General features: G+C 64.0%; 3 protein-coding genes across 3 annotated transcripts; 1 reads left to right on the top strand and 2 right to left on the bottom strand.

Moving 5' to 3' along the window:
• Positions 1-42,358: 42,358 nt before the first annotated feature.
• Positions 42,359-43,460, top strand: SSTR5 (somatostatin receptor 5). Its single transcript, XM_044233103.1, has one exon. The coding sequence runs from the start codon at positions 42,359-42,361 to the stop codon at positions 43,454-43,456; it is 1,098 nt and encodes a 365-aa protein (XP_044089038.1). The 3' UTR covers positions 43,457-43,460.
• A 6,773-nt stretch (positions 43,461-50,233) lies between these two features.
• Positions 50,234-55,476, bottom strand: C1QTNF8 (C1q and TNF related 8). Its single transcript, XM_044233963.1, is given in 7 exon segments — positions 50,234-50,375; positions 50,377-50,464; positions 50,467-50,549; positions 50,551-50,779; positions 51,344-51,545; positions 52,031-52,182; positions 55,359-55,476. Coding segments are annotated over 7 exon segments (1,014 nt in total).
• A 1,047-nt stretch (positions 55,477-56,523) lies between these two features.
• TEKT4 (tektin 4) lies at positions 56,524-62,390 on the bottom strand. Its single transcript, XM_044233381.1, has 6 exons — positions 61,857-62,390; positions 59,811-59,881; positions 59,272-59,415; positions 58,602-58,824; positions 57,596-57,750; positions 56,524-56,740 (listed from the first exon to the last, which is right to left on the bottom strand). Exons 1-6 carry the CDS (start codon positions 62,388-62,390, stop codon positions 56,524-56,526), a joined length of 1,344 nt encoding a protein of 447 aa, XP_044089316.1.
• Positions 62,391-68,103: the final 5,713 nt, after the last annotated feature.

Raw genomic sequence — 68,103 nt, 5'->3', positions numbered from 1 at the left:
GGGACCTCGGGGGGCAGCAGCCTCTCTTGCATGTGGCCTGAGGTCTGGGGGAGAGCAGCCCTCTCCAGGGGGCTTGGACTCGGCAGGAGTTGGGGGCTGGGGGCGTGGGACTCTCTCCTCTCCGTGGAGGGGTTCCCCAAGCAGCCGTGTGCCTACCCTAATGGGGTGGGTCCCCGCCTAGGGCCGAAGCCCCCTCAGAGCTGCCTCTCTATCCTGCCAGGACTCCGCACACCTGGAGGTCCTCGGGCCCCAGGGACAGACTCCATGCACTTGTCTCCCTCTCCCCACAGGGGCCTGAGAGCATCATCGCTGGGGGGACTTTCCAGGCAAGGTGGGTAGATGCAGAGCACTGGGGGAGTCCTGACACCCCGTCCTCTCCTCTTTCTTATCCCACCCCCACTGCCCCATGTAGGAGACCAGGAAGCCAGGGAAGGGCTCTTAGCCCTGCAGGCCGGGTTCTCAGCTCATTGGCAGCCACCGGAAGCCCACGGGGGACGCTGCTCAGGGAGTGAGGGGAGCCAGGGCCTGGCTGCATCCCAGAGCGGGGAGGGCCCGGCCACCCTGCAGGCAGCGAAAGACAGAGGTGGAGAGGTCAGGGCCCGTGGACGTCCCTGGTCTGCGCCGGGTGTGTGCTAATGAGCTTGAACTCCGGCCCCACCGCAGCCTGTAGGCTGCCCGGTGGTCGACCTCCAGGAGGACTTATCGGTTCCCAGAGACTCCAGGGACCCTCATCTGTCCCTCTGCTGCTTGGGGCCAGGGCCCGGAGGCCTACCTCAGCCTGTGCGGAGAGGAATGGGTTTAACCCGCAGCTACCTCCTCGCAGAGCCCAGCAGCCTGCCCCCGGAGAGGAAGCCACCAGCCCAGGCCACCCTCTCCAGCCCCACTTCTGGGCCAGAACTGGCCCATTTGTGACCTGGTGTCTCCCTGAATCCAGGAAGCGAACGGAGCTATGGGGTGTGACCCCCAGAATTTGCCTCCAAGCCAGGGCATGGGGGTTCCCCCAATTTCCACTGGTATCTTTGCCCCCAGGGCCATGGAGTTTCTTGGGGTAGAAGGAGCCTGGGTCCCTCACCTGGCCATGACCTTTTCCGGGGTTTTCAGGTGATGTGCGTAAACTTCTGCTTCTGGGTGAATTCCCCAGAAAAATGAGGGAAGCGGGGTTTTCCTGGCTGGAATGCAGGGTTCAGGCCGGGGTTGTGGCAACTGGCACTGTACCACAGCGGTGTGCTCTGTCCCCCAGAGGCAGGTAGTGGGCTTTGTGTCGGCTGCTCCAGAGCCCCTGCAGTCGGGGACCCCCACTGGGGTCTTCCATCCCTGCGGATGCTTGCTGTTTCCAATACCTGCCCCCCGGTGTCTGACACTTGCTAACCTGACTTCGCAGGTTGTTCCCAGCAAGGATGGGGTCCTGCCCTCGAGGGCTCCCACTCCTTCCCCTCCGGGACGTGGTATGGCAGGATTCGTGCCCCGTCTGTGGGCTCTTGGCTGTGGGATGGTGAGAGCTGGGTCCCGGGCTCTCAGAGTCAGGGACGTGTGACCTGGTTTCTCCGTCCTGAGGAGCCGGCGGCGGGGGGGCCCCTCCCAGGAGGATGAGGAGGAGCCGAGGGCACTTCCCGATTTGCCTGGAAAACACCCTCGGAATCCACTTGGCAAGTGGCCACAGTACCTTTGCAGGACGTTTCTTCCGCTTCCAGTGAGAGCAAACAGAGCCCGAGGCCCCACCCTGCCACACACAGGGTGGGATTTCCTGGGCTGACTCATGGGGGCCTGGCTTGGGTGAGGACGCAGAGCTGGTGGCCCAGTCGCTTCCCTCTGTGGAATGTTAGGCTGGGCTGGGGATGCTGCTCCTGTACCCTGAGGAAGCTGTGGGGTCCCTCCCTGGGGGGCGTCTGGAGTGGGCGGGCATCTCGGAACAGGCCCTTCTTGTCCGTTTTGTCCGTCTCTCAGCCCCACTGAGCCAGGGCAGCGGCGGCAGAGCTGAGGCCCAGGCTCAGACGGCATGGCCTGGGGGTCAAGGGACGGCCCAGAGCGACAGCTCAGACAGAGGCAGGGTGCACCGTACGAGGCCGTTGGGAGCCACAGCCTGAGGAGGTCTTGGGGGGCCAACAGGGAAGGAGCCACGTCCTCTCCCCACTCCCCTGTTTCCTGCAGCCGGACCCCCCACCGCAGTGTAGGAATCCATCCCCAAACAGGGAGGTGGGCGCTGGTGTCTCCAGTGGGTCCCTTTGGTCTCTGGGCCTCAGTCTTCACGCCTGAGAAGCGGGCAGGTGGCCTGTCTGAGGGGACGGACGCTGAGTGAGTGCCGCGGGTGGAAGGCTCTGTGCGTGATGACCGCTTCACTCCTAATGTCACCGAGGAGGCGGGGGCTGGCACCTGGGTCTGGTGGCAGCCCCACCCCAGCAAGCTGGGGAACCCTGAACCAGGGTCCTGGCCCCTGAACCTCAGTCCTCCGGCACCCAGCTGCCTACATGGGGTCAGACGTGACAGACACATGCGGTAGGCGTGGGGCCAGGGTGGGAGAAAGGGCCTCTGCGCCCACCCCCCAGGTTCATAGCCAGTCCCTCAGGGAGACTGCAGTGATTCCAAGGGCCTCAAAGTGTGGTCCTGGGGGCAGCCTGAGACGGCTAACGGCGGTGTCAAGGGAGCGGTGGCTCCCGCCAGGTCTCTGGGTCCTGGCAGGCCACTGGCTGCTGAAGACGCATCCGACAGGGGAAATGAGCCTCGCGGTGAGGGCTCAGCCAGAAGTAGCTCCCAGGCCCAGACGGTGGTCCCCTGAGAGGGCCACCTTCCCTGGAGGTCCCTGAGCCTGGCGTTGCCAGGGAGACGCGCCTCGGAGCGGGGTGGGCGGGCACGGGTGGCCTGGGGAGCTGGGGACGGGGGTCTGCGTATTTGGGGAGCAGGACACTGGCTGCTGGCCCCTTGAGAGCAGCCGTGCTCTGGTGGTTCCCTCCCACCTCCCGCCAAGCATTCTAGCTTGTTCCGTGAGAAAACCAAACACAAGGAGCCAGAGAAAGACTCTCTCAGAGCAAAACCTCCTTCCTTTGTTTTGGAGAAGTCAGAGGCGTTCCCTTTCCCAGGTTCCGTGTGGTGTCGTGGAGGTGCAGCCGGCTCGGCTGTGGGAATGCTGGGGCTCGTGGGGTCACTGAGCCCTCAGGCTCGGCCTTCCAGGTCACCCTCAGGGTGACGCACTCGCGGGGATCTCCGAGGCTTAGAGAGAGTGTCCCATGTCCGTCCAGATGGTGGGTACGGTCCCGCCTAGCGACACAGTGAGACTCTGCAGCTGCCTGCGGCAGGGGTGACCCAGGCCGGACACAGGCCACACAGCCTGCGGCCAAGGGATGGGAGGTGGGGAGTGAAGCTCCCAGGGCTGCCTCTCCTTGCCAAAAACCAGCTAAAATCTCCAGGGGGAGAAGGGGTTGCCTGTTTCCGTGACGACGCTAGAAGCCATTCAGGGGATCGCATTCAAGAGGTGAGCGTATGGGCCGCGAATTGTGTCTCCGCGTCATCGTGAGGCTGTCATCAGTGGTTCTCACGGCAGGAGCGGGCGGCAGGAGCTGGTTTTGGATACACCGGGTTACGACGCTTCCGCTGGGGAGGACGGGGTAATTCTGGTCCCGCGACCACGTGAATGTGCCTCATGCCGCGGAGCTGTGCGCTTAGAAGTGGTGAAAATAGTACATTTCGTGTCATGAATATTTTACCACACCAAAAAAGGAAACACCCCGGTGGCATGGCCGTCCTTCCCCCGGCGCTCACGTGTCCCGTGGCAAGTTCCCGTGTAGCACACCCTGTCCCGTCCCGGGCTGGCGCCGTCAGCCGACTTCACCCGCCCAGGCCCGACCGCCCGCCAGCTACAGAGCCCCCGAGCGGAGGAGGGGAGCCCCGGCCTCGGGCTTCAGGGGTGCGTTGGGAACCCAGCGCCCCAGAATCCCAGTGGCTCTCCGTCATGGAAGCTGGGGCCTGCACGAGGCCGACAGCTCCTGCCCTGGACGGAGGTGCCAGCCTCTTAGGACGCCTGCGGGAGGCTCTTCTCCTGGCAACGTGGGGCGAAAGGAACAAGGGCCCCCGTGAGTCACCAGGGCAAACCTGAGACCTGGAAGGCTTGGCGTCCTTGCCCCATGGGGTTTAGCGAGGGCAACAGGGACAGCCCTGTTGGTGGGCTGGCAGAGCTACTGGTCATGTTCCCATTTCTGCATGTTGGGGGCCGCTGGCTGGCTGGCTCACAGACACCCCACCTGGAGCGCTGGGCCCCCAGCCGTATGAGGGGCAGCCCCAGACCATCCGTCCAACAGAAAACAGATGGCCCCTCTTCCTCCGGGAGCCCGGGGAACACCAGGCACTGGTCTAGGGAGGCCGGGACCCCTGCTCCACATTCCAAGACGGCGTCGCAGCCCAGGAAGGAAGTGTGGCCCCCCTGATCCCCGCCTGCCCACCAGATGCACAGCCACGAACCCCCCAGATGCAGCTGCCTCCTAGCAGACCCTCAGTGACCCCCTTCCCATCTGGCCCTGGGAGGCCTTGGCCCCTCATCTCCCTGCCCAAGGAAGCTGGCTGCGAGGAGGGCTGATGAGCTCTGGCTTCACGCAGCACTATGGACGTCCGTCATCAGGGAAGGCTACCACGTCCTCCCAGAGACACCCCTGGCCCCCAGGACACCCGCCTCTCCCCCAGGCCCCCTTGCCTCCCCTGTGGGCTGGTGTCTGTGCTCCCACCTGTCTGGGTCCTGCTGTCCCTGCCCCAACCCGGGCCTTCACCTGCCACCTCCCTCCCGTCTGTCAGGTGTCACCCTGTGCCAAGCCTCTGCTCCCCTCCTAGGGCGCTGTGTCGGGTCTTCTCAAGGTTCACGGCTCCCCAGAACCTCAGAAAGTGACCTTATTTGGAAATAGGGTCACAAGCCGAGGGACGACGGCCACACTGGGAGCCGGGCGAGGCAGGAGCAGCCCTCCCCCGGGTCTCCGGAGGGGACTGCGGCCTGTCCCACGTAGATCTGAGGTCCGGCCCCCAGACTGAGAGGGGGAGTTGGGTCTGTGGCGCTTGGGTTCGGTCGCCGTGGGACCAAGAGGCGCCCAGTCCCGCCTGATCTCGGCCGCCAGGTCTGAGCTCGCTCCCGCCACACGGAGCCCTGTGACCGGCTGGAAGGTGGAGGAGAGCAGGGGCACGTGAGGGCCTGGGCGGCCCCTCGCACCCTCATCGGCCGGTCTCGTCTGCCAGCTGGTCCCGGGCCCTTGGCTCCCCACACACTCGTGGGTCCTCTTGGCCTGGATGAGGCCTCCCCCGGGGGACGCCCCACTTGGCCCCCACAGCCCACACCCCCCGCAGCCACTGAGCTGGACCTCCTGTTTTAAATTCCCGCCTGGTCGGGTTCCCACTGCCCCCCACCCAGTGGCCCGGCCCCCTGGGCTTGGCAGCGAGGTGTCCTGGGCTGTTTTTTCCAGTGGGCGTGGGCCGGGTAGAAAATGACCTCAGAAGGGTGGGGCAGCTGGGGAGGCCTGGGGGTGCTCAGAGGGCATCCCAGGGGCATGGCGGGTGCCCACACTTGGGCTGGGTCGGGGTCTGCTCCCGTACTGTGCACAGGGCCCCTGAGATTCCGTGATGGAGGCGTCACCCGCATTCCCAGCCTCGTTAGAAGCCTCTTGCCGCCGTGGCTCTGTTGGGCTCCCTGTCCCTGGGCCGTGCCGACGGCCATCTGCGTGGAGGGGGCTGGCGGCGGGCTCTGCTCCCGTGACCTGGACCCCTGAGCTCAGGCCACTGAAGACGGGGAGCGACTGACTGTGTCACCAGCTCAGCAGGGCCGTGGGGCCGCAGGAGCCCTTGGACAGTAGGGTCAGAAGCTGAGTTCTGGGCCGTGGGTCAGGGCCAGAGGGCTGAGGGACAGGACGACAGGGTTGATGATAATGGCCTTCAATCAAGCCTGCCAGGAAAGAGGACTCCCTCCCTGAGGCATTTCCACCGAAGGGAGAACAGTGACCCCACGACGGGCTGCAGGAGAAGGGTGAGGTGTGCAGAGACCGGTGGCCACTGGCAGGGCCACTTGGCAGGGAGGACGGAGGATGGAAGGGGACCTAGGCCCCAGCCTTGACGCTGCTGGGACACAGTGGGTGGAGAGGGTGGAGGGAGTCCCCAGCTTCCCCAGCCTCCAGGCTCAGCCCCACAGGGGCTCCGAAAGCTCAGGGAGACGCCCCAGACAGGTGCCTGAGATGAAGCCAAGAGGTGAAGACAGGTGCCCAGCGTCAGCTGCCAGCCCCGCCGCCCACCCCCTCCACCCACCCCCCACCGGCTTGGTGGATGGAGAAGGACAGACCACCAGGTGGAGGGAGGAGGTTTCCAGGTTGGCGATCCATGGCCATCAGTGGAGTGTCCTAGACCGTGACTGCATCACTCCAATCTGTGCCCCTCTCCTGGGTCCGTGTCTCCCTCTGTTTTCTTTTAAAAGATTTTATTTATTATTTATTTATTTTTCAGAGAGAGAGAGAGAGAGAGAGCGCAGACAGACGCAGAGGGAGAAGCAGGCTCCCCGCCGAGCAGGGAGCCTGATGCGGTACTTGATCCCAGGACCCCGGGATCATGACCTGAGCCGAAGTCAGTGGCTTAACCCACTGAGCCACCCAGGCGCTCCTCCCTCTGTCTTCTTATTGGAGTAAAGGTCCATCCCAGGTAATCCAGAAGGGTCTCCCTTAGAAATCCTGGATTTGAGGGGCGCCTGGGTGGCTCGGTGGGTTAAGCCGCTGCCTTCGGCTCAGGTCATGATCCCGGGGGTCCTGGGATTGAGTCCTGCATTGGGCTCTCTGCTCAGCGGGGAGCCTGCTTCTCTCTCTCTCTCTGCCTGCTTCTCTGCCTACTTGTGAACTCTCTCTGTCAAATAAATAAATAAAATCTTAAAAAAAAAAAAAGAAATCCTGCATTTGATTGCATCTGCACTCGGATCTTTTTCCAAATACGGTCATATGCACCAGTTCTGGCGGACATGTATTCTGGGGGACACCATTCAGCCCACTGCAGCCAGGCACATAGGCAAGTCCCAGAGGTGACAGGAACTGGAACCCACTGTGTCTTTCCTGTCCCCAAGGACCCTCCGGACAGAGGTTGCTGAATGACCTCCAAATCCTTGCCAGAAAGAGTCCAGAGCAAATTTTGAGTCATACACACACCTGTAGAACCATCCACTGAATTCAAATTCGGTGCTGTTTTATGCCCTGGCTGGTGGTTCTGCTCCTGTGACTTCCTAACAGCCAACAGAAGAGAGCTGAAGGCTACTTGCCTTCCAAGCCCTGTTAATTCTGTTCATCCACCCACCCACCCACCCACCCATCCATCCATCTACCATCCATCCCTCCATCCATCCATCCACCATCCATCCACCATCCATCCTTCCATCCATCCCTCCGTCCATCCATCCCTCCATCCATCCACCATCCATCTGTCCATCACCCATCCATCCATTCATCCCTCCATCCATCCATCATCCATCCATCCATCTATCCATCCCTCCATCCATCCATCCATCCATCCATCCACCATCCATCCTTCCATCCATCCCTCCATCCATCCCTCCTTCCATCCATCCATCCATCCCTCCATCCATCCATCCATCCATCCCTCCATCCATCCATTCATCATCCATCCCTCCATCCATCCATCCATCCATCCCTCCATCCATCCATCCATCCACCATCCATCATCTATCCATCCATCCATCCATCCATCCATCATCCACCATCCATCCTTCCATCCATCCACCACGAATCCATCCACCCGTCTATCCACTATGCATACATCTGTATGTCTTTTCATCTATTTGTCCATCCCTGTGTGTTTGACCTTGGGTAAATGAAAAATGGGAGGGGAAGTGAACCCCAGAGACCTCCCAGTTCACCACCCACCCCAGGGCGTCAGCCTCCCTTCTGGCCAGCAGGCAGGCAGCCCAGACCACAGCTGTGGGCTTCAGTCGGGAGTCTGGACCTGCTGGCTCCTGTCACTGCAGCTGAGAAGTGCCAGATTACAGCAGTGTAATTACTCACCCTTCTTTGGATGGGTGAAAGCTCCAGGAGGGACGATGTGCCTGCTGGTCCAAACTGATCCAGAGCAGAGAGGGCAAGGACAGCTGGACAAAAAGGTGGTTTGGGCAGACAGTGGACGGGTGAGGAGGTGGCTGTGAAAGGCAGGTCTTCCAGGCCAGAGACTCCCACGTGCCCCCTGCATCCACGGGTCCAGACCGTGTGAGGAGGCAGTGCCAGCCTGGGTGGGCGCCTGGGGCCTGGGGTGTGGGGCGTGGGCTTGCCGGAGGAGGGGCAGCTGCTGGCCAGGGAGGTTGGATGGCCAGGGCCCGGGGAACCCAGTGAGGGGGCACTAGGTCTAATATAAGGCCAGCTTCATGGCAGGGGTTCATGCCCGGAGTGTCTAGACAGAGACCTAGAGGGGCCTGGCCCCGAGTGGCTGCTGCCCAGGATACAGCGACTGACGGCCTCTGGCCCCAGCTTGCCATCATCTCCCTTGGGCTCCTGAGGCCAGTGGGGATGATCTGAGACTTCCAGCTATGGAGGTGAACCTCGGGGTGTTGTGAGCGACCAGCGGGTTATGGGGGGAAGGCGGGCCAGAGGGAGCTGCAAGGAGCTGGGGGGCTTGGCTTTGGATGGGGCCCTGCTTCGTGGAGGCCCACGGCGGGGGAATGAGGGACCTAAGTGACCACATCGCCTCCCTCACACTCCCAGCTTCCCCGGGAAGTGTGCGGGGGTAAACCTTGATGTCACAGAGGTAGGAAGAGGTGGGGCCCACGTTCTCGGCCTGTGCTGCTGCCGTGGGCAGAGGCTGGTGAGGAGGCAGGGCCGGTCAGCTGGGCCAGAGCCCTGTCCTGGAGACCCCCAAGGCAACCACCAGCCCCGCACGTGAGTAAGCTGGTCAGCGGCCTCACCCAAGGTCCCGCCAAGCCCACGTGAGCTCGGGGCAGTGGCCCGACATCTCCCACCCCCTGGTGTGGGCTGCGGTGGACAACGGGGCTCTGTTTCGAGCTGGATGAGTGGGCACTGAGGGGGAGGGAAAGAGCCCAGAAGGGTCAGAAGGGGCCAGTGTGGACCTGCCCACCCATCATTAACCTCTTCAGGCTGGGCCAGGGGTCGGGAGAAGCCGGGCCTGGGTGTGCGCAGCGGGTCCCAGGGGCGGGTCTTAGCCTATGCTGCTGTGCGGGCCTGGGGCTGGGGCTTCACCCCCAGGAGGCGGCTGCGGGAGTGGAGCTGCTTCCTTCGCCGCACCCCATGCTTCCTGCAGGAGGGTATCTGCATTTAAGGAGAGCATCTGTGTTCCCCGCTAGCTGAGAAGCTCTGAGGGTGGGGCCATGCTCTCTGCCCTGCACGGGGCACCCTGAGGGGACACAGCCAGCTCCCCCTCAGCCCTTCCCCTCTGTCCTGCGACAGCCTGCAAGGTCCCTAGGAAAAGGCACATAAACAGTCAGACTTCCTCCTCATAGGCTGCTGCCCCTTCCCCAGCTCCCCACGCCCCTGCAACGAGTTCTAGGTGCTCCTGCCTTGTCTGCGGTCTGGGCCCCCCCCCCTGCAACGCTCACCTGGGGGCTCATGCACTGCTCCCCCACCCAGTGGCTGCTTTTCTTGGGGTCTTGGAGGGGAGAGGGTGTAGAAAGGCAGTCTGTGGGGCTGGCCTCATCCCTGTGAACCTCAAAGCTGGGCCTGGGGGAGACACCCTGGCAGGAAGGGCTGTCAGTCCCGGGGCTGGGGCTGGAGCTGTGTACAGGGGGCGGGGAAGGTGGACCCCTGGAGAAGCCCCCTCAGCCCTAATTCATTCCAGTGCCCCCCCCACATGGGGCTGCCCCATGCCTGACGGTCCTGCGAGCTCTGCACACTTGTACTTAGAGGGCTCCCCCCGCTCCCGTACCAGCCTGGGGCTCTGATCCAGCAACTTCTGAAGGAAGCCCCCACCATCTGCGGGGAAAGCCGGGAATCCTGTGGGGCTGGAAAGGAGGAGGGGGCCGGAGCAGAGGGGCGGCTGAGGGAGGGGTCTGTCCTCGCCCTCCCTGTGGCAGTGTGTGCATTCATGGCCCTGGGGGCTTGTGACAATTAGGCACAGCCATGAGCGGTTTCCCAGGGAATGGCCGGTTGCAGCCTGTGATCGAGAGGGATGGAAGCCAGGGGGTCTGGGAAGGTCCCGGTTCAGGCCTGGCCGTGGCCCCACGCAGGTGGTTTCTGCTGTGAGGTGTGGGGGTGGGCTCAGCCCTGGGTACCCCCTCCCCTGCCCCACCAGCCAGGTGACCTCAGCAAGCTCCTCGGTCCCATGGTCTCACGTGTCCTTCCCATTTGCGCAGCCGGGGACTGGAGGAGGTTCTCGGATCTGCCCAGGTAGGGGCGGTGGGAATGAGTTTCAGACCACAGCCACCTACCCGGGACTGAGGCGGACACGTCAGGACCTGGGCCAAGGGGCGCGGAGTGGTGAGCACATGCCGGGGATTGCCTGCCACGAGTTCAGCCCTCGTTCTGGGGCTACTGTGCTGGTCCCCAGTACTTGTGACCCCGCAGTAGTCCTAGGGCTGTGGTCTGCGAGAGGAGGTACATGTCCAGTCAGGGGAGAAGTCAAATCTGAGCCCAGGTCAGCCAGGACCAAAGCTCGGCCCTCGTGACTCTCCTGGGGAGCAGGGCTCAGTCAGCTCCCCTGCGTGTAGACTCATCCAGGGTGACAACAGAACCCACCGCAAGAAACACGGCCTGAGTTCTTCCTCAGTCAAGGAAGAAGCAGCAGAGAGCCTGACCAGCCGTGGCCATTCGCGGTGGGAGTTTTAGCACATGAGGTCGGTGAGGGCTGATTTGGGGGATTGGGGAGCCCCAGGCGGCCGGATTCTTGCACTCAATTATTTCCCACTCCTGGGGCGGCGGGACCTAGGGAGGGCGTTGTGATCTGCCCAGGAGCCCTCAGCTTCCAGGTCAGGCCTCCGGGATCTCTGGAACTCGACTGTGGCTCCATCAGAGCCAGAGAACCCCAGGGCCGAGCTCCTCCCAGATCCGAGGGTCTCAGAAGCTGCGTGAACAGCAAACGTTGCCGTGGCCTGAAGTGCTAAGATCAGGGACAGTGTTTCACACAGCGGTACCGGCTGGCTCAGGCCACCGTCCCAGAGTCCCACAAGGCCAGGGCAGCAAGCACAGCAGAGAAGAGTTGTGCCCCAGGGCTGGAGGCTGCAAGGCCGAGGTCCAGACATGGCCCCTCTCAGGGGTGTGCAGATGGCTGTCTCCTCCTGGCTGTCCCGTGTGTGTGTGTGTGTGTGTGTGTGTGTGTGTGTGTGTGTGTCCGGAGCTCTCTTCTCGTGAGGACACCAGTCGGATGGGGTTGGGATCCACACTACTGACCTCAGTTTATCTAGATCGCCTCCTTCAAGACCCATTTCCAAATGCAGTCACATTTTGAGGTCCTGGAGGCTATGGCTTCAACATGGAATTTGGGGGGACACAAGTTGCCCCACAGCAGGGCCCGCGGGTAACAGGTACGCCCCATTGCAGTTCTCTGCTCTTGCTCTGGCCTGTGCTCTCTTGTGGTCACCTTCCCAGGAAGCCTCCCTGAGCCCAGCTGAGCCATCCTTCAGACGCACAGGGATGGGGTGGGGGGAAAGAACGACGGGGGTGGGTGTGTGGGGAAGGTGCCCCTCCCGCAGCTCCGTCCGCCAGGACCCGGCGAGAGCGCCCACTATCCTGTGAGGTGGAAGGTCGTGCCCCCAGCAGCTTTGGTCAGCGTTCCCCTACCCTCCTGCCCTGACCAGGGCTCCAACGGGAGCATGGGCTGGCGGCCAGGGAACTTTCTGGAGAATGGCTGCCCTGCTTGGGAGTGGGCATGCGGCACCTGGAGCCCCACGTGGGCGGCACCCACTCATCCACTCCCACGCATCTGTTCATTTGTTCGTTGGCAAAGGGTCTGCGGAGGCCGCTGTGTGCACAGAGCAGTGACCACATCCCTCTTTGCCGCTGGCCTGTCCCGCCCACAGACCCGTGTTGGGTCCCTGAGCTGGCAGGATCCTCGGGACAGATCCAAGCTCCCCAGAAGGGTCCCACATCCAGCTTTTCTCGTGGCGGCCTACAGAGGCACTGGCTTTTGGCCTCTCAGGTGGGGAAACTGAGGCAGAGGGCCTGAGCAACGTGCCTGGTGTCCAAGACAGAAGGCGGTGGAACTGGGATTCAAGCCAGGCAACTGGCGAGTTTGGGGCCTTCAGCTCCAGCCCTCCTGAACGGACTCCCCAGGACTGTCCCACGCTGTTGGAGGGATACCCTGGATTTGTGCTGGCTGGACGCCACCATGAACGCCACCACTGTGTTCTGGGGGCTTCGGGCCCACGTGGGGCTCTGCCTCCACAGAACTGGGCCCCCGAGTGTGGGGCAGCCCACCCCCCGCGACTTTCTTTGCCCACATCACAGAGTCTGAAGAGGTCAAGAGGAGGCTCTTCCCTGTGCTGTGGGGGGCTGGGGAGGGGTGCCCAGCTGGGGCAGGACGGCCTTGGGCAGGGCTTGGAGACATGAGGCCGTCTGGCAAAGCCACACAACTGGCAGCAAGGCCAGACCTCGACTCGAACAGAGCTGCGCCTGTTAACGCAAAAAGAAAACTCCACCTTTGTGTCCTAAGGAAGGGGGACCCCATGAGAGCAGTCGTGGCCTGATCTGCGGAGCCCTATGGTGGGACCTCACTGGGTGCAGACCAGGGCCACGGACGTGTGCAGCCCCCTGGCCACTCTGGAGCCGAGAGGGTCTCGGGTACCCTGGGGCCAGAGCCCGAAAACTTGCTGCTGAGATCACAGCCAGGCTGGCCCCACCACGCCCCACCGTGTGATCGGGGGAGTGGGCTTTCAGCTGGGGCACCGCCAGCCATGGCGTTGTGAGCTGGACGACATCTGCCAGCCGCCATGCTGACCCGGAGTGTGCGCCCCCTGACACCCGGGCTGAAGGCAGAGTGTGCGGCTCCAGACTTGGGGCTCCGGGGCCCAGGGTGCCGGCCAGCAGCCATCCTCTGCTTGGGGGGGGTCCCACCCTGAGGTCTGGCAGCCCTCCTGCCCTGGCAGACCCCAGCCCCCACCTGCCCCCGAGCACCTCCAGCCCCCACCTCCCCCTGAGCACCGCAGCCCCCACCTCCTCCCTGGGCCCCCATCACTGACTGCTTCATCCTCTCAGGCCTCCTCTTCTGGGCTTTCTTTGCCCCCAGCCCCTCGGCAGAGGAGGGGTGACCTATCCACCAGGCAGGGGCATAGCTCTGGCCGCATCTTTCCAGAACGTGTCCGTCTTGCTGACAGAAGCCTCCTTCACAGACTCCCTCTCTACTCCCTCTATCTACCCCAGGCGGGGATGCCCCGTGCTGCTTTCTGTGATCTGTTTTTGTGCACTGGACAGTTGGCCTCGGCGTCACAGCCACAGGGTCCATCATGACAGAGCAGACGCTCTGCCCTCTGCCCTCTGAACTGTAGTCCTGCTGGATGGACCACGGGGTGCGAATCCCCTCGGCCCTTGGTGGGCGTCCGGGTGGCCTGCACCAGTTTGACAAGTAAAATCCCATCAGTCCTCAGAGCCCCCCTACCCAAGGGGGACAGTTTTTTTTTTTTTTTTTTTAATTTATTTGAGAGAGAGAGACAGTGAGAGAGAGAATGAGCGAGGAGAAGGTCAGAGAGCGAAGCAGACTCCCCATGGAGCTGGGAGCCTGATGTGGGACTCGATCCCGGGACTCCAGGATCACGCCCTGAGCCGGAGGCAGTCGTCCAACCAACTGCACCACCCAGGCGTCCCCAAGGGGGACAGTTTATTCCCAAATGAATACAAGGAAATCGAGACTCAGAGAGGCTGAGAACCTCCCTGAAATCACGGACTGGTGTAGCGAGACATCGCATGGCCATGGACGGCCAGAGCCCCTGCCAGTGGAGCCCACCTGGTTGTACCCTGCTCTGTGCCCTGTCCCTCCCTGTCTGTCTGTCTGGCTATGTCTCCCTCCCTCCCTCCTTCTCTCCCTCGCCCTCTGTCTCTGTAAGCCCCGGGACGGGTGTGTGCCCGGTCTGGCCTGGGAGCGAGCTCCTGGCTTCCTCTGTGCCGTCCCGGCCCCTGCGTGTGCCTACCTGTAAATCAGACCGGATCCCGTTACCTGGGCCAGAGTGCCCATCCTCGTATACCTTCCCTGCTCCCTGCTCTCCACCGGGTGGCTACCATCATCCGACCCACAGTTCTAATTTTTCTCCCTCCCAATCACCCCGTGTCACCCGGTGCTAGAACCTGACCACAGGGGTCCCCCACCCCAGGGCTGTGAGCTGGCGTGGACATGAGGCCAGGTGCTCCCTGACACACGCTGCCGGCTCCTGGGGACCCACGTGTGCGCTGTAAGCAGAGGGGATGTGCTGCACACTTCACAGAGAACACTCGTGTCCAGGATCCCGAGCCCCAGGAACCTGGACCTCTGTCTGCTGAGCTCTCCGGAGCCCTGCACTCCCAGAAAACATGACAGTTAGTAAACCCACCTGTTTGTGTGTGGACCACCACGGTCCTGACCCACCAGGACTACCTCTCCCCGCAGAGTCTCAGCAGAGACCCTGTCCCTCCTTTCCTCTACCATCTGCCGCTAGTTAACAACCTTGGCCGGGGCAGGTTGGCCGTGGTGCCCTCGGGTCCCCGCCCGGACAAGTGAGCTACATCGGTAATTCCTGGACATGGGCTCAGGCTTACACGAGATTCTCAGCATGACTTTACCACCGTGGTAGCTCTCACTTTCTTGGAGCATTTAGCTGCTTTCCTGTCACTTCAAGGCCCTCGTTTGGAACCTGTCTGTGTGTGGTGTGAGGTAGGGATCTAGCCGCCCCTGTGTTTACGGCGGTGACAGTCCGCACCCGTGGTGGGGTTCATGCCTTCCCCTTGCTGGTGCCCAGCGCGCCAAGCTCCCCTGCCCCCGAGGGCTGTCTCTGAGCTCACTGCTCTGTTCCGTCAACTCGAGTCAACCCACAAGAATGAATTTAATCGTCCTGGTTATGCACGACTTCAGAACAGCTGGTTAATTCAGTGAGAAGAATCGCGCACCAGATGTCGGCGGATCATGTAACCGAACCACCAGACCGGTCTCTACTCTCAGCTTCAGCCTGGGACGCTCCTGACTGCTGGTTTGCCGAATTGCTAGGTGGCACCAGCTGAATGCCTCCGAGAGTCTGGTGCTGGACTGGGCTGTGGGGCCGGGCACGAGGTCCACAAGGGGCAAGAAGACACAGTGTGGGTGTGCGCAGTGGTCAAGGAGGCCTCTCAGAGGACGCTACAGACGGAGTGTTCACGCTCCCCCGGGACCCAGGTTACACCCTAAGTCCCAAGGTCATGGTGTTGGGAGATGGGGACTCGGGGTGGTGATGGGATCATGAGGCTCATGGACAAGATCGGTGTCCTTCTACAAGAGCCGCCACCCATGAAGAGGACACAGCATGAGGTTAGAAGGAGGGTCGCACCAGATGCCTAATCTGCTAGCACCTTGACTTGTAGGCCCCAGGAGCAAGCAAAATGTCTGTTGTTTAAGCCCCCTGAGAATGGCAGTTTGTCAAGAGAGCCTGGACAGACTCAGTCAGAGGAGGTGGCCTTTTTGACTGGATCTGATGTATAAGACAGAGTTCATGTGCAAAGACCTGGGGTGGAGGAATTCCAGGGAGAGCAAGTGCAAAGGTCCTGTGGCAGGGACAGGCTTCATGTCGCCATGGTCGGAGGGGCTGGAGGTAGGGAGACAGGGTGGGTGTTTTGGGGAAGCGAAGCAAAAGCAGAGCTTCTTCTTCATGGTGGGGAGCCTTCTCCCTGGTGAGAGAAAGGTGGTTCTCTTACCCCAGGATTCCACCAAGCCAAGTCTGGGGGGTCCTTGCTACAGCCTGTCCCTTCCTGAGGCCTCAAGTGTCATGTCCCCCTTTATATGTCCAGTGAAGCCCCAATACCTGAGCCCTATGGCCACAGTTGGACACCAGCCCACCTCCCTGCACGTGCACCCCAACCTGACAAGTGGCTTTCTGATGCCACAGTCTGACCCCGAGCACGTCTGCCTAAACCTCTCACTCAAAAGCCAAACCCCACATCTACCCTTCACCCGACAAGGTTTGAGACCTGTGGTCACTCTGCAGCAGGGACCTCCACATCTAGGGGCTCACAGTGTCTGGACAGACATACGCCAGGCACCTAGAGCTGAAGCAGGCATGGCATCCTCTGTGGTCCCAGAGCCAGCCCCCGGGACAGCAAGGGACAGCGAGGGGCAGTTGGGAATAGCGAGGGGCAGCGAGGGGACAGCGAGGGGCAGTAAGGGGCAGCAGAGAGCAGCAAGGTTCCTGCCCAGGGGCCATGCTCCTGTCTGTCCTGAGGACAGGGCAGCAGGCCGCTGGCCACCAAGCCATGGTCTAGGCAGGGTGAGGCACCCTTGGGCCTTGGCTGTCCCCCCGGTCCTCACAGAGCACAGGGCGTGACGGAAGCGTGGGTAATTCGGCTCTAGCTGTGCTGCGGGCTGCAGGGGGGAGGTCGGTGGCGGGGAGCCGCCGCTCTCAGCATTAAGCCTGGTGAGTCTGGTTCCACTCCGGCATGGAACTCCCTGTCTGATCTGTCTCCAGATTGGCCCGGGAAGAAACTGGGGGAGAATTGATTTGTGCCCCATCCCGGCGACCACGGGTGAGGAGCCCCACCCCACCCCTGCCCGGCCCCCTCAGTACCCTCCCCACACACCCCCAGCCAGCCTGCTGGCGCCGGGAAAGGTGGGGCCGGGAGCAGGGCTGGAGGCCTAAGTATGGGGGGCCCTGGCTGCCCCTCGGAGGCTGGAGCCCAGCAATCTCCTGGGGGCGACGCTCATCCGTGGGGGCTCTGTCTGCCAGCACCAGAGACAATGTGCACACCCTGGCCTGAGTGCCCCCGGGGCAGGGACACGCGTAGGGGGAGCATGCAGCACACGCTCTGTCCTAGAGTCTGGGCCACCACGGTGGGGACGGAGGGATGCCATGACTCTAGGCTCCGGTTCCCTTCCTTGGACTCTCACCACCTGCCCTGAGCTGCTACAGGTAGGAGAGGATGGTCTCAGGTGGGCTTCCTGGAGGAGGCAGCCCTGAGCCGGTGCCCATGGGGCAGGCAGGGCTCAGTGAGCAGGGCCAAGGTGAGAGGGAGGACGCCTGACAGGAGGTGAGGCCTGTGGGGTCTCGGCTGGAGCTGTGTGACGCTGGACCACAGGCCAGGCTCTGGGTGGGCAGCCGAGCTCTCTCCACTGCCTGGAACCTCTCTCCCTGATACCCTGCCCTCCCTGAGTGTGCCAGTTGGCCCCACGGGCTGGTGCTGTGCATGGAGCCCCTCCGGGGTGCCAACCTCCAAGGGTCCCCCTCAGCCAGGCCCAGAGGTGGGGCAGGTGGGGCCGCGGGGGACCCGGCTGATATACTAGGGAGGGACAGGCACCCGGAGGGATTTGGTGTGTTCTGCACAGAGCCAGCCCTGCCTGGGCAGCTGAGGGGAGCAGGGCTGGGCAGCCCATGAGTCCTGAGCCGGGGACGGCCACCCCACACCGACCCTGCAGTCCTGCTCTGAGCCACAGGCGGGGCTGGACCTCGAGTCCTCATCTGAGAAATGGGGTCATACACATTCTAGCCAGCTTCCCAAGGCCACTGTGCAGAGGGTCATGGGCAGCCGGCCCTGTGTCCACGGCACGGGCTGGGCTTCAGGTATGACTTCCCATCCCTGCCCTGGCAGCCCCAGGGGAGCCCAGGCCTGTGGCCATGTTTTCTTTTGGCTCGGATCCTGCAGTTGGAGCTGCCTGTCCCCATCTCTCCCCTCTGTCATGTCCCAGACAGGGGCACCAGTGGGACCTGTAGCAGCCGGGAGGCCCCAGGGGCACAGGAGGGCAGGCCTCCTGCTGGCTGGTCTGGGCACAGGGCAGGCCTGGAGGGCAGCCTGACCCCGGGCCCCAGGCGGGCCAGGGAGCCCTGGTGGAACCAGCCTGGCCACAAGTTGCCGGAGGCCTGCCTGACCGTCAGCCTGGCTCCAGCCATCCTTACCTAATGCCACTGCGGGGAGGGAGGCCCTCACCCCCACATGTGCTCCATGCCAACACGAGGGCACAGGGGGCTGGGTGGGGAGTCGGGCCCCAGTCGCGCGCCTTTGAGGGAACGTCTAGCCCAGAGTCCTGCCCCAGGCAGCCAGGCGCCGGCTCACTGCCCGGTAGGAGAGGCCCAGGGGTGGGAGCAGGGCTGGGAGTGAAGGCAGGGGCCACCCCCCCGTGGAGGGGCTGCCCAAGGCCCTCCTGTGCCTCCCTCCCCAACCCCTGAGGAGGGGCCATCTCAGAGAGGGCTGAGTGGTTGGGGGGGCCCGAGGGCGTGGGAGGTCTTTCTGGTTGTGCTCCGAGAGGAAGGGCTGACCAGTCCTGCCATGGCACCGCCCCAGACCAGCCTGCCCATGGGTCAGCTTGTGCCATGGCCTGAGCCACTCTGGGGCAGTTTCGGTCCTCTCTCCCTTCTACGGATAGAGAGACTGAGGCACAGAGCAGGGATATCACCATCCAAGGCCAAAATGGCGGTGTGAACCTGAGGCCTGTTCCTGCCCAGGGCCTACCCTCAGCCTCACTTGGCTCCTGGGGGCCCTCCCTCTCATGCTGGGTCCATTTCCTGCCCCTTCTGCCTCTTGCTGCCTCCGGGAAGCTGTCAGGACTGCTCTGCTCAGAGCTGGCCCACCGTCCGCAGCCCCAGCCACTGCCCAGGCCACAGTGTCAGCATCCAAGTGCCGGGTGTGTCTGGGCTCTGGCCCAGGGCCCGCAGCGGGGTGTCCAGGCCAAGCGGGTGGGGCCGGGGCCAGGAGAATAGCGCCTTCATGCTGCTCTGTGCCCTGGCCCAGCCCGGCCCACCCGTGCCCCCGCCTCACCAGTACCCGCCGTGCCCTCCTCCGCTCGCGCGGCTGGCGGCAGGGCCTCCCCGTGCAGGACCAGGCAGCCACCTGCTGCCCACAGCCGCGGCCACACAATGGGGCCCTTGTGAGCGGGCGGCCAGTGGGCAGCGCCTCCCGGCCCACCCCAGGCTCAGGGCCCTGTTGTGCGGGCAGGAGGGGGGCTGCCCAGGCCGGGGAGCTTGGAGCCAGACAGGCAGGCCCCACCCCTCCCAGGCCCTATGCCCCCAGCCCTGTGTGGCTCCTGTGCCAGCGCCCCATGGACGAGAGGGTGGGGTGTATCCAGGAGGAGAGCTCCACGCTGAGGGCCCCTTCTTGGGGTGTCTCAGGCCTCCATCCGTCCCTGGCTTCCCTCTGCTCCCCAGACCTCAGGCTCCTCACAGCCAAGACGTGGGCTGTGGATGCGAGAGCCACCCCAGGCCTCATCCTGCTGCTCCCAGGACACGTCCTGAGGAAAGGGCCCTCTGGTACTCCTCTGGGGACAGGGACCAAGCTAACAGCGCCTGGCTTGTGTCTGCACTGGGAAGCTCGGGTGCATCTGGCCTGGGACACAGGGTTCAGGGGCTCAGAGTGGTATTGCTACAGCCGGGAGGGGGGTGTACAGAGCTTGTTCGGGATCCTGCTGACCATCCCGGGGTGGTCTCTCGGAAAGACAAGGTAGCTCCTTCAGGCAAAGAGCCTTTCAGCACTGAGGTTCTTGGAGGCTTGGACCTCAGGGGTCCTCAGAGGGGACACAGGCTCCTGGCCATCTGGGCTCGGTGGATGGGCAAGGGGGTTTAGCACATGGTCCTCTTCCCAACCATGGGGTAAAGCATGTGACCACAGAGTCAACATGACACAAATGAGAGACGGGAACTTGTCCCCGTTCAGTGTATGGAGGAGGCCCTCTTCCTTGGGAGAGTTAAAGCACAGAGAAGTTGAGCTGAGCTGAGCTGAAGTGTGGAACAGACAGGAAAGCTGAGGGCCTGGATCCAGCCATGCCTGAAGCCACACCCAACTTCATGGTCCAGAAACGTGTGCTTGCCACTAAAGTCAGGGAAAGAGGTTTCTGCTGTTTGCCTCGGAAGCCTTCAGGATGTTGAGCAGACCTTAGGAGCGGGAGGAGCACTGGGGATGAACTTGGGGTCCGTGGTGGGTGAACCCTATCTCTTTCTACCCTCCAGGAGAACCAAGCTTCGGCTGCCTGTGGGCATGTCCATGTGCAGCCAGGAGAAGCCTCACCAACCAACTCTGGCCTAGCAGGCATCACAGATGCCCCCACCCACTGTAGGGCCATTAGATAGCCCCCTCCTCCTTGGGAATCTAGAGACAGCTTGTCCTGAGCTGGCAGACGCTATGGCTTTGGGGGCTCTGTGGACCTCCTGCTTTGCTCTGGGCCTGCTGGGAGGGGGCTTGCTTCTCCTTCAGGCTGCACGTGGTCACTAACCCCCATGTCTGACTCCCAGGGCCACTGCTGTCCGGTGTCTCCTGGTCACACCCACCCACAGCCCCATGGCCCTCCAGGACAGCTCCACGGGCAGCCGGGAGAAGGGGCCATAGCCCTCCCTGGGCGCAGGGCCCCACAGTGCCTCCTCCTGCCCCACCCTTCTTTTCTCGGCCCCTGGGTGAACCCAGATTCCTAGGGTCATTCCTGGCGAGGGGAGACTATGGGCCTGGGTCTACTTTGGGGGCTGTCGTGCCCCCTCAGGGGGATTGCTCCAGCTCAGAGGTAGAGGGCGGCCAGGGCCCTGCTCATCACCGGGAGAGCTCTGTGAGGGCAGTGATAGGGGCAGATCTGATGGGGGGTGATCCCGGATATCAGGGGTTGCCTGGTGGGGGTGTCTGGGGAGCAGCCCCTGCCTTGTCTCCCACTGCAGTAACGGTGCCCCCGGCGTGGCCTGGCCTGAGTGGGAGACCGGCCCAGGACTGCCCCCCCATCAGCCAGCCTCTTCCCAGCTGTTCCAGGCAGTTCTACATCCCCTGGGGCCTTTGCAAAGCGGAGGATTTCCTCCTGCCCAGGCCCACAGCTGCGCTCACACGTGTGAGGGGCCGAGGGGTGGGCCGGGGGAGGGCCGCGTGCTGGAGCCCCTCCCCGGCCAGCCGGGTGTGGGGAGGCAGGCCGGGAACTGACACAGGTCCCTAGCCCCAATGGGCAGACATCCCTGGGCCTGGGGACATGTGCCCTCCTCTGACAGAGCTCAGTGCATGTCGACAGGGGGACTCAGGTCCCCAGTCATTTGTGAACATTTCATTTTGCACTGGGGTCTCTGCATTCTTTCCTGGTGATGGGGGTCACAGGGTCAGGAAGCAACCCCACCAGCAGCGCTGAGTCCCAGGGGGTCATAGCCCTCAAGGACTCCTCCCAGGGGCCACCACACTGCCTCTGTGTGGCGCGGGGCCTGGTGCTGTCCGGGGTGCCAGAGACAGGCTGCCGCTGCTGTCACCCCATCACCCCGATCACCCAGCCAGCGTCCTCCTGCCCCTGGAAGAGCTGACAGCACCCAGCAGGCAGGTGGGCACCCCCCCCTCAGCTGATCCCCTGTGCCTCCCGCCCCCACACCCTCTCTGCTCTGCCGGGATCCAGGTGGGAGGGGAGGCCAGGCCCAGGGCGCTGGTTCTGTCCTTGGTGGGGGCTGGGTGGGGCCAGGGAGCTGGGCCACAGCAGTGTCATTTAAATTAAGGAGCCCAGGGCTCTGCTGCTCTGAACCAGATGACCCAGTTTTGGTGGAGAGGAGCCAAGAAGTCCTGAGATCCGGGCAGGAGGGGGATGGGCCTCCCACCCCTGTCCCAGAGGGGTGGCCCCAGCCCAGGAGGGGCAGACCTGGCCATGCAGGTGGCTCTAAGCTCCCTAGGTCCTGAAGTCACCTGTGAACCCCTCCCACTTGATGGAGGCCTGCACCCGATGCACATGCATGCTGGGCCCCACGGTGGAGGAGCTTGGCCTCCCTGGGCCTCAGTCTCCCCACCTGGGGCCTGGGACGGACCCGCAGGGCTCTGGTGTGGAGAGCAGGGCCCACATCCGTGCTGCCGCAAGGACCGTGCATGGAGTCCAGAAAGCCCCCAGCCTGCTCACAGACATTGCCTCTCAGAGAGTGCCTCGCCCCCCCCCCCCCCCCCGCCCCACGGCGAAGCCAGCCTCACCCAGTAGGGGCTGCCAGAGGGCTTGGTCTCTAGAGCACCAACCGGAGATGGCCCTCCGCAAGGTGAGCCACGGAAGCAGTGACATGAGGCCCAGGCTTTGCGGCCAAAGCGCCAAGCCCGTGCGTCTGGCCGGGGCACCCGAGGGGCAGGCCCAGGGGTGCCGGTCACCCCCGTGGAGCTGCCACTGGCCCCGGGCAGCTGCGTCCAAGACAAGGCATGGTAGAACGATCTAGCCGGAATGAAGCTCTTAATAGGAAAACCACGTCTTTTGAGGGAAAATATGATCCGCCGCCAGCCGGCGCGTACACACGGGGGTCTGGAAAGGAATGAAATCCGGAGAAACAAACGGCTTCGTGCGGGGCTGCCTCAGACTTGCTGCTGAAGTATTAAACTCCTGAGCAGGGGAAAGTGATAAAATAAACATCCGGCACCCCAGCCCCTCTCAGAAGCAAGGGGTTCCCGGAGATGGGAAATCCAGACTGCGCGGAGAGCCGCTCTATCCAGTTAAAACCCTCCAGCGTTTGTTTGAAGATGCTGCGGAGAGCCGAAGCCCAGATAAATCACCTGTTTGAAGCCGGCTAGACACCTCGTGGCGGGGCCTGGGCCGAGGGCGGCTGATGGGTCGGGCGCCGCACACAGTGACTCTTGTCACTGATGCCAGGGGCTCTGAAGGGGCCGGATCCTGTCTGCCTGTTGTGTCCGGCCCAGGCGTCCTGTGGTGGGGGCTTAGGAGAGGACCGGGCTGGGACAGCCAGGAGGCCCGGCCCTCCTCTGTGTGCCAGGCAGCCCAGGGAGTCGGCTGGAGACCTGGGGACCCAGAGCCCGGGTTGCCAGGGGCCACCGCAGTCGGTCTGTGTGACCTGCCAGAAAGTGCTGAGCGGTAGCTGCTCCTGGCTGGGTGCTGTTTGGGACGGATCGCTCCCTCTCAGCCACTTGGCAAACGCGGCCCCCGCGGCCCCACTCAGCGCAGCCCCAGGACAGATGTCGCTGATCGAGCCCCACGCTCCTGCGAACTAGCAGCCCGAGAGACGCACTCCTCTGAGCCCGCTCGAGGGAACAGCGCATCTTCCCTTTGCCCACAAACCCTGCTCTGAGCCTGCATCTGCCTGGAGCCCCAGCCGCCCCCCACACGCCCTCCACGGAGAGCTCCCACTCCGTTCCCGAAGGTCAGCCCTGTTGGCGGCCCTGTGTGGGGTGGGAGCTGGATGTCAGGTGCCGCGGCGGCTCCGTTTTTCGCCTCTCCCACTGGGTGGTGAGTGAAGGTGACCAGGGCTCAGCCCCCCAGGACCCATGCTGCCCAGCCCGCCCCGAGTCCCCACGGAGCCTTCTCTCTGGGTCCCCAGCCCCATCCTGAGCCTGTGGGTCCTGTCTGCCACCCTCTCATGGTGTCTCCAGATTCCACTGTCTGTGCCCCCGTCCCCAGGGGTCACCACCCTTGAGCTTGGTCAGGGTGTGCGTTAACTCCTTCTTGCTCATAACTGGGGTTCTGGGAGGGAGGCGTGGGCTCTGGGGCAATGAGTGGGGGAATGTGGGCATGGCTTGGACTTTGGAGCCCCCGACGTCCGTCCGTCCATCCATCCATGGTGGGCGTCCCCAAGCTGGACAGTCTCTGCTCCCAGGACAAGTCATCTTGTTAACAGATGGGTTTGAACCCTCAGAGAAGCACCAGCCCTGCCTAGGGACCTGCTCACATGCGAGGACCATGGAGGCCCTCTGAGCTGGGTCAGTACTTACTGGCGTCAGGGATGAGACCACAGTTCCCACATGCCAATGTCAGGGGCACAGGGCAGCCAGTGGAGAGTTCAGAGGTGGCCTACCGGGTGCCTCCGGGGCACTGGGCCCCAAAGGCCAGAAAGCCACTGAGCAGTTTCCTGTCATGTCCAGGGATGGATGAGGCATGTGATAGGGTCCTGGGGCCAGTGTGAGCACAAACTGGGGGGCGGGGCTTGAAAACAACACTAGTTCATTCTCTGATAGGGCAGCACCCGTCAGAGGCACCCCAGAAGGGAGGAGGCCTCCCAGGTCAATGTTCACAAGTGGCCCGACAGCATAGGGACCCTCTCTGGCTGTGGCTGGGGAAGATGGAGTGGATGGTACTGACAGGCTTACAGGTCAGGGAGGATGCTCCGTCCCAGGCCTGGAGGGAGGCAAGCAGCTGAGTCTGCACCGAGGTGGGCTCCCCAGGCTGCCTGCTGCCGGCCACTGACTCCATGTGCCCTGCCCCCTGCCCTGGGGACCCCAAACAAGGCCCTCTGTCTGGGTTTGCACCTCTGGCCTCGAAGGGCTGGCTGGTGTGTCGGCCGTCAGAGGCCCCTCCCGGCTCTATCACTAACTAATGCGTGCTCCACCAGCCCTGCCCACAGGCCCGCCAAAGGGGCCCTGACTCCTGCTGCCCAAGGCCCGGGGTACCTTGACGCCATCGCAGCCCAGGGCCCCCAAGGCCTAGCAGATGAGGCCGAGGGGTCCCTAGACCCCCGGGACTGGCCCTTGGCAGACAGCGCTGGGCCATAGAGGGCACACCTGCTCGGGGTAGGTGGAGGCTTCCGGCCCTGCAGCTGCTGGTCCCCAGGACAGACACGGCCTCCCCAGCAACAGCTGGGCCGGAGACAAGAGGGCCAGGAGAGCTCGGAGCCCAGAGCCCAGGCTGCCCCACTGGGGGGATCGGTTACAGTGGCTGCAGATGCTTGGGGGACGAAGGCAGAGGGGGTGAAGCAGGAAGGAGGGAGAGGGAGATGGGGGAGGGCCTGGATGGGGAGAGCACGGGCCGAACCCTGCCCATGCCCCTGCATGTGACACCAGCACCCCCCGGATGCAAGGCCACATGGACACAGTTCCTGGGGCTGTGCGACCCCCATCCCGGTGTTCATCCTGCTCCCAGGAAGCTGTCCCCTTGGGACTGTTTACTCCTGATGATGTCTGGGTCTGAGTGTCCACTCAGATACCATGGCCAACCCCACGGCTGGTGCTGGAAAACCCTCCCCTGGGCAGCAAGCATCAATACCCAGCAGCTGTCCTGAACCCCTTCCCAAGGGTGACATGGGCTGACCCGTGTCCCAGGGACTAAGTAGGGGTGGGGCAGGTCTGGGGGCAGAGCAGAGACCAGGCAGCCTCCGGGAGGGGCATTGTAGGGTCGGGGTGCATGAGCAAAGTGGGGGATGCTCACAGATGTTTTCGGTGTCCAGGAAGGTCAGGGGGCCAGGAGAAGGCTGCCCCTGGGTGGCATGGCCACTGGGGGCCCCTTGGCCAGGGCCACACCAGCATCCCACAGGTGCTCAGCAAATGTTTGCAGACTAAGCGAGCATTGGTGCGGTGAGCACGGACGGCACAGCCTTGTAAACTTACTCCTGTCTTGGTCCTGAAGCCCGAGTTTTGGGGGTTCCCATCATGACCACAGGCAGAGCCTCCCCAGTGGCCACCTGACCACAAAATTCAGCCTCCTTCAGGGTCGAGGCAGGTGGGTGGTCAGACTCGTGCTGGAACGCCTCTACTCCTCTCGCCGCTGAGGAGTGAGCCTGCGCGCCCACCAGGCCCCCTCCAGCAGTGGAGGCCTGCCCACCCACCCGGGGGCCCGGAGGCGTGTCTCCACAATGTGCCTGCCAGGAGCCCCTGGCGCCCCGGGATGCTGGGGCGCTGTCCACCTGCCCAGCTGGCCACAGTTTGGTGAGGGACAGGCTGACGGTCAGGGCCAAGGACTCCCTGGCCAGGCCAAATGGGGCCGAGCGGCCGGTTCGGGGGATTTGGGGATTTTGAACCAGCTGCTGCGGCAGGTGTGGGCAGCCCGGCTGAGCAGAGTCCACTGGCCACCGGGAGGGTCGCCAGCCAGCTGCTGGAGGGTGTGGGGCGGCCAGGCTGGCCACTCGCCCGGGCAGCAAAGCCAACAGAGGGTGGATGGGGCTGGGGGCTGCAGGAGGGCCTCACACCCCACGTGGTTCCCCACCACTCCCCACTGGAGCAGGATGGCACCCCAGCTCCTCCGCGTCCTGGCCTGAAACCCCAGATTCTCAATCTGGATGACGTGGGAAATCCTAACCAGGAAGCAGGAAGGACATCCCCCTCCCCAGTCCTCAAATCTCAGCCCAGACCGGATGGTGCCTCCCCCTCACTTTGTGATGGGAGCGTTTGTGAACCACTTGCGCCTCCCGGTGGCAAGTGCCTGCTTTGTTCCAAGGGATTCTGCGGATGGGGGCCCAGAGATCCAGGAGTTTGGGCCTGGGGCTGGCAGCCCTGTGCTGTGGTCCACTGAGAGCACAGAATCACAGGGGTACTGCACTCTCCCTGTCCCCCCTCAGGGGACATTTATGGCCCCTCTCAGGGTCGCAGGCAGAGCAGGTGCCTGGTGGGGGCAGGTTTGGGAGGGCTGAGGAGGAGGGAACAAAAAGGAGGCTGCCTCTGGCCGGCGTCCCCAGATCTGGCCCCAGAAAATGGTCCCAGTGGCAGAAAGGAAACCTGGGAAGGGTAGAGGGCTTAGGAGCACTTGGGCCTTGGGCAGTCTGACATTAGCCGCCCTCCTCCTGTCGTCAGGTGGGTCCAGCTGGCCCCCAGGTGACAGGCCCCAGCTGTCCCCCATGCAGAAAGGGGGAGCACCTTCAGGAGTGGACGGAGCCTTGCTGTGGACTACTGGATGCAGACCTTCGGGCAGGTCCCCCTCCTCTCCTGGTGGGTTCGTGCCATCCATACCTAGGGCTCCTGACGCCCATGGCACTGACCCTCAAGGGAAAGGCTCATTCCCCGAGGGCTGTGGGGCAGGGGACAGTGCTTGGGGGGGGGCACTGGGGAGGGATACACAGGCTCCTGGAGGTCTGGGAAGGACAGACTTGGGCCTAGGGGCAGAATCAGGGCAGGGCTGTCCTGGAAACTTGGGGTGGAGTGGACAGGAAGAGCAGTGATCGTGACCCGATGTGGGTACTGAAGCTCGGAGAGGTTGAGTCGGCAGCTGAGGCCACACAGGTGCGGCCACGTCGTGGGCGGGGCTGGAAGCGGTGGGCGGGACCGTGGGCAGGACTGGGGGTGTGTGGGCGGGGCTGGAGCATGTGGGCGGGGCCGGAGGGTGTGAGCAGGGTCAGACACCCTGGGTTGTGCATTGGGCAGCGCGGGAGGTAGCGGGCCAGTGGGACCCCTACCCCAGCTCTCGTGGTTCCCGCCCTCCCCGTGGGGAGCCCTGTGGCTAGGGCGGCCTGGCTCCTCCGCTGCCCGCAGGCCCGGCTCCCGCAGTGACCAGCAGATGGTGCCAGAGGCCGGCGGATGCCGGGGCCTCGGCTGACTCCAAGATCCAAAGGCTGGGGACTGAGCGTGCCAGCCCCCCAGGTGTCCCCCAGGGGCGGGGCTTGTCAGGGGAGAGAAGGGATGCGCGAAGGCAGCTAGGGGACAGCCCCTGCCCGGGATCCAGCGGTGCCCTCATCAGCCCCTGACTCTGGCTCCCCCAGACTGCTAGTAGGTGGTCAGTTGCCCTTGGGGAGGGGAGGTGTCTTGTGTGCCGTGCTGCTGTGCCTTCTGCTCCCCCCAGTCCCCAGGTGAGGGTCCTGGGAGGGAGGGAGGTGTTGGGAGGAAGGGGAGGGCTGGGACATCCTCTACCCCTGGGGCCCAGGACAGATGGAGGGAAGGCAGCAGAGGGCATGGGGGGGGGTCCCAGAAAGAGGATCTCACAAGGGGATGGTGTTGGGGGCGGGGCCGATGGCTGTGAACTGAGCAAGGTGTTGGGAGACAAGGAAGAGATGGGGGCTAGACCCTTGTGGCCGTGCCCCCTCCCCTCCAGCCATGTCCAGAGCTTCTAATTGGTCCTTGGCTAATGCCTTAATTTGCTGTCCAGTCGGTTCTCAGTTCAGTTTGATGGCAGCATGGGCTGGGAAGTTTATTGATGGCTTTGGATGTTTCCTAGAAACACCTGAGCAACCCCTCCTGCGTCCTGGCCCACACCCTGGCGTCAAATGCCTGGTGTGAAGGGGTCAAGGCCAAGTCACGGGCTAGCGGACTGCTGACCCTGGATGCCCCCTTCTGCCTGCCCTGACCAGCCAGACCCTGGGGGTAGTTCCCAGACCTGCTTGGGAGCCCCTCTGGGACCAATGGCTACTCCTCTAGGCAGAAATCCTGCCAGCCCACCCGCAGCAGTCAGGGGGCCCTGGGGAGGGGCCATGCTGGGTAGGGGCTTTATGTCTGCAGCTCTCCTGATGGTCACAGATGTGAACACTCAGCATGGGGGGGTTCAGGGGCCCCCAGCATGTATTTCCGGATGGCCCTCACTGTCCTGGTTGGGTCTAGGTCTCAGCTCCTGCTCTCCCATTCTGCTGGGACTTTGCCTGTATCTTCAGCATGAAAATTCTTCGTTCTGCCTCTCCTCTGCCTCTCACCCGGTTTTCAGGGGGTGGGGAGGTATTGTCTGGGTGATTTTCCCAGGCCTGTCTCTCAGCTCCCTTCCTCGTCTGACTCCCCCACATCTAAACTCCTGAGTAAGCCAATAACCCTACCTCTCATCCTGAAGGTTCTATTTGGTTGTTTTGTTCTGGGTCTTTGTTTAAGCTATTACATTGGGTGTGATTTCCACTTCTATCTTGTTAATCGTTTTAGGCTGGTTGTATGATCTCTTCTGAACGTTCTGCTGTTACTTCTCGTTCTTAAAGTGCCCCCACGGTGTGAGCTCATCTTCATCGGGGATCATTTCTTCTGGGGTGGACACATCTGCCTTGGCCAGAGCCCAGGTTGTCTCTGTATCCTCTGTCCCCACTCACGGAGTTGCCAAGAGTGCTCCGAGGCCAAGCCCCCAGGGAGGGAGGCAGCGGTTCCCGGTACAGGAACAGACTTCAGCGTCCCAGTCAGAATTCAGGTGTGCAGCTTATCAGCTGGGGTGGTGGGCAAGGCTGAGCACCTCCAAGGCCATCTCCTCACCTCTAGGTGGTACCAGGCACCTCCCTGGTGGGATAATGGATGTGAAAGGCTCATCGTGGAGCTGGAGGCTCAGAGGAAATCTTGTTATTGCTTCCAGCAAACCCTCCCGTCCACCCCGCCCGCAGGTGGAGAAGGACCTGAGACCCCAGGGCAGCGCTGCATGAGACAGACCTTCAAGAGCCAGGCCCCAGCATCCTGCCTCAGACAAGCATGCCCAGCCCCGTGGGGTGACCCTGGTGACATTGGGGGCCGCTTCTCAATGGACAAGACCCCCTCTGCAGCCTGAGTACCCGAGATGGGGAGGGTGCCAAACCTGGGGCAGATGGGGGTGGGGTGGGCAGTGGGCAGCAGACTCAAAACTCAGGCCGCCTTTGGTCTTGCCGTTCCTAACGAAGTTAGAGACTACGGCTCCTGCATGCCTCCAGAATGATTCTGAGAGGCTCACAGAGCTAATGTGCAAATGGACGGTCTGCCAGCCTCTGGGGACCCTGCCCATTCACCTGCAGGAGCCTTCCCGGTGCCCTGCTGAAGCCTGGAGCTGGCACCTGGTCACCGTCGGCCACCAGCCAGGGCTTGGCTCTTGAAGAGCGGATAACAAAACTGGTCTGGCCCGTGGAGTGGAGGCATCGCAGAGGTGTTCCCTCCTCTTAGCGACGCCCTCCGAGCAGTTCCCTGGGGAGCCCAGCAGCCTGGTAGGTGGGGGTGGTGGGCAAAGCCCCTCCTTGAGGCTTTTTTTCCACTAGGGGATGAGCTAGTGCCCCCACACCACCCCCCATGTTCCACGTGACCCCTTGGCAGAGGTTGGTGCGGGGAGCAGCTATGAGCCCCAGGGAGGAGCTGGCCAATGACAGCCAGAGGCTCTGGTATGCAGAAGCTGGGGAGGGGGGTGAGTCCTGCTCACCAGAAGGTATGTCGAAATCCCCTCCCCTGGAACGGGAGCACGTCCGGTCTTTGCAGATGCTGTGACGTCAGTCGGTCAGAGTCTCCCTGGATCGAGGTGGGCCCTGCCCCGGTGGCCAGTACCCCTGGACAGAGGGAGAGCCCCGGACGAAGACTCACAGGAAGGGGAAGCAGAAGTCAGGGGAGATGCAGGAACGAGCCAGAGAAGACAGAAAACAGGGGCGAGGCAGCAAGGGTACCCCCTGGAGCCTCTGCAGGGCACAGTCTGCCGACTCCTTGGTTTTGACTTCCATCTCCAGAATGAGAGAATCAATCTCTGGGGTTTTAAGGTCCCCCGCCCCCACACCCCCTGCCTCGGGGTTTGCAGTCCTCGGTTACAGCAGTGAGCTCCTCTACCCACCTCGCCATGTGGCCCGTGCCCGGGACATTTGTCCCTGGAGCTTGCCGACAGCACGTGTGACCTGTGTGTGCTCAAAGGGCAGCCCAGGCTGGAGCTCAGGGACCCCCCCGCTTAGTGGGTGCAGGGGACCCCGCCTCACGCCTCTGCTGCCTGGATGCCAAGGAGCTTGTCCCTCACCTCAGTCCCCCACCCGGCTCCCATGGACCGGCATGCGCGAACCTGCATTTGTGTTCCTCCGCTGGAGACATGGTGACCAGCCTGTGGGAGCTGAGGGCGGCCGGCGCCCACAGGCCACTGTCCCTGTGGCTATAGGCCCCCGTGCCTTGCCACTGAGCTAGAGCAGGGCACACTTCTGTTTTCCTCCTGATGAATGACTTTTCTGCTGAGGGACTGTCTCCAAAGGCCATTTGACTTTCAGATATAAACGGTTGAAGTTACCTTGAGTCACTGAATTTGGATGAGTTAGAAAAGGGAACGTTCCACGGGCATCCAATGAGCAAAATGAACTTTTTTACTGATGTGAAAGCTGATTGATGAGGACAAATCAAAGACAACATTCTCCTTCTGATTTGCCCTTGGGTGGGAAACCAAGCAACAGGCTTCGTGTGAGTCAACACCAACACCTGGATATCGTGGAAAGCAGCAACACGCGGGTGGGTCAGCCGTGTCCGGTGTCGGGGCAGAGGGGGGTAGTGGGGAGGTGCAGGGGCACTCAGGAGCTGGGGCCTTCCACCCAGGAGCTGGGGCCACGGGGGACCAGGCAGCCATCAGGACGTGGGCCCAGGGCAGGTGCAGGGGACGCCCCCAGGATGAGGGAAGCTGGAGCTGGTCCTTGCTGCCTCTCCCAGCTTCCAGCGGCTCCAGACGATCCTGGTCTTGTGGCCACATCCCTTCCGTCCTGGCCTCCGCCTTCACGTGGCTTCTCCTTTGTGCATCTGGGCCTCTTTTTATAAGGACACTTGTCACTGGATTCAGTGCCTCGTGTCCAGATCCTTCATTAGTGACATAGGCAGAGACCCTGTTTACAAGGAAGGTCACATCCTGAAGTTCTGGGTGGACATGAATTTTGGGGGATAATGTTTCGCCAGGCGCTTTAACACTGGAGAGCCCATAATGGCCAGAGAACTCCGAGGAGGAGAGCTTCCTGGAGGAGGTGGCAAGGCTTGGCTGCCCAGAAAGTTGACTTATTTGGCCCTGGGTTCCAGGACTAGCATTCTTTGGGCAAGACCCATTCAGCCATCTAACACTAGCGGAGAACCTGGAGCATGCCTGCCCCATGCCAGGCCTGGCCAGGGGAGGATGTTCTTGTTCTGAGGATGGACCCTAGCAGGCCTGGGCAAGGGGGGACCAGGCCTGGGGCAGCAGGGGGCACTGTGTGAGTACTGCCTGCCCTTAGAAGGACAGGGGTCTGGGAGCGACTCCGCCGTCCTTCAGCAGGCAAGGGCATAAACCCCCGTCATCCATCCACACAACAAGCTATCACTCGGCGCCAAAAAGGAAGGAGCTGCGAGCCATGGGAAGACACGGAGGAACCTGCTATTGCCAAGGGAAAGAAGCCACCAGGGAAAGGCACAGGCTGTGTGATTCCAGCTATGTGACGCTCTGGAAAAGGCAAAAGCAACTCGGGCAAAAAAAAAAAAGGAAAGGAAAAGCAGATTCCTGGGGTTGGGGGAAAGGACGGGAGGAAAAGGCAAAGCACAGAGACTTTTCCGGACAGTGAAACTAGTCTGTCCCACACTGCGATGGTGGTTCCACGTCTCCGCGCCTTCGTGGGGCCCCCAGAGCGCCCAGCACAGGGCACCAGCCCTGACAGAGATGGTGGACTTCCGTGATTTGTCCTGCATCCGTATCACCCGTCGCCCTACCTCTGTGACAGCGAGCGTATCACACAGTTGACGATGTCCGTCTGGGAGACACCGTGGGCATGTGGGAGAGAGGCACGTGGGCACCCTCTGCCATCGGCCCGTGTTCTGTAACCCTAACACTGCCCTAAGAGAAAGGACATGTGGATCTACGCTGATTAAGGAAAGCGACAAGGGGACTAGTTGCCAGCTTTGGGGCTGCAGTTGGGCCATTGACCAAGCAGGTGTCCGTGGGGGCCCCCTCCTCGCAACCTGTCCCCTCCAGGCCTCGTCCTCCCTGGGGCCTGACTCAGATCCGGAACTTACGCCTCCTCCCGTCTGAGCTGCTCCCTGTCCTGGCTGCCTGCCGCCGGCTTCCTGAAGCGTCTGGGGGCGCAGGGTGGGGACAGAGACAGAGCAGGGGCGGGTGGCCCTTCTCCAGATGCCGCCTGGCCCGGCCGCCGCAGACCCAGGGCCCACGCCTCGCTGGGTTCCGGCCAAGCTGCTGTCCCGTCCTGGTGTCTTTGCTTACTTACTTACTGTTGCTCTAAGTAAGGACACAAGGAAGGCTTGAATTATTAGCATGGACCGTGCCATCCACGTCCCTCCCTGTGAAAGCAGGCGCAGGTGCCGGCCCCGCTCAGTGACGTCACCGGGCTCGCCCGCGCCTGTGTCCCGATGCCCGCGGCTCGCACACGCCTGCGCTGGCCTGTGAGGGGAGGTGGCCCTGGTGGCCCCGAGGGCGCGAGCGCTGGGTCTCCCTCTTGTCGGTGATACACATCACTGCGGCTGGCTTGCATGAAGTCACCTGAGTAGGAAGGAGGACGCTGGTGGGTCCCGGCCCCTCGTGGCCCTTGGAGCACTGCCACCTGCTGCCCACATCCCACAGACAGCGCCACTGCCCACTGCCCTGACCGCTCACTCCGCTGCACCCGTCCTGCACTCACCGGGTGGCCTGGGGGACGTACCCCACAGGTATAGCCACCTGGAACCTCAGAATGTAACTTATCTGGGAACAGCACCTGTGCAGACTTGACTAAGGTCTTCAGGTGAAATCATGCCAGGTTTAGCGGGGCCTGCGTCCGAGGACTGGTAGCTTCAGAAGAGGAGAGCCAGAGGGACACGGACACGGGGAGGCCACATGCAGGCATTGACAGAGCTGGCAGCGATGGGGCCACAAGCCGAGGGACGCCAAGGATCGCCCCAACACCAGACTCGGGGAGAGGCGAGGCCCAGAGTCTGCCTGCGAGCCTTGGAGGGAGCACAGGCCTGCGGACGGCTGATTTCGGACTTCCGGCCTCCAGACGGCAAGAGCACGCGTCTCTGCTTGTGTTAACCCCCCGTTGGTGGCCCTGTGTGCCAGCAGCCCCGGGAGCCACATGCACGGGGGGCGAGGGGAACACCCCAGGTCGGCCCCGCAGCCCCGCAGCCCCGCTGTGCTGTCAGAGCTCACTTAGAAAACGCCGTTCAAAGACCACGTCGGGAAGCAGATGAAGATTTGCGCGGCGTGGGGTCCTGAGGGACAACAGAGCCAGGTCCCCCCACGGGCCCGGTCACCTGCCTCTGCTCCAGCATTCCACTCCCAACACCCCCAGCACTCCACCTCTGAGCCCAGGGGCATCTGTGCCCCCAGCCATCCCCAGGCGCCGGCGCAGCTCTGACTCCCGCAGCCACAGATGGCGGGGATCCCGCGGGCTCAGAGCCAGCCCCACGAGAGCACACCCACTGCCAAGGCCTGACCAGCTCCAGACCTGCGTGGGAACCGAGACGCCAGCCCCGACAGGAGCCACCCACCGTCACCATCACCGTGTCCGTCCCGCAGAGACGCCCAGGGGCACCAGGCTGTGGGGAGCATCTTGGTGGGAGGGCGGCCGCCAGCAGGGGCGTCTGGTGAAGGCGGGGGTGGCTGCCCAGGGGGAGGCCTCCCACGTGATGGATTTGAGAACACATGGGGTTGGCAGAAGAGGGACAGCTTAAGGTCGCCGAGGTGACTGACCGCACCGTTCTGCGCGGAGGCTGTGGTCTGGGCTGGTGTGGGCACACTCTGGGTCAGGATTCTCCTATCACATGTGGCTGGTCAGACATCATTCAGTCTCTCGTCCCCAACAGGCTGGTCCTGGACCCCTGGAGGAGCCCGGCCGGCCAGCTGCTCCCTGGGCCTGGAGCTTGCACTGTGCCCATCTCCTTCGGGTGCTTCCTGTCACTGACCCCCGGGGAGTTCCAGGTGGTGGAGGTGGACACCGGTCCAAACCCCCTCGGGGCCGGAAGACCCAGCGCACCTCTAGAGCAGCCTGTGTGGGGAGGGAGAGCCACCGTTCTCCCCTGCCACACGGAATGTTCTGGAGCCGGCTGCCTCTTGCCCTCTTCCCCAGTGGGGACGTGTCTTCTCTCCCCGTCCTTGTCGCTTGGCTTCCAAGGTCAGGTCACCCTCCTCTCATCTCCCTGTACCCCCTCAGTCAGTCAGCAAGGAAAGCTCTGGTCTTTGCCTTCGGGCAAGGCTGACGCTCTCTGCCCGCTGTTCCAGTTCCTGGAGTTCACTGTCTGTGTGCCCAGGAGAGCCGTGTTTGCCTCTTTGTCCTTGACACCCCAACTCCTGGGCAGCTCTGGCCACAGGGCCTGCGCTTGTCTAGTTTCTGCTGGACCCACGGCGCCATCGGCAAACAGGGCGGTTTATGTCTTCCTCCACACCGTGGCTAATTTCGGAAGCTCACCACCTTCCTCCTCCCTCTCGTGGCCGTCATACCCTGCCACTGAGTCAGACCTGACACCTGTACCCAGGGCCAGGCATGGCCCTGCCCCAGGACCCGGTGTCCGGCACCCACGCAGGGCAGCCCTGGAAACGGCCACATCAACCACCCCCCCGCCCCAGACTGAGCCCACAGCCAGGGACACGGTGGCCTGAACGCCAAGCCAGCACAGCCGGTGGGGAGGTGGGGAAACCAGTCCCGCCTTATGGGGAGTCTCTGGCAAGAGTGGGGCTGCTGAGTCATCCCGAGAGGCTTCTACTGGGACGATCCAGGCCCTGCCAGAGCTGAGGCCAGGCCTGGACTCTCAGGGACCCAGCCTCTAGGACAGGGAGGGTCCCGGGGGGCTGCAGCTGCGACACGCAGCGTGGGACAGACTCAGTCCGTCCCCTCCTCCCAACTGCAGAGGTCCTCCACACGAGGGACAGCGGACGGGCCTGAGCAAGCCCCTGGTTGTGTCCGGGGACTTGGACCCCAGCCCACCTCTGCTCTGCACCCAGCCATGCCCCTTGCCGCCTCCGTTTCCCCACTTTCAAAGGAGGTAGCGGCGAGCTCTGCCTCTCACATCCAGGCCACAGGATGGAGAGGGTTCCACGTGTGGGCAGCTGGGCCCACCTGGCGTCTGACCCCTTCTCTCACAGGCCCTGGCATGTGCCCTCCGTCAGGGGGCAGGGGTCTGGCCACAGGCCTCCACCTTGACTGCCTGCAGTGCCCCGGGGAGGCGACAGCGGAGTGGGGCTGGAGCCCCTGCTGAGTCCCCCAGGGTGCTGGGGGCCATCTGAGGCCTCCCCTGGGCAGTGCAGCCCCCTGGGAGGGAAGAGCTGTCTTGTTGGGGGTGGGGCCCGGTGGGGTCCCAGAAATGGGGGGTGCGCTGAATGTGCGTCTCTGCGGGACGCTCCACCCAAGGCTTCCTCCTCCTCTCTCCTGGAGCCGACCCAGGCTGTGGACCCTTTACCAGGGGCTGGGTCTCTGCTCCCCATTCCACACCCAGGCCTGGATGGTGCGGGCACAGCGTGGTGCCCCATAGGTGCCCACGGGCTGAAGCCTCCCCTTCGGAAACCTGGGGTAGCCTGGGAAGCTGCATTCAAAGTGCCCCGTCACCTGGTGCCCCCTGAAGCCCCAGACCGTGGCTAGGAATGGCAGCCAACCACGACCCACGCAGAAGGCCCGGTGCTTCCCGGGAGCCCGGGGTGGAGGGGCGCACACACTCACTCACCAACACTCACGGCCTCTGCAACCAGGACAGACATCACGGAGAGGATGTGGTGTGGGAGCAGCGGGTGGCAGGGCGACAAAGAACCATGGTGCAGCAGCCAGGGTGGGGGGCTTCCTGGAAGAAGGGGCTTTTGCATAGACATGTTAATTAACTGGTGTGTGCTAAGCGGGGATAGGGCTAGGACAAAGATTTGGTCTCCAAGGAGGGGAGAGAGGGCCCCCCTGGCCAGAAGAGAGAGAAGGCCTCCTGTCTGCCTCCCCAGGGCCCACCCCAGCCCAGGGACTCTCCTGGGGACACACACAGGGGCCTCCGGGGTGTCTCTAGGTGAACCAGAGTCAGCCTCCGTGCCTGGTGAATAATCAGAGGGAGGCTCAGCCAGAGGCCCTGGCAGGCTCAGGTGGCTGTGAGGGGGAGGGGAGGCAGGCTGTGTCCCATGGCTTCAGCCTCAGACCCCACACAGGGGGGAATCGGGACCATGGCGGGGCTCACAGCCAGGATGGTGGTCCTCATTCAGGCGGGCTAGGACTGTCCCTGGGGAGACCATGGGGCCACCGCCCCGTTGCCATGGCTCCCACTAATCCTCACCCTTCACTCCAGTGCTGTCCTGACCTCTGCAGAATGTACCCAGATGTCCTCTCACCTGCTCCTCCTGGGGACTCACGCCAGGAGATGGGGCAACAGGGGGGTGGGCAGGAGGGTTAGGCGGGCCACCTCTCCGGGCGCCGTCCTTCCTTTCCCACTGCAGCCTGCGCGGCAGCACCCTGCTGAGACCACCCAGGGGCGAGGCTGGCTGGCTGGGGAGGGGGTCTGTGTGCTTCAGGGAGCAGTCCAGCCTCCCCCTGTGGAGCCTGCAAGAAAACAGGCCCTCGCCTCCAGGCTGGACTCCTTGGTTCCGTAAATGTTTTTCCTCGATGAAACAAATAAGTCATGCTCCTTCCACAAGATGTGACATCTCAGAAAAGCACAGAGAAGAGAAGTACTTCTAGATGCAGAGTCAGTGTGCTGCCAGGCCCCCTGCCCGACACACAGCGTGTGGCTCTTCTGCATCTACAGGGAAGGGTCCTGGTGTCTTGGGGTTTCTACCATCTAGGGGCCCCCTCTTCTTTCAGCCAGTGGCCAGGCTCCACCAAGATGCCATCAGGGTCAGGGCGCTGGGGGCTGCTTCCTGGTGTGGGGAACGTCCAGACACCCACCTAGCCCTCCTGCTTAGCAGAGCACAGGTGCTCAGAACACCGGTTCCAATCAGCAGCTCAAAGTGAGGCCACCTTGACCCGCAGCCACACCTGCAGCACCTGGAAACTTGTCCGAAAGGCAGATTCTCAGGCCTGCTGCCCCCACTCCCCAGTCTAAGACCCCAGGTGTGAGACCCTGCAACTGTGTATATTGATCAGGTGACTGTGATCCCTGCCAGGAGGAGACCCTACAGAGTGAAGACAGCATCGGGGACATCCCCAAACCATGCAGCCAGCTGGGGCCATCCGGTGCCCCTCCACCGTGCCCTTCCACCGCCCTGACCCCCCATCCCTGGCTCCGTTCATTCCACGCGTCTGGCATAGGCCTCCGGCGCTTTTCCCAAGGGAGGACCACCTCCCCATCCTTAGACTTTCAAGAGGGTGCTACGGGGGTGCCCCTCTGGCCCTGCTGGGGGCGGGACCCTCCCAGCTCAGGATGGTGGCCAGGGCGGACAGAAGAGGAGGAGCTGGGGAGCGCCGCTCTCCTAGGAGCGGGTGGGGCAAACGCTGTGGGATGAACGTGCGCTGGCTTCGGGAAGGACCGGGAACAGATCCGAGAGGCTCGGGGTGTCTAGTGTCGGCCCCGCCCTGCGGCCCCCCGCCCTTCCTCCCGCCGCGCTCGCCCCGCCTACCAGCCCGCGCCCCGAGCCCCGAGCACGGAACCCAACCCGGAGTGAGCGCAGCGCGGGCACTTGGCTCCCGCCGCCGGGTGAGTGCCGGGCGCCCCTGCCCTCCGCTGTGGCCTTGGCCGTGCAGCTCCCGGTTACCCCCTGGGGGGTCTTAACTACCCTGCGCTAAGCCCCGCGCAGCCCCGGCCGGAGGCGCCCCCTGTCCCCGCAGGCGCTTTCCCTGCTTTCGCCTGGGGCTCACCTGCCACTGCCCGGGGGCCTCCCTGCCCTTCCGTCTGCTCCCCAGTCTGGGTCGCTCCGTCCCCTCCCGCTCCCCGGCTGCTGTCTCCTTTGCTGCACCGGGTGCTCCCGGGTCAGGGCCGAAGCAGCAGGGAGACTGGGACGGCCGCTCTGCCCGCCGCGCCTCTGCCGGCCCGACCTCCTCGCGGTGGGCGCCGCCGCTGGGCTCTCCCCGAGGCTGGCGGAGGGTGGGCGGCGCGCCTGGGGTGGGTTCATTCCTTCCGAGACTGCGGCTTGGGGGGGTAGTAGAGTGGGAAGCGGAAGCCGAGGGAGAGCGAGGTGCGGGGCGCACGGGGAAGCGGGTCCGAGGGCGCGTGCGCGGGGGGGCCGGGGCACGGGCCAGTTGAGGTGGGGTCCGCCGGCGCGCACCGGGGGAGGTGGGCGGCGAGCTGTTGGACGGCGGCGGAAGAGAAGGCCCAGCTTCTGGGGGTCCTGGGAGCGGTCTCCAGGGCTCGGCATCAGTGCTCTGGAGCTCTCATAGTCCTTCCCCAGAAGGGAGCACATGCCCTGAAAGTTCGCCCCTGCACTGTCTCCTCACCCGGGGTCCAGGCCGGGCCCTCGCCGCCCACCTGCCTGGAACACTGTCCCAGGCCTGCAAGCTGACCAGGGGTCCTGAGGAAGGGTGGGGGGTGGGAGCCCCAGCAGGCCAGAGAGTGAGGCGGGTCTGCAGAGAGCAGGGGAGGACGGGGAGCCTTGAGTGCGGTGGCGATTGATAGCATCAACGGCAATGACCCTCTATGGGTTCCTGGTAAAATGACCCAGATTTCCCAGAAAGTGTGCTGGAGATGAAACAGGGCCTTGGAAACACCTTGCAGGGCCTGGGCTCCTCACTGGGAATGAAGAGGGGGCTGTGCTGGCCAGCCTCCTGTTTGCTGCGCCAAGCCAGCCCACGCCCACCTCCCCATCCAAGCCAGGCTCCCCAGGGAAGGGACACCACTCTGACCAGAGTCAGTGTGCTGCCAGGCCCCCTGCCCGACAGGCCCTTGGGGCGTGTGTCGGGGAGGGATGGGTGGTTGCCACTGGGGGCAGGCCTGAGCCAGGCCCCCCCGCCCCCGCCATGGGGGAGGCAGGCCTGGATGTGGGGGTGTTGGACCATGCCCAGGGTTTGCCCCTGTCCTGCACAGGTGGGGGGAGCTCCAGGTGAGATGCGGACCCCAGGGGCACTGAGCCACTCCAGCTGTTGCTGCCTCTGAGTGGACAGTGCAGGCCTGCCGCCTCCTGTGGGGCCGGTCTGGAAGAGGCTGGGCCCCATCCCCATCCTCAAACCCCTGGGAAGCCTCAAGCACCCTTCTCCTTGGAGCCCAGGGCAGGCCCCTTTTCTGATGCTGGGGAGATGCTGGGCTCTTTGGGGCAGGTGGGTGGGGGCCATCACTTGGCGCCCACTGTGGCCAGCACTGCCCACGGCAGCTTGCACACCTGGGCTTTATTTCACATGACCCGTAAAACTGCACCCACCGGGGCTCAGAGCAGTGGGCGGGGGTGCGGGGCGGGCGGGCAGGGGGTTCTTCTCCCTGGGCTGTGTTGGTGGGGACCTCTGGGCCGGAGTGCCCCAGGGCTGGCCCATGGCTGATTCCACATCCCCTCCCCCCACTAAGTCCCCTGCTGCGGGAGGAAGGGCCCCAGGGACAATTTTCCACGAGTGTAATTTCTGTGACTAACAAGATTGCCGCTTCTGAATAATGGCTCCTGTAGAATTATGTTCCCAGAGGCCGGCGCGCCCATAGCGGCCTAATTTTGTTCTTTACCACTGTGCAGTCTGAGGGCTTGGGGGGTTTGGGGGGTTGGCAGCACGCCTAGGAGCGGGTCTCAGAAGAGCCCTGAGCAGCCTTTAGCCGCCCCTTTCTCCACGGGTGAACTGAACACCTTTGGGGGCTGCTGCTTCTCCCCCACCCAGCACCCTGGGACCCACATGGAATGAGCTGAAAGCCCCTTCTTGAGTATTTTTTTTCCCAAATGTGAGCAGGGTCCTGGGGCACAGAGACGAGCAGGTTGATCACCACCTGTGGGAGCAAGCCTGCCGCCGGCCACCCTCCCTGTGGGGCACCCAGGGAAAGGTGGGCCCCCTGAACCCAGGAACGCCCCTTCCACCTGGGGGAGCCCTGGCTTTGTCTGGAAATGCAGCCTTCCCCAGAGATCGCCCCTTGCCCTGTTTGAGTTATGGCCCCTCCCCTCTCCTCTGGTCGCCATGTCACGCGGGGGACGCTCAGCACCAGGAGTGGCAAACTCAGCCTGACGTGGGCAGCATCTCTTTCCCCTTCTGGTGAGCCCGCTCTGGGTGGGGACCCCAGCGTGAACGCGTCTCTCCCCAGTGCTTGGCGTCCAGAAACCACTGGTTTTTCTGGTCCTCCTCCAAGTTCTGCCTGGGTTTCTGTCCCGTTTCACGGCTGCCATTCTCTAGGATTTTCTCCGCACCCTTGATGTTGTGTAGGTGGACCCTGATGCTATTTGATCTGTGTTCGTCCCTGGGGCTGCTTTGTGCCCTCCAGGATCCCTGGCGCCTGCCGCTGCCCGTACCCGCTCGTCAGCCTGCTGCGCTCCCAGGGGGTCCCCTCAGCCCCGCTCCCATTCCCCGATTCTCTCTTCAGCTATATCCAGACAGGAGCAGATTCTGACTTTTGTGATTTTTTTTTTTTAAGTCCAGATGATTTTTCACACCCAAGAGTTGTAACTTTCAAAAATACACACTTGTTCATTTTACTTCTCAGACATGAGCCAAATTTGTATCATAATATTTTTATCCTTGCCTTACTGAGGATCCTACACATACTTATTTAAATAGATCTTAAACCCAGTACTTTTATTCCATCAGAAATGAAGCCACTGACCCATCTCTCCACCGCTGACTTTCTGGGGCACACGTCCTAGCGGCGGTTAGCCGAGTGAACTTGGAGTTGTGAGTGTCTGCCCAGCGGGAGCTGAGGGTTTCTTTCTGACACAGTCACTAGGCTTTATTCTGGGCTCCCCAGCTTGTCTTGTGGGTCTGGAGACCAGCCAGGCAGGGGTCTGGGGCGCCTCTGGGCCTGAGTAGCCCTGGCTGGGGCCCCCGGGGCTGCTGGGGTTCCCGGCTGGCCCCCGCCCCCTGGGTGACATGGCCCACTAGGGTGTTGTGTGCCTACACCCTCTCCCCTCTCCCTCCTGTCGGTGGAGATGCTTTTCCTCTCCCAAGCACCGTCGCTTTCATGAACCTCCTCAAACATACAGGAAACTACAAAACCTGTAAGGACACGTGTGCCCGTGACCTTGAACAGAGGAATTTCAGTTTTCTGCTCTTTCTCTGCAAAACCCCATGTACACCGCGTCCCAGTGGCTGGTGCCCACTCACACAGGAGCATTTCCTCCCAGTCGGAGGCCCGGGCTGGGGTTCTCTGTGCGTTCTCTGTGTTCGCTGCCTTACGGCACATGTGGAGGACCTCGTCTGCCCGTTCCCACTCTGCGCCCTCTGCCTGGGCCTCTGTCCGTGGCCGTGGAGGTGGTCGCCTGGAGTGTGTCTCTCGCCTCTCTGATGACGGCCCCCTGGAGCGGTTTCCTGCGTCGTCTCCTCAGCCTGAGACAGGCTGCCGCAGGGGCAGCTCTGGGGGAACCGACTCCTCAGGCCGGTCTGTGGGCTCTGCGGGGGCTCTCAAGGGGACCGTGCTCCTGAGAGCCTGGTGGACGCTGCCAGAGCCTCTGCGGCCCGAGGTCTGGCTCCTCGGCCGTGCGGAAGACCTGACACCCTCCCGAGGGTTCTGGGAGGTCACCCGGGAGAGCGGGGCCCAGCAGGTGTAACTGTGCCTCCAGCCGGCATTGCCTGGGCGTGGGGGCCGTGAGCCCGGCCGTGGTCCTGGTCTCCCCATCACCGCTCTGTCCTTTTCCACCTGTCTTGTGCCGTCCACCATCCTTGCTGGCGAGATGGGGGCTGTGAGCCCCTGAGCCCTGAGGGGATGAGGGAGGAGGAGGCTGCCCAGCCGGGCTGTCCTGGGGCAGGCGGGGCTGTCAGGACGCCTTCAGGGGAGCAGCAGATGACACAGCACCGGCTCTCTGCTCCTTCCTCCCCAGGTTGGTTTTCCAAACAATTTGCTTAATGTGACTCCCGGTGGCCGAGCTGGACACGAGTAACAATGTTTACTCGCCGCAGGGTGATCCCGTGCCTCCCGGGCAGGCGGGGCCCCGGGGGAGGAAGCACCCTGGGCCGTAACAGCTCTGCCGCCCTCCTTTTCTCCGCAGAGAGGACGCGCCGTGCTTGCGCTCACTCTGCCGGCCCGCGGCGGCCGCCATGGAGCCTCTGTTCCCGGCCCCCACGCCGGTCACCTGGAGCCCCTCCCCAGCGGTCACCAGCGCAGCTGGCGAGAACGGGACGCTGGCGGGGCCGTCGCCGTCGCCGGGGGCCCGCGCGGTGGTGGTGCCCGTGCTGTACCTGCTGGTGTGCGCGGCGGGGCTGGGCGGGAACACCCTGGTCATCTACGTGGTGCTGCGCCACGCCAAGATGAAGACGGTCACCAACATCTACATCCTGAACCTGGCCGTGGCTGACGTGCTGCTCATGCTGGGGCTGCCCTTCCTGGCCACGCAGAACGCCGTGTCCTACTGGCCCTTCGGCCCCGTCCTGTGCCGGCTGGTCATGACGCTGGATGGCATCAACCAGTTCACCAGCATCTTCTGCCTGACCGTCATGAGCGTGGACCGCTACCTGGCCGTGGTGCACCCCATCCGCTCCGCCCGCTGGCGCCGCCCCCGGGTGGCCAAGCTGGCCAGCGCCGCGGTCTGGGCCTTCTCGCTGCTCATGTCCCTGCCGCTGGTGGTGTTCGCGGACATCCAGGAGGGCTGGGACACCTGTAACCTCAGCTGGCCGGAGCCCGTGGGCCTGTGGGGTGCCGTGTTCATCATCTACACGTCGGTGCTGGGCTTCTTTGGGCCCCTGCTGGTCATCTGCCTGTGCTACCTGCTCATCGTGGTCAAGGTGAAGGCATCAGGCGTGCGCGTGGGCGCCCCGCGGCGGCGCTCAGAGCGCAAGGTGACCCGCATGGTGGTGGTGGTGGTGCTGGTGTTCGTGGGCTGCTGGCTGCCCTTCTTCGTGGTCAACATCGTCAACCTGGCCTTCGTCCTGCCCGAGGAGCCTGTTGCCGCGGGCGCCTACTTCTTCGTGGTCGTCCTATCCTACGCCAACAGCTGCGCCAACCCCGTGCTCTATGGCTTCCTCTCCGACAACTTCCGCCAGAGCTTCCGGAAGGTTCTGTGCCTCCGCAAGGGCTCCGGTGCCGAGGATGCCGATGCCACGGAGCCCCAGCCCGACAAAAGCGGCCGGCTGCAGGAGGCCACACCGCCCGTGTGCGGCTCCGAGGCCAACGGGCTCATGCAGACCAGCCGGCTGTGAGGGCTGCAGGTGGGGGGGGGGGGCGGGGGGCGCCCGGCGGCATCTGGATTCCCTGCCAGGCAGAGCCTTCCCCCAGTATTCGAGCCACCCCCTGCGATGGCCTGATGCTCCGCCAGGGCCAAGGCCGTGGTAGGTCCAGCAGTGGGGTTTGGGGATACAAGGGAGTGGGCGGGAGAGGTCAGGTGACCTGGGCCGTGCTTGCGGCATCTTGACCTTCTCTGTCCTCGGCCGGTGCTGCCCTGCCAGGTCGGGGCATGACCCCCCCATGTGAGCTGGGGACCACTTGCCTCCGCCCTCTGGTCCCCCGTGTCTCCTCACATAGCCCTGCACCGGCTGGCTACACCGAGTGTGAGTCTGAAATTAAAGACATGTGGATGCACTGGGCTCCCCAGGACCTGTGACCGCTGACTCTGGGGGTGGCAGATCAAGGGGGCAAAGCCGGGCACAGCTGGCAGGGCGGCAAAGGGGGGCTGGGACCCCAGGTGGGACATCTGGGGCTGCAGAGCTCTGTTGCCATGGAGAACCCCCACTGTCCATCCCCCCACCACTGGTTGGCCACAGTCACCATCGGTTCCACGGTGGGAGGGGGTTGGGGGAGGGGCTAGCAAAGTGGTGAATCGGGGTTGGAGAGTCGGGCCCCCCAGGCTTCTGGGTCCTAGGGCATCGGAGAGGCCATCCTGGGGAGGGGGCGGTCACCCACAGCCACCTCTCCTCCTCTGTCAGGGGCTCTGGCCTGGAGAGTGTGGGGGACAGGAGCAGACAAGGAGAACTAGTGAGACAGCGGTGGGGGGAGCGGTCCCCATCGCAAGCAGCAGCCGCTGGGAAGGATCTCTGTGTGGGTGCCTGTAAATGCCAGCCAATGCCAGGCCCCGAGGAATTCTGCGGTGCCCAGAGGAGAGCAGCCCTATCCACCCCCGGGGAGAGCCACCCGCCTACCACCCCCAGCCCACGATGGGGTCCCGGAGAAGATGCCAACTGAGGACTTTCTGAGATCCCATGTGCCTTGGGCCTTGGCCAAGGCTGGAGAAGGACCAGAACGTGAGGCTCACTGGGTCCACGTGCTCCCAACCCGGTCTGGATAGCCGTGCCTGGTGCCACCCCTCCCAGGCTCCCTGGGCCTGCCCGGGGCAGGACCTCCAGCCCACAGGAGGGGACAGGGAGCGGGTGTGAGCCGGCCAGGGGAAAGGCTCCGTCCCCGTGGCCTGGGCCGCACCGACCCTGGACAGAGGCCAAGGCCTGGAAACATGATAGCGTAACGAGGGCGCTTGTGTTTGACAACCTGATCTCCCGAATAAATTAGAGAATAAAGGTTTGACTCCTTCCCAAAGCAAATATTGTCCCTGGGGCCGATCGAAGCTGGTGCGGCTCAGAGCTCGTGGACCAGAGGAGGCTGGGAGGGGGCAGGCAACCGCCTGCTGGATGTGGGAGCCGGGACGCTGTGGCGAGGACAGCGGTGGCGCCAGCAAGTGGGGTCTGAAGAAGAGCAGGTGTCCCCCGCGGGCCAGCCTGGGGGGTGGCATCAGGCTGTGATCTCAAAAGACGTGGTGGGGGAGACGTCTGATCCGTCCTGATCCTTCCCTCGGACCAGGACAGCAGGAGGCTCACTGGGGGCCGGAGCACCTGACGTATGGGGGCCTGCTGACTCCACTGCTTTGTTCCTGGGGGGGCTGGGGGGGCTCCCCTAGAGGTGGGGCCTCGGACCCTAGCTGATGACTAGACCCACCCCTCCCCACACCATGGTTCAGCATTCCAGGGAGGCAGGGCGCCCTGGGAGAAACTGAGGCCAAGTGCATTGGCTCGGAGTGACTTTGGGGAGTGAGTGCAGATGGCTCAGAGATCTCTGCCCAGATCAATGTCTCCCAACTGATTTGACATTGGGAGCTGCCTCCTTGGGGCTACGCCGGCCCAGAGCGCCCGTGCACCCCTGGGCGCACACCCATGCCTGAGCGACGGACGCTGGCAGCGCCCCAGCGGGATCCTGCAGCGCAGGGGGCGGGTGTGAGCGTGTGTCTGTGAGCGTGCATGAGTGTGTGTGCACAGGATGTCCCTGGAGATCCCAGGCAGCCTGTGGACCCTGGCTCGGGATGATTGCTGGGAACTAGGCTTGGCCAGAGTGGACAGTCCCTGAAGCCTTGGGTGAGGGTGAGGCCCTGAGCAGGACACAGGAGGACCCAGACACCCCCCAAAAACCTGGTGGGAGGGGGAGGTGGGGGTGGGCTCAGGAGGCCAGGGACACAGCCCTCCAGCATCCGACACGGGCTGGGGCTACCACGCTGTTGGAAGCCCTGCGTCCCCAGACCCTGAGCGGGGGCAGGGCAGCACAGAGCAAACGGGCTTTGGAGGGGGGTGACCTGCTTTATGGGCTCTCTCTCCGCCTCGATGAGTTTTATTGGCCGCCGGGCTCCAGTAGCTCCCAGAGTGACCTCGCTCAGGAAATCCGGCCTGCAGGGGCAGGGCGAGGCCGCCTCCAGGACAGGAGGGCAGATGCAGGAGGGGTCTGTTTGCCTGGCAGGGCGGGGCAGGGGATGAGAGGCCTCCCCACATTTAGGGAAACCGAGGCTGGCCCCAGGGCTCTGGCGGGCAGCAGCTCCTCCCAGACCCGTCCCTAGCAGCAGGATCCAGATCGGGGTGTCCTGGGTGGGGCCAGGAAGGGCCCAGCCCTCCCGGGTGTCCCGAGGCAAGAGGGTGAGCAGAGAGCAGGTGGCACCATGAAGGACTTCCCACAGAACCTGGGGGCCCCAGAGAACTGTGGTGTGCTTTCGGGGTGTGTCAGGGAGACGGACGTGAGGACTGGGTCTGCGCTGGTCCCTTCTGGGCATCTGCATAGCTCGGATGTCAAGGGCAGGGGACCTGGGAGACAGCTGGACCTGGGGGTGACCCCCATCCCGGACACTTCCACGTCCCCTCCCTGCGGCCAAGCACACTGTCCCATCCAGGCTGGCCGTTGCCATCCGGGGTCCTGAAGGGTGTGTGTTGAATGACCAAGAGGACATTGAATGACGGGGGCTCTGGCTAGGTTGGGGGTGTACCCACAGGTCCCCCTCCCTGCCCCTTCCTCCCCTAGGGCTCTCACTCTCTCCTGGGGGGACAAGGCTCTGCCCTGTCCCCCCTCCTCAGGCTGCGTAGCCGCAGACGGCCCTGACTGCTATGCGTTGGGTGCAGGGGCACCGTCCGGCACTGGGGGAGTCCCCACAAAGGGGCAGGAAGGGGCTCTGGCCCTCGACCAGCCCATCTCTTCCCCCATATTTGCACTTACACCAGCGTCCATCGCCCAGCCCATAGCCCCCTGGTGTGAGGAAGGGCAGGTGTGCCCTGGGGAGGGAGAAGCACACAGGTCCTCCTGCCAAGGGCTGCGTAGCTGGTTCTCCAGTGGGAGGAAACTGATCCCAGGACACTGGGGACCGGCCATGCTCTCTCCTGCTCAGCACCTGGCTGTGGATCCCTGCCCCGCTACGTAGCCCAGGCACAGCCTGTCCGCAGGGAACAGGCAGTCCCCCCACTGGGTAGTGTGAGAAGACTTTAATTAACAGATGTTTTGCAGGGCTGGGCAGTGAAGTTCCCTGACCCAACAGGTACAGGGATAGGGTTCTGAGAGCAAGGAGGAGCCCCCGCTTCAGCCCAGGGCAGCAGCTGTCCTGAGAGCTGAGACTGTGTGCCCGACCCCATCTCCTGCCTCCCATACCCTGCTGGGCTCCCTGTTGCCAGACACAGCCTGGGAGGCAGCGCTGTGGCCCATAGGGTCAGGGTAAAGCTAGGGAGTGGACCTGGAGGAAAGGGACACACCCGATGCCCCCCACCCACATCTATGTTCTGGGGGTCATCAGGCCTGGGTTGGAGGGCATGCCGGGAGCTGCCCCGGGTTAGCCTCCAGAGCCCCCATTCCCTGCCCACGTGGTACCCAGCCTGTGCTGTGTGGTCTCCTCCCTCCCTCCTGACTCAGCGCCCAGCAGACACACCACGGTCTCCCTAGAACCAGACCGGGGTCTGCCCTGTGGCTGGTGTCGCAATGGGGTAGGAGATGGGCATCCCAGGAGACAGGCTGCTGTTACCTGGGGCCTCCCGCTTCTGACACCTGGCCGTGGCCTCTCTGGCCCCCTGAATGGAGGGTCCAGCCACGTGTCCTCTGCAGCCACCCTGCTGGGGCCCGGCGGAGCTGCAGCATCCGCCCGGATCGCCCGAGAGGGACAGATGACAGTGGTGACCAGGCAGCCTGTGAAGGCGTGTGTGTGGGCGCGGCCTGCCCGGGGACAGGATGGTTCTCACTCCTTCCCACGCTGACGCTGACGAGTCGTGCCCCCTCCGCTCTCGCGCGTCCTGTGTCTTGCATTTGGGTTTTGGGCTTGGTGTTTGCTATTTTTACGGAGTCAGCCTGACGCTCAGCTGCCTGGGAAATGCTTCCACGTCTGTTTTTGGATGAAGAAGTCTTTCCCTGTCCACAGACGCGCGAAATATTTTCACATATTTTCAACTGTGGCCGAACACACGTCATAGAGAGCGCACCCCTCCCCCGCTCCCGGTGCGCAGCCCAGGGGCGCACAGTGCCTTACGCTGCCGAGGGACCACGACCACCGTCTGTCCACGGGGCTTTTCCATCTTCCCAAACCAAAGCTCGTGCCCAGGAACCGCCGACGCCCCACCCGCCCCCGCCCCTGGGGACCTCCGCCGACCGTGGTGGAGGGGATCTGACTGCAGGAGGGGCTTGGAGAAGGGGAAGCCCGCCGAGTTTGTCTCCCTGCGACAGGCTTGTCTGACCGCTGCCCTCAAGGGTGCCCCCACCCCCCATGGAGCCCGCACTGGCGTGTCCTGAGGAAACTTCTGTTGTGCAGATGGACCACATTTTGACCATTCGTCATTGACGGATAGCCTGAGTGGGTCCCCTGTGGTTGGGGTGCGTCCCACGTGTTTTCCGTGGCCATATCTCTAGTGGCTCTTTTGTTCCACGGGCATGTGCGTTAGCTCATGGGGTATCCGTAGTGTGGAGGCGTCACAGCCCCCAGCCTTGTGAACACACCAGCCACTCTCATCCTCGGGGTGTCCTTGGCCTCTGCCGTGGTGTTCACTACTGTATCTTCAGGTTCTGCTTCAGCATCTTCTAGGCTGGGTCAGAATGTTCTAGAATCCTGTCTACTCCCTTTTCCAGGTTGTGTCCGGCGTTAGTCTGCAAAACTAAGAAAGTGGGTTTTGTTCACAAATGTTCCTAATAGCACTATCTGTGACAGCTCACCAGCCCTCGCACGGACAACCCGTGGTCCATCCACACAGTGGGACAGGGCCCTGACATGCGCTACAGCACGGCCCCAACTGGAAGACGTGACGTTCAGAGGCCACAGGCAGAGCCACGCAGCATGGGAATCCGATTTCCGGGAAATGTGCGGAAGAGGCAGATCCAGGGACACAATGAGATCAGGGGTTGCCAGGGGCTGGGGAGGGCTCGGGGTCACTCTGGAGGGACAAGAACTCTCCAGAACTAGATGGAGGTGCTGGTGGTTCTGCACCGGGAATGGGCGAAATGCCACTGAATCGTTCACTGTGAGGTGGTCGAGCCTACGTTATGTGGATCTCACCTCGGTTTTTTTTTAAAAGGTGGTTTTACTAGAATCCACTAAACTGGCAGACTTCTCATCTCATGCTGGGCTGGGTGCTCTTTGGGGGGGTTCTGGCATGAACGAGGACTGAGGGAACCCCACCTCTGGCAGCTGGTGGCACCCATGAGGCCCCAGGCCAGGCCTGTGGGTGCTCTTGGTACACCCAACAAGGGAAAGGGCTCTGGGGCCTCTGGCAGCCACCTCTGCCTCCTCTTGTGTCCTGTCCTGCGGCCTTAGGCCTTCCTTCTAGAAGGTTCCAACATCTCCTGCCCAGTGCAGCCCTTGTGCAGCTCCAGCCGCCTCGCCACAGCCCAGGACCTCATCCAGCTCGTGGGGCTCCACAGATGCCAGACGCTGCTCTGGCCACGGCCTCTGTGGTCTCATTGCCCCAGGATCCTTGCTGCAGGAGGAGATGTGGGGGAGGCCCAGGGAGGAGGCGGTGGTGATGGGGCACGGGAGGGGCTGGGCAGAAGGCCCAGGCAGGGGCACAAGCCAGAAAAGGAACGGACTCACAGTGGCCCCAGGAGGTGGATGGAGCCCTGCTGTGGAGTGAATGCGCCACTCTCCAGCTTCAACCCTGCCTGCAGGGGGGGGAGGCATGCAGCCTAAGAGAGGTTCCGTCTCTGCCAGGCCCTAATTTCAGCCTCATCAAAGTACACGGTGACACTGGAGTGTCTGGGGCTCCCCCGGGCTCAGGGCTGCACCTTGAGGGGCTAATCCTCCACCATCTGGACAGATGAGGGGACACTGGGCCCTGCATTCACCCTGAGGATGAGACTCTCCCCTCTGGCCCAGGACCACACCCCCACTCTGCTAGACGCCGTCCTGTCTCAGGGCCTTGGCCACCCTCCTACACCCCGGGGTTCTGTGTGTTTCTTGGCGGAGTCGGCCCTGAGCAGACCATGTCTCCAGGGGCCGCCCATGTCTCCAGTGTCCACAGCAGGAGCTCTGCAAACGTGTCCGCAGCCCCGGTGCCGGGCTCAGCTCTGCACAAGCAGAATGGATGGCCCCCCACGCCGGGCCCCGCAGGCCTCCCTCCCAAGCATCTCGGTGTGGATGCCCAGTCTGCGCACACCCCCATCGGGGGGCCCCACGTCCGTCTGGCTCTAGCCGTATCCCTGGCACTCTGCGCCATGGCTGTACACAGTCGGAGCTCAGACACGGCTGGCTGGGCATGGCGAGCCGGGGAGGGCTAGAGCTCCGTGGCCGGCTTGACCAGGTGGCTGCTGAAGGTGATGCAGAGATCGCTGTGCTCACCATAGATGGCGTTGCTGCGGTCACACTGGAACACGCGCACCCAGACGGCGTCGCCAGTGGCCAGTGGCAGCAGCAGCTCTGGGTCTGTGTGACGCTGTGCTCCCTGGGCTGGCGTACGGCACAGCAGCGGCCCGCCCGTGGCACATGATGTGCAGGTAGGTCTCTTGTGGTTGCACGTGCGCACGCTGAGGCTCAGGAAGTAGACGCCCGGCACAGCATGCAGGAAGCGGCCGGATGGCAGGTAAAGGCTTATCCAGGTTCACCAGCTCTGCGTCAAAGGGCACGGCCTGGAAGCGGTCAGTGCTGGGCAGGCCCTCCCGCTGGCCCACCGAGAAGGCCGCGCAGGTGCGTGGACACAGGGAGCCCGGTGGCCCTGCCTGCCCCTTCTGGCCTTTGTGGCCCTGGAGGCCATGGGCGCCTGGCAGACCCTCCTTCCCGCTGCTGCCGGAGGGACCAGTGACCCCTGGTTCGCCCTTCTCACCTGCAGGAGAAGGGACCAGGGGTCAGGGCATGGGGTCTGGGGTCACAGGGGGCCAGGAGAAGCCACGGCCCCAGTCTGCATCTCTTCTGGGGTCTCAACCACCTGCTGCGTGGGAACAGGAGGGGCAGCAGGGGTGGCGGGGACAGCAGGAGCTGCCAGAGGATGGTCTGCCCTGGTCTGTACAGGATGTGAGGCTGGGAGCTTGGCAGGTCCAGCTAAAGGCAGCTGCTGCCCAGTGCCCTAGGACGAGGGCTTGTGTAGCTGGTGTCCTTCCAGAGGGAACCTGGGGCCTCCATCCAGCCTCCCCTGGAGGCTGGGCCTAGGGCACCGCTGTGGGTGGGTGAGCAGGACAGAGGGGCCTCAGGCGCCCTTCTGCCACAGCCCCCTGCCCAGGCTGCCTCGCTTCCCCCTTTCTGCAGCTGCCAGGAGCCAGAGGCAGGTGTCCAGTGTCCTGCCCACAGGGGCCCAGCTTCCTCCATCAGGGCTCTCTTGCCCCGCCCCCCAGCGTGGGGTGTCCTCACGGGAACAGGCCTGGGGTGGGGGTGCCTCCCCACAGACACTCACCTTTGAGGATGGAGATGTCCACAGTGGGATGCACGCGGGGCAGCAGCCCCCACGGCTCCCCAGTGCGGTGGGGGACAGCAGGGGGCCGGGCAGGGCGGCAGCACTACACACAGGGACGTTGGGGAGGCCTCAGGCCAGGCCAGGCCCCTACATGCAGCCCCAGGAAGAGCAGGAGGCCAGAGGCTGCCGTCCATACCAGAGCCTGGTGGGGGAGCAGAGGGGGTCCACGTATGAGGAGGAGGGGCCCCAACCGAGCCCCAAGCCCCTGGGGGCCGTGCCCCCTGGTCTGGGGGAGAGGTCAGGTGAAGCCAGAGACCTGCCCTTGTGGGCCTCCAGGACCCTCCGCCCCTGCCCCTGACAGACATCACCACTGGATCTCTGCATGCTTCCCGGGAACTTGAAGTAGCCTCGGAGTCATCTGGGGTCAGCATGGGGGCCAGCTCACACCTGGCCCTCCAGAGCCCCCAGCAAATGTGGCTGAGGCAGCCCCACGCTGTCCAACCTGGCGTGGCCGGGACCCTTCCCAGGTCTGCTCTGGGAGGCCCCCCAACCCCTCCCTGCGGCCTTGACTCTGGGCAGGGGCAGGTTCCCTAACAGCCTGCAGCCCCTGCGCCGGGGCCCCGCTCCTGGCAGATTCAGGGGAACTGTCATGGGGGTAGGCTCTGATTCAGCTCCCCAAGCCCCCACCCCATGGCTGTTGGAGCCCTCGGGCTGCTTCGGGAACGGGCAGGGCCCCAGGGTTGGGAGGCTGGCTCCGGGCCCAGGTTGGGTGGCAGTCTCCACCAGGCGGTTTCTCCCCGGCTGTCTAGCTGGGTAGACGGTGGTACCCACATCCTGAGCTGCCAGGGGAAGGAAAGCTACTTGGGAGGCTCCCCAGGTTGGAAAAGATGGTCTTTAATCCCCACCAGGCCCCGGGCCTCCTGCTTCTGCCTCCCCTCCCTCAGGAGACTCTGCCGCACGTCTGGCCCACCCATGCTTCTCCTGCTGCATCCGGGAAGCGCAGGCAGGGCAGAGCCCCTGTGAGGGCAGCAGTGTGAGGTCAGGGTCCTCACTCTTCCCCATCATGCAACCCTGCTGAAAAAGACACGGGACCTTCCTCCAGGAAGCCCTCAGGGATTGCACCCCAGGATGGGTTTCTTCCTCTTGCACAGTGGGGGCAGAACCCATTCTCGGGATGAGCTTTCCTGGAGGGGGAACCCCTTCTGTGTACCACCTCACCCCAGAGCCCAGCAGACCCTGACCCGCCCTCCTGGCTGTGCTGGATCCTGCAAGCCCCTCCTTGATTCCTCCCATGGAGGGACCTGACAGGACCCTCGGGGGATCCCACTCCATAGTTGGGCCTGTGCCTAGGGTCTCTGGCAACGTGGCCCCCTGGGCCTGCCCAGCAGGTGGTCTGGGGTGCAGCCTCCTTCCTTCTGAGGACTGGAGGGGAGCACAGACGACCCCCTCCAAGCCCAGCCTGCCTGGGGTATCTGTGAGGACCCCCACTCACTCTCTACACTCCCTGTTACCATTATGCCATCTGCTGCTGCTGCCTGCCTGGCTGTCTCCGGCGTCACTGCCCTAAAAGCCCGTGAAAGAGCCCTTTCATGCCCACCCCAGGTGCCCACGGCTTCCCCTGGACCATCCAAGACCAACAAGCCCTGGGCCAGCATCAGAGCTCCTGGGCTTTGCTACCTTCCACCCGGCCTGCCCTCCACCTGCCACCTGCCGCAGGTGCTGCGTGGGTCTGCCATGGGGGCCCCGGTGTCCTCCTGCCAGCCCTGTGCCACAGATGGGTCTGGGGGTCTGGGGTGTCTGGGACTGGTGAGTGGGGCACCATTCTGTGGGCTGGCCGTTGTCCTCTGGGGAGCAGACACTTGGCAGGGAGGCATTCCAGAGCTGAGACTGATGGAGTCGGGTGAGGGCTAGCGGCCAATGTGGGGGGGCACGGACCGGGGCCACCATGCCTGTGCCAGGCCCACCCGGTGACAGGGACACCCTCATCATCTCTAGCTGGGGAGCACAGCATCTGGCCAGGCCCCAGGTGTCTGTCCCCTTTTTCCGCTGTGCCATGCCAGGGTTCCGGTGCCCGGCCGAGCAGATGAGCTGTGACCCCTGCTCGGGGGTCCTCCGGCTTAGCCCAAACTTTCAGAAGATAAAGGGCGGGACCTGTGGGCCGCCCCTGCCCCAGGCAGTGCAGGAAGGGGGAGGGTCCGCTACAAGCCAGAACCCAGCCCACACCAGTGCCTTGCCTTGTCTCCGCTCTGAGTCTGGATGGCTGGACACTGGGCCCAGAGACAGGCCCAGCGCCTTGGCCTCTGGTTGTGGGGACATGTGTTTGCCTGGTAAGCTTCCCCCCTACCCAAGCCAGCAGTCTGTAGGGGAGGCTACAGACATGGCCTGGGGGACAGAGGACCAGGGAGAGTCAAGGACAGAGAAGGGGGGAGACAGGAGCATTGCTGCCTGCAGGGGACCCTGCGGCCAGGCTGAGGGGGCACAAGGTGTGAGGGCCGCGGGCAGGGGTGGCGCCAGTTGGAGCCGTGTCCTGGAGCAGACCGGAGGCTCCCTATGGGAACGGCTGTCTTCACACCCCATCTGCAGGTGGCACAGGCGGAGGAGGGGTGAAGCCCGGGGCCCTGTGCCCCGACGCGCTGGCCCCATGGGGCCCCACACCTTGTCAGCGTGTGCCTGGCGCAGGCTTGGCTCTGAGACCAGGCAGCTTCGCGGGAGCCTCTCCTGGAGGCCCATACGTGGCCCCTACTTCCCAGCGCGGCGTCCCTATGAGAGCCTGGGCCCAGGGTAGGTGGGCACGTCCTCGCTGGCGGTCTCACTCCGGCCTCTCGGGCACCAGAGAGGAGCACAGGCCCGACCTCTGCGGTTCCCTGCATCCGAGTGTCAGTTTCCCCACCTGTAAAATGGACATCGATGGGCTCAGCAGTGGCTGGGGGCATCCCCTGTGGCAGGTGGGAGCAGGAAGAGCCTTGCCCCTGGGGGTCTGGGCGAGTTCTGGCCCCGCTGCAGGCCCCAGCGTCCCTTGTCCTGAGCCTCCCCAGGAGATGGGAGGTCACTGTGTGTCCCTTAGGGGAGGGGAGAGGGAGCTAAATTTGCCTAGTATATGGGGGGCGCCTCCAGAGGGGCAGGTTGTTTGGTGGAGGTCCTGGAAGGAAGCCTGGGGTCCCTGCGGTCTGGGTGGGTCCCCCGGCTGCCCAGTGTTCACTGAGGTGCAGGTGGTCAGCAGGGGCTGAGGGTGACTCAGCAGGTGGCGGGAGGGCCTGGACAGAAATAGCCGTCCTCAGACATGCTGCCTGACATCTCCGTGACGACGGGAGTGTGGCTGAGCGTCACGGCCCCATGGGTCAGTGGCCCCCAGGGGGCCACAACGTCACCTGCAGCGGGGCAGGGCTCCCTCCCTGCCTCCAGCCCACTGCAGCGCAGGAAGGCCGCACTGACCACCAACTCGAGCCTGGGTGGGGGGACAAGGTGCCCACACGGCCCCCAATGCAGCAGCAGCAGCAGCCCTAGCATGGGGGCCCGGGGTGAGGCCAAGTGCCTGTCACCACAGACTCCACTCAGTGGGGCCATGCAGGGGGTCCTGTAAGGAATGGACGGGGGCTCCAGACCCGGGCACCCTGCGGGGTCAATCACTCATTGTGAGAGTGACTGTGCAGCCAGGCTGGAGGGCTCCACAAACAGGGAACCTGTGGAAGCCAGGGGTAACCTAGCGGTGCTGGGGCAGCCCTGAGGCACCAGGGGGCTCGCAGTAGGGAGCAGAGAGGGGCGACACTGCGGCCCCAGACCTTCTCTTTCCGTTACCCCCACCACGCTTGCCCTGCCCAGCACCCTGGGACCCTGTCCCCTGATGGATCCTGCCATGCAGGACCCCTCCGGCGGCTCTGGTGGCCTGATGTGACCCTGCTCCCCCTCCCCAGGGCCCTGCTGCCTCAGGGCCTGGGTCCACAGCGGTGCCACTGTGAGCCCAGAAGGGTCAAGGTCTCTGAGGCAGCTGGAGACCTGGGCTGTGTCGTGGCCTCACCTTTCCCAAGAGCCTGGCCGGGCGTTGGGGGCCAGGATCCCGGGAAGCCATCCTTCAGATCCGTGGTCTGGTGGATCGTCTCTACAGGGGGACAGACCTTCCAGACCCCGGCAGCCATGACACAACCAGAGACAACGAATGGCCAGCCAGCAGCCCCGGGTCTGTCCCGCGCCCTCTCAGCCCGGGGCCCCCAGCCCACCCGAGAGACAATGAGCTGTGCTCAGCACCCACCTTGCCCCTCAGTCCCCTGGCAGCTGTCGCAGGGGCAGGGGCTGGACGCTTCCTGAGTTCTCCTCCTGAACTGCCCTGCACAGGCGGACAGGGACTGGAAGCTGTGTGCTCCGGGTGGGGTGGGCGCTCGCAGGGCCCTCCTTCACGGAGGTGAGGGGTGAGGGATGGTGCATGAACAGGTGGCACTGGGAGCCCTGTGCCTACCGTACCCCAGCCTGACTCACCCTCCGGTTAAGGAGAGGCCGGACGGGACACTGGCCACCCTAGGTGACCGAGGTGCCTGAGAGTGGGGGGCCCCCCCACCCCTGGCTCAGAGTCTCCAGGCATCTGTCCTCCTGAGTGCCCTCCCACTGTCAGGGCGAGGTGGCAGGGAGAGGCCCCAGGGGTCTTCTGCCTGGCACTCTGCAGCAGAAGCTCACAACCCCTGGCCCAGTCCCTCGGGGCAGAGCCAGCCAGCTGCACAGGGACAGCATCCAGGGCACACGGAGGAGAAAGCTGGGGCTTTGGTCATGGCTGAGGTGATGACAGCTGTGGCTTCCACGGTGGCAGGAGGGGACGCTTCCTCTGCGGGGTCCTGCGGGCAGCTCAGGCAGACAGAGGGCCCCCGTCCGAGGCTCAGCAGGCTCAGAGCTGCTGGGGGGGGTGGGGGGCACTGGGTCGTGGTGAGCAATGCAGGGGCCTCTACAGTCCTCTCCAGGTGGGAACCAAGGCCACCACAGGCAGCAGGAACTGCCCGGCAAAGGCTCTGAACCCCCACCTCCCACCGGCCTGGGCAGGAGGTCCGTAGGTAAAGCCCACCCACCCAGGCTGCGGCACCTCCACCCAGAACCATGCCAAAAAGTAGAAAGCCAATACACTCTTTATTGGGGGGCCTGGGGACAGTCCCTGCCCACATCCAGCCAGGCCGCAGAGCTAGCCACGGTGCCAGCCCCGGTCACTGGTAGCCGGCCAGCTGCAGGATGGTGGGGTAGCGGGCACGGTGGGCCATGCACTTCTGGCGGTCAATGAAGAGGCTGTTGGTCTTGACAGCCAGGTCCTTCTCCAGGTGCATGCGCGTGTCCTCCAGGTTGCGTAGTGACTGCTCGGCTTCTAGAAGCTTCTCCTTCAGCGCCGCGAGGGACGTGTTCAGCTCCTCCACCTCGTTCACCAGCCTGGGGGGCCAGGGAGGAAGGCGTGAGCTGGGGCCTCCCGGCTGGGACAGGCAAGGCCTGGGAGCCCTGGCAAGGGGTCCCAGGCCAAGCTGCAGGGCCACAGGAGGACCCGAAAGTCCAAAGGGAGACCTGCCAGTCACATGGAGTGGGCCGGGCCAGTATGCCACATGGGCCCCGGGGCAGGTGGGAGAGGGAGTGCCTCGTGCTCTCAGCCCGCAGCCCCACAGGGCCACCGCGCTGAGCCTGAGCTGGGACTTCTGCTGCCACCCCCGTCCCCAGCCCAGCAGGAAGAGCCCACATAGGCAGCACTCTGTAGGGCTGAGCTCAGTGACACCCGCTGCAGTTAGGTGCAATGCTGGTGGAGCGTGGAGGCTCCCGGGTCCCTATGTTCCTGGAGCCTGGAGGCAGGCTACAGACTCCTGGTGCTGCCCAAGGCCCCAGTCCCCTGAGTGTGCTGAGGGCAGGGAGGGAGCCATGCGGGGGGATTCTGCCAACAAGGGCAGAAACACCAGAGACCCCATCCCGACTCGGCTTTGAGCCAGGACCAAGGGGCCACCCATGCCATGGGGGGTCTGGATGGGGGACCCGAGGTGGCATGGGCATGGCGGCCACTGGCGTCGGGGGCTAAGCCTCTCAGACCCTGAGATCCATTGCCGGCAAGACCGTACAGCACAGGGTGAGGCAGGAGGTGCCACGCTGTCCGTGACACTCAGGGCCCTGAAAGGCACATCCACGTCTAGTTGTGTGGGCGGGGGGCAGGGTGTTCGTGGGGCCCAGAGGCCAAGGGGGCTGGGCTGAGGGGGACACAAGCAAGACTGTCCTCAGGACTGCCTGAGCCACAGCCCTGGCGGGCACCTGAACTGCGCGGCATCCCGGCACAGCTCCACGTTGGGCCTGTGCGAGCGCTGGTACAGACGGGTCTGAGCCACCTTCAGGGGCGCCTCCTTGTCCTTGATGGCCTGCTTCAGCATGGCTATGTTGTGCTCCTGGTCCGTGATTTCCCGCAGCGTCTGCACACAGGACGGTTCCTGGAGGAGTTGCCATGACCCCCACCGCACCCCCGGCCCTGTCCACGGACTTGGGGGGATGTATGGAGGCAGGAAGATGTGTTCGGCCCTCTCAGCCCCACCAAGGGCACCCAGAGGGCCAGGGTGGGGCTGCAAAGCCTAGGGTCCAGCAGCTCTGGCCTGAGCGCCCCCCCGCCCCCACCCTGCTGGTCACTGGGCCCCAACCCTGGTGAAGAACCAGAGAGACATGGCTGCAGCAAAGGGCACCCTGAGAGCCCAGGGTCAAAGCCCTAGTAGGCCTGGCCACCTCCTGACACCTTCTCTCTTGCTCTTGCCTGACAGCAACCCCCAGTGTCACCTAGTTTTGTATTGGCTTAGTGAGGGCCCAGGGAGGAGTGGGTGTCTGGAGCCTGGGGTCCCTCCGGCTGGACAGGATAGAGGACGATGGCCTGGTCCGGCCAGGTTGTGACCAAGACAGGGGCGGGGTTGGTCCACAAGGCGGGGGACGGGGGGGGGGGGGGGGGTGTGTGCGGGGGCGGGGCTTGATGGGGCGTTACCTGGGCGGGGTCTGGGTGAGAAGAGGGACCGGAAGTGGCTTGGGTGGGGCCTGGGGGCGGGGCCTAGGGGCGCGGATCGGGCCTGAAAGGGCGGTAGCTGGGAGGGGCTGGAGTAGGGCGAGGGACGCGTCGTGGCCTGGGTGGGGCTGGGCCGGGGTTGGGGGTCAGGGTTGGGGCCTTATGGGGAGGGGCCGGGCCTGGGCGTGGTCTGGTGGGGCGGAGCCTTGTATGGAGGGGCCGGGCGTGGGGCGGGGCCGAGTCTGGGCGTGGTCGGGCGGGGCGGGGCCGGGACCTCACCTTGTGCAGGTGGTTCTCCAGCTTGTGGCGCGCGTCCTCCAGCTCCTCACAGCGGCGCTCGAAGGCCAGGTTCACGGCGTCGCACTGCAGCCGCAGGTCCTCGGCCGTGTCCCGCAGGATGCAGTCGACGAGCACCCGCAGGTTGGCCGAGGCCAGACGCTCGCGCTCCGCGCGGTGCAGGTTGTCCTGGGTGAACCTGGCCCACGTCTCGGGCGTGGAGGCGCTGTGGGCGGGCACGACTTGCCGACGGCTCCTGCGACCCGGCCCTCCCGCGCGCCCCGCGCCCCGAGACCACTGCGCCCGCACGAGTCAGCACCCCCAGCGCGGCCCCGCGGCCCTGTGCCCCCTCGCGCCCCCCGCGCCCCCCGCGCCCCCCGCGCCCCGCGGCGTGGTGGCTGCGCGCCCCCCTGCCGGCCACCCGAGGAGCTGCAGGTAACCCCTCAGTCCCCGGTGAGCTGGGGGTGCGGGGTGCTTGCGCGGGGGTCCTTGCTCACCCGCCCAGCCTGTGGGCAGAAGAGCTGCACACAAGGCCCTCCGTGCGAGAGCGTCAGGGGCGGGGGGCGGGGGGCTGGGGGACGGTCCCCAGCGCAGGGCTCAGGAGCACAGGCGCGGGGTGGGCACCGGGGTTTGGGGCGGCTCCCTGGGAGGGGCTGGGGCGGAGGTGGCCCACCTCTCCTCGAACTTGGCCGAGTGCGGGTGAAACTGCACCTCCGTGCTCTGGTTGTGGTAGAGCGCGCACATCTGGTCAATGTTGTAGGCCTCCACCTTGTCAGACCAGTCCATCTCACACGTTTCCTTGTGCTCTCGGTTCAGCCTGGGGCGGGCGGGGTCTGCGTTTGTGGAGGGTGCACTGGGTACCACCCCAGGAGCAAGCACACACCCCCTTCTCCACTGTGAACCAGGCCACCTCATCCGTCCAGGACAGGGGTCCTCGGGCCACCCAGGCTCTGCCTAGCCAACAGCGTCCAGGAGCAGATGTTCCTGGCCCTGGAAGGCTGGCCTGGGTTCTGGATGCCCAGGCCCCCAGGCCGTGCAGGAGTCTGCACCCCCACCAGTTGCCCCTACCTCCCCCCTCCCCCATCCTCCTGGCTGAGACCGGGGACAAGCCCCCACCTCTCTGAGACTCCCAGCCTGCTCACCCCAGCTTCCTGCCCAGAGCCAGCCCAAGGGGTGAGGAGACGGGGCAGGCGTGCAACCACCGACACCCACCGGATCTGGTTCACGGCCTGCGTTATGGTCCTTTTGAGGAGCTCCTGAATGTTGCGGATAAGCTCGGCTTCCTGGGGGAGAAGACCCCACTCCCTGGTGAGGATCTGAGGAGGGCCAGGCCGGTGTGGGCCCATGGTCAGCCCCTTCAGTGCCTAGGCCAACAGCTGGCTCTGGCTGTACTTGGTTTGGCCCCACAGCCAGCTAGTCGACCCCTATCTCTTTCCCGGGAGGCTGGAGGGAGGAGCCCCGCTCTTTTTCACTGGGTTTGTTCTGGACTTTGGAATATTCTGTTTGGTGTGGCAGAGTGCAGGGTTTTTTCTGGGGGGCACTAGGGCCAGCTCCCACTCACCTGGCACCCACCCAGCAGCCCCTGGGCTCTAGGGGCCATCCCTGCCACCTGCCCCCAGGCAGGGTGGCCAACAACGCCCTGGGTCCCTGGGCCCCTGGGCCCCTGGGAACCATGTGCCCTCCCGGGAAGGGCCCTGGGCTCAGAGAGAGCAGGCTCTCTCCTCCTCTGGCCTTTAAGGAGGAACCTGTGTGCCTTTCTGCTTCTGCGATGGCCCTGTTTTCTATGCACAAACAGTCCGCTACCCCCATTTAGACTTTTACCTTCATCTGGCTCTAAACCCAGGGTCTTTTTCCCTGTACCTGGACCATTGTTCATGTTTTCACGTTGGGAAGGTGGGGTAATGCTTAAGGAGGGGGAGGGGGGTGGTCTCTTGGTTAAGGGCCCAGGGGGCTGCAGCCAGAGCACTGGAAGCTCGTTGAGCAGCTGAGTGTGGGGTTGAGGTGGAGGGGGACCGAGGAGGGCATTGGGGCTGGGAGAGGGGGTACTCAAGGTTCTGGGCAGGGCATGAGCCTGGAGCATGAAGGGGGTGCCCCGCATCTCCCAGGAATGCCCACAGCCTACAGGTCACAAGTAAGGCCCCCAGGATCTGAGAGGGGCTTGGAGCAGAGGACTGGCCTGTGTCATTCCCTGATGCTTGTGGGGCTCCCCCAAGGACAGGTCCTGCTGAGCTTGGAGTGGCGAAGCCTTGGAGTATGAAGGTGACCTCCATCCCACCCTCACCCATCAGTACCTGAATACTGGGCTGGGCCTGGATTTCCACCACAGGCATCAGGGAGGGGGAGCTATGGGGCACTTGGCCTTCAGGAGCTCAGGCACAGGTTTAATTGCATGAGCTAGGATGCCCCAAGGGTCTACCCAGCGGGTCCCGGGACCTAAGGGTGACCATGGGGCTGCCCCTCAGTGCAGGAGCCTACAGGACCCAACTTGCCAGCCCTGCCTGCATCCCAGACCTCAGGTGCCCCCCCACTGGGCTCAGCTCAGTCCCTGTTCCATCCATGGGGTGTATGCTGGGGGGCATCAGGTTGTGGATGGACCTCGCCTTGGTGGCCTTGGAGTGTCCCATCCTCAGGCAAATGTCCCCGACACACATCCAGGCATGAATTCTGTCCCCCTCACCCCAAGATGAGCAATGATTGGGGTGGGGGCAGAGCAAGGGCCCTGGACGTGGGATGGGGTGAGCGGATGTGAGGTCTAGCTCTAGCCCCCGTACCTGCTCAAACCCCTACACTGGGACCTGTCCCCATGCCATGGTGTCCCCAGCTCAGCAGGTCCAAGCTGGGGCCCACCTTGCCTGGAGCTGAGCCTCCCCCAGTGTCCACTGTGAGCCCTGGGCTCTGAAAAGGTCAGACTGGGCACCCTTCCGGGATCAGGGACAGCGCCTCAGTCCTGTATGGCCTGAGCCCTGACCTGTGGCCCCAGCACCTTGTGGGTCCCCAACCTACAAACAGAGCTGGTGTCACGGTGCCTGGGTGTGGACCCGGGCATGTGCTCCACATGTGTCTGCGTGTGCCAAGGGTTACGTGCTCTGAGTATTCCCGTGTGTGCAGAGGGGCGTGGGCTCCACAAGTCTGCGTGCGCCCGCCCGGGGGTCAGCCCGCACCATGGGGGCATCCGGGGGAACCACCCCCCGTCGACCCTGTGCAGGCCACGCTCCCTGAGGCGGGGGAGGGCCACGGGGCCTTTGGCACCCGGAGCACCTTCAGCAGCTCCATTTCCACGAAGTCCCGGACGAGGTCGGGGTGCTGGCGGCGCTCACGGCACTGCAGGTTGTCGGTGGCGACGGAGAAGGGCACGGCGGTGGCGTCCAGGGCACGCTGCAGCCGCTGCTTCTGGGCCAGCAGCAGGTCGGTCTCGGCGGCCAGCTCGCGCACCTCCTGCTGCAGCTCCGACTTCCAGCAGTGCGTGTCCTGCAGCCGCGCGCCCACCTTCCGGGTGGAGTCCTCCTGCGAGCGCCGGGCCAACGCCTCCGTCTCCGCCGCCAGCTGCTGGCTCTCGTGGCGCTGCCGCTCCGACTGGTCGCGGTCGGCGAAGGCTTGGTGGTAGCGGGCATAGCAGTTCTGGAACCACTCGTCTGCCAGGTACTTGGCCGAGCGGAAGCCGGCGGTGGCCAGGCCCGAGGACGTGTGGGCACCTGTGTTCCGGGCCACATCGTACAGCTTCTGGGGCAGCTCGCAGGCTGGCACCGTCTGCGGGGCCGGCTCCTTGGTCAGGAGCACGTCCATCTGCTCCATGGTGCTCCCCGCCCCTGCTCCCCCGGGGAGGGATGGTCAGTGGTCAGGGCAGCGGTGAGCGGGGCAGGTCCCAGCCACTCTGTGCCCAGCAGGACACTTCTGGTCTCCCAGCGACAGGTACACACAAGCCCTCCTGTTGCTGGGCAACTGGTCCCCTCCCCTAGAGGCTCTCTTAAAGGGCCAGGCAGCCACGAGCCCCAGCACCCATCCTGGACCACATGTGGCGTCTGCCCAGAATTGCACGGGGACGGTGGCCTGACCCCAGGGCCCGTTGTCCCCTGCCCATCTTACTCGTCCCAGGGAGCCGGTCCCCCGGACACGCACGGGGGTGGGCCTGTCTTTGAAGGGGTTTGAATTCAGCTGCAGGGGATACTTTGGACCCAGACACCCGCCTCTTCTCCACACGGGTAGAAGCAGATCCCGACAGTGTCCCCAAGGCCACGCAGGGCCAGGCTCATGGCAGAGGCCACAGGAGCAGGAAGGAGGCCTCTTCCCCAGGGCACAACTCATCTGGCCCCATCCTGCCAGCCGCAGAAGCGAGGGGCAATCTCAACACCACCAGCAGAGGGCAGCGTTGGCTGCAAAAATATTCTGGGAAGGGGACGGACAACGGCTGGGGTGGTCTCTTCTCCCTTGGGAGCCTGTCCCCCACCCCATCCGGAGCCTGGATGGCCTTTCCCACCCCGCACGCCTCATTAGCCCCTGGGGAGCCTCCCAACAGTGCACCTGCAGGATACCTATGTCCCCCCATGCCCCCCCCATCCCACAGCCCCTGTCCCTCCACATCCCATGCTGTCCTGTCCCAGCTTGGGCCACACCAGCCCCAGACCTCAGGTACATCAGCCTCGGCCTGGCTGTGCCCCCTCTGGGGGGGCCTGACCTCTGTACCCTCTTGGCAGGGGCCCTGGGGCCCAGCATGTCTGCCACCTGACCCAAAGTCAGTGCTTCATAAATGTGGGCCTTGGGGACAGTCGCCCCAGATTTCCCCTGCTGAGACTGGACCTGAGTCTGTCCTCAAGGGCAAGAGGTCAGGGGGGCCTCTCTGTGCTTCCGTCTCCTGACGGCATTGCACACACAGGGCCCACTCAGGACGGGGCCGAAGGGGAGATCCCTGGCCCTCCCTTTTACCTGGACCCTACTTTGCACACAGCATCTGTCCTCTGAGGCCAGAGCTGCCCCAAGAACCTGTTGACCCAGGGAGCTTGCTGAACACAGGGCCAGAGCCAAATTCTGGAGACCCTGGGGACATGACAGGACGTGATCCCCAAGGCAGTTGCTTGGGAATGACTGGGTCCCCAGCAAGGCCGGTCCACAGGATGTGACTGGGTGCCTGTCAGGGGACTGAGCCCCCTACCCCGGACAGTGGCAGATCCGTCCCTTGTCCAGAGGCAGAAGTGAACACGCCACGGGAAGACGGCTGGGTTGGAGTCTAACCCTGCCCTTATTACCCTGTGGTGAGGCCGGTGGTCCCGGGCCTGTTTCTCCTCTGTGGAGGGATCACACCGTCTGCTGCGTGGGGTGGCTGTGCATAAACGGCTGGTGCGGTGCCCAGTGTTGGGAATGACCAGCACCTCCCAGACCCCTTCCCGCCCCTCAGCCCCCAAGCCTTGCGGGGTCTCTGGGCTTGAAGCGGCAGGCCGATTGCCAGTGTCGGGTTCGAAGCAGCGGCTGAGTGATATGCAGGCTTATTGGATTTGTTGCCAAATTGCATTTGAGCCGAGAAAATTGAGTCTAGGGACACGCCAAGGTGCTCGCCCGCTGCCCTCTCCCCTGCCGTGGTCAGACAGCAGTTTGGGACCTGCCATGGGGTCAGGGAGGTCCTGAGGCCCCCCAGCACTCCCTACAGATCGTCCTCGCATGCCCCTGGGGACGGGGAGTTCCCTGCCTCCCAGGGCCGCTCTGGAGGACACCTCCTCACACACCCCTGCCCCCGGGGTTGGCGTCTCTCATGACCTTTCATGGGGCCAGTGGGTGCCTGGCCTGATCCCGAGAGTTAGCTGAGGCAGGAGGAGGCAGGGAGGGGATGGTGGAGGAACGGTGCCCCGCAAGCGTTCCCTGGGGCCTCTACCTGTCTGCGTCCCTGGCTGCTGCTCTCTGCTCGCACAGAGGGACACTGAGTCACGGTCAGTGCCTTGGGAGGCGATAGGCCACTCGCCAGCCTCAGACCCGGGACCCCAGTAAGAGGAGAGAGGATGCAGGACTTGGCATTTCCGGGAAGCCACCTGCAGGGAGGGGGATTGGTCGGGGCCAGAAGGATGGCCTCACCCCTCCTCACGATTCCTGGGCCCGCAGGACATTTTGGTCACTGGAGGAGCTGAAGCGTCTCAGACGGCCCTGAGCCTGGCCGGTCCCAGTCCCAGCAGCTGCCACCGGGGAAGAGGGAGGCCTGTCCCCCGCCCCCAGGCAGGAGGGAAGAAGCGCACACTCCCTCCTCCTGGTCCAACAGCGCGGAGTATGGACGGGCCCAGGGCGTGCGCTCTAGGAATGGAGGCGCTGGGCAGCTGGGGAGATCCCCTTCCCTGCAATGGGTCGGGGGGGGGGTTGCTGCAGGAGAGTGCAGGAGGATGTGGGTGGGGGCAGACATGCCGGGGGTGGGGGGCGGTTGGCGGCTGCAGCCTGCAACCCAACTGCCCGCAAGTCAAGGCTCCATGCCACGTCCCTGCACTTGGCAGGAGGGAGGCTGACAGAGGCTGGGGGTTCACACCTGCTCAGCCCCGGGCCTGTCCCCAGACCCGGCCATGGGCACAAGGTGGGGACTCAGGACCATGAGGCTCCCCTGTCCACCCTGCGTCCAGAGAGGACACCACTCACTGACCGTGTTCCCAGCCCAAAGCTGGAAACCATTTGGGGCTCCCACTCTGGGCAGCTGTGTCCCCCCTCAGGGCTCGGCCCAGGCCCTGGCAGCCTTGAGACACCATGGCCCGGTCACCCAGGTTGTCCCCAGCACCATGGCCTGGCTCTGCCATGCAAGGCTTTGGAGGTCTGTGGTGTGGGCGGTGGATCTAGACCGCAGCACTGGACGTTGCCCGGACCATGCCTCAGTTTCCCCATCTGTGAGCTGGGGATAAGGGCGGCTCCTCTCTCTTGGGTGTTTGAGGATGGAGTGACACGGTGTGCGTGCCCCTCCCGATTTGGCCCCACCCCTGACCTTGTTCCCATTGGAAGTCTCTCCGTCAGCCTCTGTCCCCGAGGGGTCCTTCCCGGGCAGTCTGTGGTCCGTTCTGGGTGCTCACGTAGAGAGGGGACACGGGGGCTGGGGGTCAGGCACCGTGCCCCCTTGCCCTTCATAACCGCTCGGGCCTTCTGTCCTGCAGAACCAGCTCCGAGACGTCCACGTTAAGGGGTTTTTGGAAGACGCCACGAAGCTGCAGAGTGTAGCCCCGAGATCTGGAGGACGACTGTGTGGGACCGGTGGCCGGGGAGAGGCCCCAGGGGTGGGCTGGGCGGGCCAGTGCATGTGGACGCGGCGGCACACAGACCCGTCCACCCATCTCTGGTTCCAGAACTTTCCCAGCCCCCTGAATAGAAACGGCCCACGTCACCTGTCTCTCCCCGACCCCTCTCTGGCTGTGCTGGGCATCAAGATGCGCTTCCAGGAGGCTTGGCCCTGCCGCCTTCGAGCACGTCCACGAGGCAGCAGGGGTCCGGCTGCGCTCCTTCTTCCGGCCGGTGGTATCCCAGTGCCTGGGTGTGCCGTGGCCTGCTATCCGCGTGTCCTCCAGGGACATTTTGGCGGCCGTGGGCAGAGCTCTTGGGACCTCAGGCACACTTTGAGCAATCATTTTCAGTTATTTGTGTACGTTGATATTTTTGTCACCCAGACACCGCTTGGAGACTCCCAAAGCCCAGGACTTTGAAAACACGGGGATGCGTCGAGGGGCCTGAGGCACCGGCCGCTGCCTCCCTGTGCCCCATCTCCCAGGGGAAGGCAGGGCGCCGGACGCCCCGTGAGGGTCGGCCCTGGGGGAAGCCCCACAGATCTGTCCTGGGGCCTGACCGGTCCTGTGAGCTTTCTAGAAGGACTTTGTCAGGTGACCTTGAGACACATAAGCTGTCCCAGTCTCTTCACGCTCGCCCTCGAACATGACGGCAAATAGGGGGCATTTTCCAAAGGGAGGGGAAACGTCAGTGTTCCGAGCTACACCACGGTGGGGTTTACCACCAGAGCAACGACGGAAGAGGCCACGTAACAAGCGGTCGGGCAGGAGAGCCCTGGGAAGGCTCAGCTCCATGGCATCTGGGGTCTGGGCACAGACAAAGGATGCCTGAGATGTGACCATGAAACAGTGTTTGTTCCCTAAGACGTGGAGCTCAGAGCCCGCGGGGCCCTAATTCCTGCACACTGGGTACAGGCTCTATTTCCCACAGGGAATGAGCTCCTCGTCCTTGGAGGTGTTCAAACAGCTGTGTGTCAGGATGCGGTGGGGAATCCTGGAACAGGATGCCTGGGAGAGCTCTTGCTCCCCAGTCCACAGATCCCGCGCAGAGAGAGGGAGGGCTCTCTCCAGTCTGTGTTTGAGGAGAGTGCTGAGGGCGCCCCACCCACTAGGCCCTGTCGGCCACCCGAGGAATGGCGGAAACATCAGAGACAGTGTGGGGGACCCCAAGCAACTCTCAGAGCCGCTCCCCTCCCTGCCAGGTGTCTCCCTGCCGATGTCCACAGGACTTGGGCCCCCTGCAGCCGTCCTGCTCACACGTGTTCCTTACTCCCATGAAGCACGTCCCCACAGGCTGCTGGCAGAGTCCAAGAAGTTGCGGGGAGAAGGGAGCGGGCTTCAGGGGCAGCGCACCTGCCTTGTTCTGCTCAGAGACACCTGGGGGCAGACGCGGCCGAGAGGAACTGTGCCCAGCCCACTGGCTGTGGGATACTGGGGCCCCACACTCTCCAGCCCGTCCACACTCTGCGCCTGGCCTGGTCTCTCCTGGACCTCAGGGGCACCAGGCTCTGTCCCTTGGGCTCACTCCACCACGGCCTAGCAGGGCACAAGGGGGCTAAGACCCGGGTTCCCATCCTTGGGCTCCAGCGCGCGTCCCCTCCTCCCCCCTCACAAGGCGTGTTGGCACTTGGAACTCACCATGGAGCCCGTTGGGGCCCAGAGCTTCGCTCCGCACTCCCGTCTGCACCCGGCCTTCGCCCCCCCGACCCCCACTCCAAGCCTCCTTTGGGCCCCGCCTGCGTCTGCCGGACGCTCCCTCTGGCATGCAGTTGGGTCCCCGAGCACAGATGAGGAAACAGGCATGGAGCCGTAGGTCACCCTAAGGTCACACAGCAGGTACCAGTCAGAGGACTAGAAGACTCCAGAACCTTTTCCCAAGGCTGAGGCCAGGACTGCTCTGGGCACAGCTGTGGGGGGGCAGCACCCTCCCTGTGTTTAATTCCCCTCCGTCTGGGCGTGGGGGGGACAGCAGCTGCTTAGGAGCTGGGGGAGAGCAGGCCAAGGGCCAGCCCGGGGCCGGCGTGGGCCAGACCTCCCCAGGAGCCGCTGGTGGCCACAGGATGCCCACGTTCCCCTACGGCATGTCACTGTCCAAAGCCAGTTTTAGTAGAACGTTCCCATCAGGACCTCAAGGCAGATTTTTCAATCCGGTTTCTTTCTAGAAAGTGATTTTCCTGCAGCAGCAAGGCTGCTTGTCCTCATGGATCCCAGGGCTGAGGCCAGAGCTCAACTCTAGTGGGGAGAAGTTGCAGGCTCCGAGGTCCCGGGGGGACCCC

The sequence above is a fragment of the Neovison vison genome, chromosome 14 (assembly GCF_020171115.1).
Source record: "Neovison vison isolate M4711 chromosome 14, ASM_NN_V1, whole genome shotgun sequence".
Taxonomy (NCBI): Eukaryota; Metazoa; Chordata; class Mammalia; order Carnivora; family Mustelidae; genus Neogale; species Neogale vison.
Note: the sequence above shows the minus strand (reverse complement) of the source record. Positions and strands in the feature narration are given on the sequence as shown.

Bases quoted from the DNA above. Each gene is read 5' to 3' on its own strand.
- SSTR5 (XM_044233103.1), top strand. From the start codon at position 42,359: ATGGAGCCTCTGTTCCCGGCCCCCACGCCGGTCACCTGGAGCCCCTCC.
- TEKT4 (XM_044233381.1), bottom strand. From the start codon at position 62,390: ATGGAGCAGATGGACGTGCTCCTGACCAAGGAGCCGGCCCCGCAGACG. The intron at 59,882-61,856 runs GTGCTCCGGGTG...CTTCTCCCCCAG, and splicing joins TGGAAATGGAGCTGCTGAAG to GAAGCCGAGCTTATCCGCAA. The intron at 59,416-59,810 runs GTGGGTGTCGGT...CGCCCGCCCCAG, and splicing joins CAGGCCGTGAACCAGATCCG to GCTGAACCGAGAGCACAAGG.